The following is a 62,790-nucleotide window of genomic DNA, read 5'->3' as shown; positions in this document are numbered from 1 at the left end:
CCCTGACCAGAGGTGGAAGCAGCACCTGTGGAAGGATCTTGTTACCACTAAGCCAAGTTTTCACTGCAGCAGTACTGACTCAGGGGGAAATCTCAGACCTTTAACCAGAATACACAATTCCAAATACGTAGCTGCATGCTCCACTATAAATATGAACGTTCAGCTATTTAACACTTTATAAACATGTGTTTAGCAACTGAGCTTTTTGATATCCCATATTTTTATCAAGCTACCTTCCAAGCCTAAAAGAAAAGATAATGGAGAATCAACATTAGTTTCTCCAAGGGAAGGCAAAAGAGAACAAGATGTATTCTTGTACATTTGGTATGCATATTTTTTGGAGTTATACAACTTTAGTTTTGCAAAGCAATTTTCTGAACTTTCACTGACAAACAATCTGATCTGAAAAAATCTTACATCAGCAGGGTTCGTTTGCAGATGTTATTTGTGCCATTTATTTATCAAAAATAACTAGAAAATGTTTTTAAAACATCATTCCAGACTGTACAAATAGGAATGTGACATGGGCTGTCTATTTTACTTATACTGTTTTACTGCTTCGTATTCTGAGCAAACAGAGAGGCTATTTTCCCCAGGGGTTCAGGAGGGCATACTATTTCATTTCTTCAGAAAATTGTTTCTCTGGATTTCAATCTTTTTAGCTAGATATGACAAAATATAATATCAAGAACACTTATGCTTTTTATCAGCTCTATTTTCAAAGCATAAATAATAGATCAGTATATATTTAAGTCAGGTGACCAAGACGTATTTCTGAAATCAAATAAGCATTTTGCAATTTTTAAATGATGCTGTACATTTTCACCACAGCATCATTATGCCTTTAAAATGCTTTAAGAAGACTAATTTATAAGCATGAAGTGATTTTGAAGATATTTCACTAGTGTTAATAATACCTCACTCAGGTAGCATTCAATTTTCTGAATCCTTGGGTTAATGAGGCAAATAAATCAAAATTAAATTGGCCTAGGGAAAAAAATCAAACAAAATTGCATCTATTACTTTATACATTCTGAGACTCCTTCAGTACTGTTCACAATGGCAAACAATATTCCAGCTCTCAGAATCATTACACTTACTCAGAATCTGAGATTAATCTCACAATTTGAGATCTAAAATCAAATAGATCAGACTACATGACTAGACAAATATAACTCCTTATTATGATGTATCAGGAGTATGCACAAGACGTTGTGCACAGCCTTAGCCAAGTACTTTCCATTAAGTGTTCACAATTTCACCTGACTACCATTTCTTCAATAATTCAACCAATTCCTTCCAGGAGGATTTTACCATTGCAAACTGCTAGGTCTTTTAAGATAAGCCTTAAAAAGAAAATACATTCTGCAACCAGGCTATCATTCACCATTTTTTATAAAGCCCCAAAATCACATAGATGTAGGCAAATAGCCGAAACAAACAAAAATCCTAGCATTTCTGAAAAATAAATACTTCTAGTTGTACTGCTATTGTAGGAATCGTGGAAAATATATTACTTTCACCCCTTTCTCTAAAATATGAGGAAAAAGAAATATTTTATAGGTACTATAAAAAGGATCCTACTGTTGGGGAATACCAGTGTTGTCAGCTCTTTTAAAAAAAGTGGTTAATAATATATAATACAGAAAACTAAAGTGGCCGAAGTTGTTGCCAGAAGTAATAAATTCAGCACGAGCAAATAACAATCAACAAATACTGACATACATTGAGCAGTTGCCATTGTTATTCTCTTATTAGTTGTAGTCAAGAATCAAATGCACTTCTCTACCCAGAGCCACCTACCTGCACAGGGCAGCCTCCAGTCTAAGGAACTCACTATGAACATGGAGCCCCAGCTGAAAAACAAACTTCCCGCTGAGCTGTCATCACCTGCTAAGTCAGCAGCATAGACTCAAGACTTCCATATATACAGTATTTACATTTTTAATTGAAAACACTGCAGAAAAGTAGGTTGGGTGGGGTTTTTTACAAAGTAAATTACTACTGGCTATTAACATATAAAATTTAATGACAGTAAAAAACCCCAACAACTCTACATTTTTGCATATTTTAAAGGAGTTAAAGCCCTTAAGTGGCACAGGCCGAATGCAACAAGAAACAAAACAAAAACACATTTGCACGTCGTCTCCAGGTAGCACCTACCTTTTGGCTCTGCAAAACCATTTGTATGGTCAAGAGCTTGCTTAGGAGCAAGTTAGATGGTGATCTAATAAATTTGTTTTGATTTTACTCCCTGGGGACAAACAACACAATAGACAGCTACTTGCTAGAAAACAGTGAGCAGAAAAAGACACCCTTCCATGGCATTAGAAAAGCTTTTTATTTTATCAATCTATAACAAGGGCATATGCACAGCAAGGGAGCAATCTCCACAGGCAGGAATTAAAAGACAAAGCCAGCCTAGCAAAAGCACCCCTCTGCTCATGGTAGGTTTGGAAGGGAGTGGCCCCATTCAGTTCCTATTCCATATCAGCCACTGGGGTGAGCTGCCTCCTGTGCCCCAGAATGGCCAAATGGTACTGGGGACTGGGGGTTTACATTTTTGACAGCTTAAAGAAAGCCATCCCAAAAGGTGTTGATTTCACCTCAATACAGAAAAAACGAAGCACTTCCCCAGCTCCTGAATTAAAGTTCAGTGCCTAATTCTGGCACACCAACACTGCTCAGTGCTTGGCTGCTGAGGATGCAGGTATTTTACAAGAACATGAAGTTCTACTTCAAGTTATTCCTTCAAATTTAGGTTGTGACAGACAACACTGACAGAGTCACCTTTCAGTGGTCTCAACTGCTTACTCAGAATGACATAGTAATTTTATTCTGATTCTTAGTCCACAGAACAGAAACCAAACAGTCCTCTCAAGGCCTTAGGCTCTTTGGCAAGGAGTCCTGATTTGTGACAGCACTACCAGGTACTAGTTGTGCACTAGAATTATCCAAATAATTTATAACAACACGTGAGAAAGAACATGTGGAAATAAACCAAATGCATCTTGATCTGCTAAGGAAAAAGATGAAACATTGCTGGGGCACTTAAAAACAGCCTCTTAAATCAGTGTGTGATGCACGTCTGAGATGCTCTGATGTTCTGAAAGGCACTTAAAAGCATGTAAACTTGCATTATTACCATGCACATAACCAGCTCATGAATATTATCATGGGAGCAACATGAAGACAGTGACATGTCAACTGCCTGCAGGATCAGGCTTTGGCCATAAATTAGAACATGAAATTTAGATTACATTAGAACACAACAAAAATGTTTAAAGAAACTCTCTCAGAAAAAGAGTATTGTAAAAGCAAATGGCATCAGATTCCTTTCTACCACTAAAACAAGGTTAATTTAAAAGCTGAGATTCATTTGAAAACATTCACCTGTAAATCAGAAAGTCCCCAGAGATTAATTTCTGCACTTACACTATTTGCAAAAACTATTTAACTTAAAGGCATCCCTTTTTTCCTGAAATAATTGCTTGCAAGATGATAACTAAAACACAATCTGAAGTGTAGTAAAGGTAATTGCTGCACTTACTGCTTGTGTCATGTTGATGTATTACTACGTATCAAAGGTCACAGTTCTGTACTCATACATTATCAAATTTGAAAGAGCAATATTCGAATCCGACCAACCTTTAAACTGCCCAGAATCTGTGTGAAAATGGATGTGGGCTAACTTGGATTAAAAAAAAAAAACAACAACCCAAAAGGAACTCATGTTTTGGAAGCTGAGGGGTCAATCAAGCCAGACTGACAGGGTTATGTGTCACTTCTGTGCATCTAATACCCTCTTAGATTATCAATGAGGTGCAGTACACTGATCACAAGCTAAAGCAGCTGTGCTAATGAAAATGAAACAGTCTGAAAAAATTAGGTAATACAGGCCTGTGACACAGGGCAGTACCTTGTGGACAATGATGGAAGAATAAGGACATAAATCACCATTTAGATACAATAAAACCTGCAATACCCACCCAGAAACATCTATGGAATCATGGGCCAAAGTCAGCATCCTCACAACTCCACAATTCTCTCTGAAGCTGCTACATATTTTCAATCATGAGTCAAGGCAGGTTTTCCCTGCCTTTACTTCAGCACAAACAAAATTCTCAGTCCTGTGCCAGCCTGACCTTTGAGGATGGAGAGCTGGCTGCTCATGCCATGAGCCACTTCTCACAATTGCTTGGAGCACAGACAAATGGGTCTTATCAGAAACTACTCAACCTTGAAGAACTTTCTTCTCCTACATATGCCAGTCCAACTGGGGGGGCAGGGACTACACTAAAGAGGCACGGCCCCCCTCATCCTTGTTCGGTAACATGTGGGGTCCTTAAAAACACCCTAATAACTACAAAACTTAAGTTGAGTACAGCCAGCAGAGAAGGAACTATTAAAGAGAATTATCACCTTAAATCATCAATTAAGCTCACATAAATAAATAGCTTTTTCATAACCAGTTTTTTCCTTGAAAAGTTACACACACAGCAAAGACAACATATATTCAAACAACAAGCTATGCAATTTAATTTCATACGCTTTAAAATTTGCTTCATTTGGTAAAATAGTAAATTTCAAACGGGGAGCACAAGTTCAAATATTTTCTCAATAACAAGCAAAAAGCCAAGAGAAATTTCAGGAAGTCTATTAGAGCCTAAGAATTCACACTAATTAATGTTTTTGCCATTGATTTTAATGGAATTTCAACTGCAGGTGATGTATAGTCAAGGCTACAGCTAGGATTAAAATGATACTTCTGATTAAAGATAATATTTATAGTACATAAACACACATACCCTTTACTAATGCAACAAGGCTATTACAATAGCATCTATAAATACACAGGATCTCCTGTTTAAATAAAAGCTCAGTATACAAAAAAATACAAGTACAAACATTCCTAAAGAAATAACAACTTTCACATTGCCTTTAAAACATCATTCAAAATAGTTTTCTTAAAATGAATTTTCTTGGTGGTTTTGTAAAATGTTTTTGAGTGCTGAACAAGTCAAAATTAAGTTTCGTCAACTGAGCAGAACTCCTTGAAGTGATGCAAGGAATTAGAGGGCAGACCACTTGAGAAGAGCTGGAAGGTCTTTGTTGCTTGAGTTTTCTACAAATCCAGCTTCTCTATTTTCATTGAGGCAGCAAAATGGAGAGAAAAAGAGAGAAAGAATAATTATTTCAGTATAAGTTACAAATTTAGAGATGGCTTTGAATTTACAAATTGAACACCCAAAATTGTCAGCTCTCCAGTATCTGCACCCCTTGTTTTCTCCTCTATCTGATTATCTCAGGATTTTGCTGCTTGTATTCCTCTCTGGCAGTTGCAATCTCCCTTTTGCAAATTATTTCTGTCCCACAGCCAATGGAGAATACGTGATTTCACACTGGCAAAGGCTTACAAAGCCCTCCTGAAAAACATTAGCAAATGTTCACTGAAAATCCTAGCAGTACAATGCTACACATACAGTGGCAGTCCTGAAATAGGTTTATTCCACAGTGACTACTGTGAGAAATAACCAGTATTACAAGACTTGGTCAGGACATCCCCTTCTAACCAAAAATTTAAGTCATGATCAAATTGATTTTATGCAGCCTTGAAAGTTATATTATGATACAGTGCTTTAGCTTTTTCACTGTTGCAAAGTTAAATAATCTATCGAGAATCTTTGAAGTATTTGCTTTAATCTCAAAACCCCATGGTTTGGGAACAAATTATTGTATAATCAATACATTTCATTTTAAAGTCCTTCTCACTATCCTGCCTATCATATACCTCTCTAGGTCTTATTCTTCACAGAATCGTTATTTTTCCAGAGAAAAGATTGAATGTGACCTGACAAGACCCCAGAGAGGTCCACAAATCAAAAGCAACGGTGAAGTCAAATTCCATGAGACTCGTGATCTTAAGGAATAACTCAATTTCTTATTTTTTTAAATGTTGGAGGGTAGCAGCTCCCATTGTTAAGCACTACTGGAGCTTATTCTGTTTGTTGTGTAAACAAACCTCTGGTAAAAACCCAAGGCTAAGAAATTCCCACCTACTCAGGATGCCATTCTTTTCCTCCAAACACCAAGAATCCAAAGCAGGAAGTAGACTGAATTTCAGACTCCCAGACAATTTCTACTAGGACACATTTCTGATGGAAGTTTACAGTTTGTGCTCTGACAGAAACTTCGGTGCATTACTACACACCAGGACCTGGAGCCAACAACCCTATGCCAGTCAACCCCATCAGCTGTAATTCCTTGCCTTCATCACCTCTCACAAACCTGAGACAGATGAATTCCACCTAAAGACTACACCATGGAAGAGAGGAGCACTGCCAAAGACCAGTAATCATTTCACATACATTTTCCTGTCAGTGAATCAAAACTTTCTGACAACAACCATATACTGCCATTAAATACATCCTTAAGCAATTATAAGAAATCAACATGCCTTCAAACACAATCCACTGGTCATGGAGCAATCTTTTATTGCCCTCTCATTCTCCAGCTTCATTTTAAATCTAATCCCTCCTGCAAGGCTATTTGTCCAAATAATTAGGAACTTTCAAACTTCCACTTTCTATTCCTGGAAAACTTAATCTCCTCCTAATGTTTATGCACTTGATGTATCTGGAGCCTTTTTTAAAATTAGCCTGTATTAGGGTTTACTGTAGTCTCCTTCAGAGGCTCACTACACCGGCAATCTGGACAGGGTTGCATTTTGCCAGCTCTAGAAGGGAACTGAAACATGAGATGCTGATATCTGAGGCATCAACTTTTAACCACATGACTGGACAGGAAAAGAATCTCTTAGAGAGATTAGGGTAAAAAAAGCAAACTAAACCAAAACCAGTCTGTAAGACACATAAGAAAATGAAGGACTAAAGATTTCGCTTGAGAACATTCAGTGAACTTGTCAAATGATTATTTGCCAAAGACACAAAATGAATCTTCAAGGTTATTGTTCTAGCACAACACTCACAGACAGGACATCCCTTACCCCATAAACAGTTTTCCTCATTGTAGAATACCTAACAAAACCTCACTGCAAAGCACAATAAATAAGGAGAAGCAGCTTATTTAAAACCTCCTTTACGTCCAGTACACTTGTACTGAATATGTTTAGACTTTACAAAAATTAAAGACTTTTCAAGTTTTTAATAGCAGACTTAGCTATTGAAAAATGGAAGTTTCCTCTAGTCTACTCACTCCTCCAGCACCACAAATCCACAAGTGCACAAATGTTGCTAAGTTCAGAACCATGTACCAAAAAAGAAGTGTTTCTACTAATCTCTGAAGGTTAAAAAAGTGTGTAAGTCTCTTGTAATAGCTAGACAGCTTTTTTTTCTACCAAGTTATTGTCATATGCTTATTCTGGAATTAACTCTAAAAAGCAAACAAACTTCTCCAATATGATTCCTTGTCAACTCCATCCTAATTATTTCTGATGTAAGAATATATTAACCTGAGTTATGTACTGCTATGTGGTAACAGTCAAATACTACTACATTTTCTGAAAAAAATCTGTTCAAGCTCATTTTTCTTTCTCTCTCGTTTAAGACTTTGTTCTACAAGAAAAAAAACAAAACAAACATTATCCCTTCCCTCCCTCCCAATATTCCACTCTGTCATTCTTTTAAGTCCATCCATTGGCTTCTACTCGTGCACCGCATGGGGTACAATCTTCTTGACTTCAAGGCAACCATACCCACCCTCAGTTACTTGCTTTTGATAATCTCTGGACCACTCCTAAACCATCAGCTTTTGTATTATCTTCATTTGCCATTCCTTGGGAGCTTCTTTTTTCCTGCATGGAGGCTGAACAGGTTTCTTGAGAAATCATCATATAAAGATTCCACTAAATGTTTTAATTCTGTCAAAATGTCCAAAGGCAATCAACTGTGTTCTCCTTTAGAAAAAGTATTAGAATTTCTACTGCCTTTTTTAACTCACTTCTATAGTGAAATTTAAATTTGACCGCCTCATTTCAATTTATTTTGAACTAGAACACTCATTTGTCTTTTGTGGCAGAGTTTTTACACAGCCAAGATAACTCCTCCCTAATTTATAAGCAGTAAGTGAACAAAGGACATCTCTGCAGTTATTCACACTATTCCAGATCAAGAAACACACTGCATCAACAAGCTTGCTAAGTATTACTTCACTACCCCACTCAATTTTGCTTTTCATCCCAGCCACAGAAAGAAGGGGGCTCCTATGGCGTTTTAAAGCCTGGTCCTGTGAGAAATATCAGTACTTTTGAAAAAATTGAGATTTGAGTACATGCCAAGTCAGAAGACAACAAAACATGGAACTGCAGTACTTCTGTAATTTTTTTCCTCTACTTTCTTCCATTTTCTCATTATTAAGAATCAAACTGCAACTGGACTAAACATGACAATTGCTGTACTTTTTTTTGTCTACGTACTCCTACTTCCAAGGGTTTTTTTGGTGTTACACAGACATGACTAAGTGTGATTACTGGTGTTCATTTACAGGTATTTTTGGATTCAATTCCTGTTGGACAGGTGCCTTTTACTATTGCCACACTTACAGTACACACAAGCCAAGAAGCAACTGCTGCAGAAACAGAATCCTCTTCCCGTATTCATATCAGGGCTGAGGCACCCACACTTGGCAGGAGTAACATGTGAATGCTTATTGTAAATTGAGAAAAACTCAGTCCATAACAGCCATATGTACCATCATGAGCCTGAATTCACCCACAGATTAATCCTGTGCCCTCATTTACTAGAGCTGCTTTAAAATCCTGAAGAATTAGAAAGTTAAAAATAGATTTTTCTCTGGCAAAATTCTAGTACATCTTTAACATAATCTTCAAGCCTTCTGAAGCAGTTAATGGAAATGACTGCTCAGACACTTTAAGTATGAAAGTCTTTGAGGACAATTCTACCATGCACTCAACAGAGACTTAAATCTTCCTGTGCTCAAAAGTTATAGGTATCATTAGGTCACAAAGCAGGTTTTCACATAGTAAAAAGTGTTCGTTTTCACATCAGGTTGACTGTCTCTACTTGATCCTTCAGTGATACATGAAACAAAAAGTACCAATCACTTCTGTGGAAAGTTGCTCATGTCACATTTAAGAATCTTGGGAGAAATAATACCCTACACCCCCCCTTCAAATACCAAGTTCTCCTTTTCCAAAAAAATTTATATTCCCAAAATTCTAAGAAACATCAGCTTCTTTGGCAAAAGCAGGACATGTGAAAATATACATGTCCGAGGCTAATGAAAACATTTTTAACACATAGGTCCAATATCAACAGTTTTCTCAGTCAATTCTACAGATATTACATGCATTACAGCTCAGCCACTGCTTGTCATGGAAAGGACCTGAAATTACCCTACAAAGGACCAGATACTTCAGATGCACATTTTTAAAAGGAAGTGATATCTGTGCCTAGAGTAACCTTTAGTTCTGAACTGACAGAAATTCATGCTCTTTATCTCTCGTATGATGGATCAGGATATCAAATTTTACCTGTTTTTAGCACTTATATTATAAGTACATGCAACAATTTACTGTGCTAAATTACTCACATGGTCTGTGATTCTTTTTCTCTCTAAAGAAATAAGCCTTTAAGCAGATAAATCAGTGAAGCACAAAATGCAGTGTAGTGATTACCAACTTACAAAACAGTAAGCTTTGCCTCCTTTCAGGCAAAATTATTTCCATTTTATATAAATTCTGTAATCTAAAATACATTCTCTAAAAGTATTAACAATAAATTCCCCTACCACTTTGTACCCTGTACTTTTCTCATACTGAAAGATGTGTTCTGAAAGGGGACTGTTTCCTTTGTATTCCCAATTGAGATAGTCACAAACAAAATGCTAATTGTTCATATAAGTATAGACAAACACCTATAAGTACTCCTTTAATCACATGCCTACATTCTGTCTATCAAGACTACTAATTAAAATATTAATTGCATTTACATACTGAAGCAGAAAGAAAAATTCTCCTTAATCTAAATACAGACCACACTTGATTCCGACTGAAGCAAGGCTGAGTTTCTAAACTACCCCCAAAGAATCAGAAAAGAAAGCATGTATTTGAAAAAGAAAATTAATCATTGTGGTTCATGTAATAATTATGCCTTGTATACTGTATTTCATCTAAGGTCACATTTAGAAACGTGCTTTTCTTGTAGAGGATCCAAACTACTAAGATTGAGGGGTTTTGCTGTCGTTACAGTGTAAAAAACATTTCCCTTTGGAACCAAGACATTAGATTAAAAACAGTTTTGAAATTTCCCTTCCCCCTGTAGTGAGGTACACAACACTGCCAAAATAAAACTTTTATCGAAAGTACTACTAAATCAACCAAGTTACATATGCTCAGCATTTATTTCTAAAAAACTCTGACTGACTTAGGTACCTCACAGACACAAGAAAACTTCTAATCCAGGATCCCAGCTGTTACATTTAACAGGAAATGTGTAACAAGTGTCCTTAGCTTAAAAAGCAATACAATTTAAAAAAAAATTGCATCTTCAATAATCCAGCAGCAAATATTCATTGCAATTTTAACATTAAATAGTATCAACAAGCTTTAGGTACAGTTAGAAAAGCCTTCTGGCAAATGCACATGTGCTTCCCCTTCCCATCAGGGATTTATTTCTAGTCTATCAAAGCCACCTTAGCTCCAAATAGACATGCTCCTTTTAAGGTGGCACATTCCTGCTGAACTTGCACAAAGTAACTGTAGAATAGCTGCATACAGCAGAAAATGAATTCTCTTCAGTTTTAGGAATCACAAAGCAAGTATTGCTGCTAGATATCTTTATTTTCCTTTAACAAAATACACAAAGGCACAAAATTCACTTATATCTTGTCATTATTGTACAGGTATAAATAGTGCTTTGTATTCAAGTACAATCAAGTGCAGAAGACTTCTTATATTTTATGTAAACACAAAACAGTTTTGCATGTAGGTGCCTCTGGTTCATCTGCAACGCAAACACCAAAGGAGATGCCATTTATCCAAGTGCCATTTAACTGAAATCTGTCAAAAAGTTAGACAATGAATAACATTAACACCACTGCAATGACACTTCCATATGCTTAAGTCAACTGTCGGGCGACACTTCAGCTTGTAAACATCTGTGTATTAAACATGTACTCAATCCATTTTAACAGGGCAGCATTAAAAAGCATCTTAAGTTCGCTAGACCAAACTTACTAGGTCAGATGCCATCAGTAATTGCTCTTTATGTGTGACAACTAAAGAGGTGTCAAATTGTAAGTCACCCCAGCAAAGCTTGTACTTTGAAGGTTTTAAATACACAAACTAAACAAGGGCTACAACTGTTAGACTTCAACCAACTACACATTCTATGTGTTAACTTAAAGAGACATGCTTAATTTACAATACCCACTTCTACACATAGCTTTGACACACTGTGGCAGTTGAGGCAGTTTAAGCCCAAGCAAGATTTTTAAGTTGTACCATTAAAAAAAAAGCTCACCTGAATAGTAACAACAGGCATGAACAAAGCTAAAAACTAGCTACAGAAGGCACTTGAAGTATTTTATTCTGTTTTTATTAAAGATTCTTCACTTTGTTCAGCTGAAGCAGACTCTGAAACAGCCTCTTCAGTTGCTGAAATGTTTTCTGCTGCTTCTTTTTCGACTTCTTCAGCTAGCTTATCATCTAGATGCTCAGAACCTGGTGCTTTATCATCTGTGTCATTTGTCTCAATGAGCTCGGCCACATCATCTTCAGATTCTGTGAAAAGAAAAACGACAAAAGAACTATTTCCAGGAATTAAGAGGCAGCTAATATCCTTAAAAAGCAAACTAAACATTCTGCAATCGCATACAGGTTTTCACTAGTAACTGCATGATGCTCTCAACTCATAAAAACTGATTTTTCTAAGACAGTCACAGGTAAAACAACTGAAATTTAAGGGGAAAAAAAGAAAATACTATGGAAAAGATCTTGGCTCCCACTAAGAAAATACTAAGTATTATTTGCATATGTTCATCCTCAATAGAAGCTTTCTAAGCCTGTTTACTAAAGTGAAACTTTAGAAACACAGGACGGTAATTCAGTTTCTTTGTGTTTGATAAGTGTCAGTTTCACCAAATCTTTAACTTTTTTTATAAGGGTTCAATCTGTACACTAACTAAAAGATTCTACTTGATGGAAACTACTTTAAATGTAAGGAGTCTGATAATCAGGGGAAAAAAAAAAACAAACCCAAACAAATATATCAAACCAGCCTATGAAAATTATTATATAGTCTGTCTTCCCAGGAAGAAGGAAGGTTGCACAGGAGTCAGTATACTTACTTACTTTTCATCCAGGATGGGATTTTTTTTTGGTAACATGCATATTTTTAAGATCAAAAACATTTAAGTATTGCCTCTAAAGAAGTAAATTCTAGCTTTACAACAGGACTTCAGTAGCATAGGAGAAGTAAGAGTCATATTCTGAAGTAAGCATAAACACCGAGAAACTGAACATAGTATTGCACTAAATGACACAAAGGTACTGTAGAATGCTATTGCTGATGGCAGTTCATCTATTGACTAGTATTACTTAGTACTATACTGTGAAGGCAAACATTGTGCAAAACTGATGCAAAAGTTACAGCTCAAAAATGTTAGCCTTATGAAATGTTTCTAACTTCATAGAGCAGTTTGGGTTAGAAGCGACCTTAAAGATCAGTCTGGTTCCAACATTCCCCTAGACCAAGTTGCTCAAAGCCCTATCCAACTGGGCCCTGAAAACTTCCAGGGATGGGGCAGCCACAGCTTCTTTGGGCAGCCTGTTATAGCGTCTCATCCCCCTCCACAGTGAAAAATTTTTTCCCAATACCTAATCTAAACCTACTCCTTCAGTTCATATCCATTCTGCCTTGTCCTGTCATTACTTTTACACCCTTGTATAATGTTCCTCTCCAGCTTTCTTGAAGCCCCTTTAGATCCTGGAAGGTGCTCCATGGTCTCCCCAGAGCCTTCTCTTCTCCAGGCTGTCATCACAGGACAGGTGCTCCAGCCCTCTGACGATGTTGTGGCCCTCCTCCAGACTTGCTCCAAAAGGAGAATGCCCTTCTTACACCAGGGGCCTGCTGTGGTATAACCCAGCCTGCAACTGGGTTGCAGACCAGACACTAGTTTACTCCCCACCCACCCTCCTGCCACCCTGGTGAGATGGGGAGGAGAATCACAAAAAAAGTTAAACCCTTGGGTTAAAATTAGAACAGTTTCATAATTCAATGAATTAAGATAGTAATGACTACAACAAAAATAATTGTATCTAAGCAGGGGGAGGGGGGAAGAAAAAGAAAAGAAAAACATATGTGATGCCAAATACAAAGGCAGGACATGGTTGGCTTTTTGGGCTGCAATCACACATTGCCAGGTCATGCTGAGATTCTTGCCAACCAACATCCCCAAATCCTTCTCCTCAGGGCTGCTCTCAATTCATTCTCTGCTCAGCCTGTACTTGTGCTTAGGATTGCCTTGATCCAGATGCAGGACCTTAGACAAGGCCTTGCTGAACTTCACGAGGTTCAGTCCCACCTCTCAAGCTTCTCAAGGTCCTCTTGGGTGGAATCCCTTCCCTGCACCACACAGGTCAACATTATCAGCAAACCTGCTGAAGGTGTGCTCAAGCCCACTGTCCATGTTCCTGACAAAGATATCGAGCAGCGCTGACCCCAATACCAACCTCTCAGGAAAAGTGTCAGTTAAGTGCCACATGTTCATGTTGATCAAAACATGTTGGGTGTCTGAAAGTAATCAGACTGCTTCAGACTGACACAGAATTCAAGCAGAGCTGACAGTTTTAGAACCATTGTTCTGGCTTCTTGGCCCATGACTGAGTAGAGGAGCTGCTGCACACCCCTGTCCAGTAGACCTTGTACAAATGCCATCTGTTATCAAGAACTTAAGACCCCTGTTTCCACACAAAGCTCTACCCAACTAGTTCCAGGCTTCATTTCAGACTGCTCAGGGCAGCCCAGCTTCTCCATCTTTTTCTCAGACTTGATCTTTTATTTTAGCAAGTCTGCAGCTGACTCACTCCCTGCTCTCATAACCACAGGCTGCTCAACCTGCCCTAGCTTCTTGTTCTAGAGTTTTTCAACCCTCCTATTTGTGCCCAAGTAAATTAATGTTCCCGTTACTTCCCAGGCCATCCCACTCTCTCTTCTCCTGCTCTTCAATTTCCATCTTGATCCCATCTCTGTCTGTGCTCCATCTTTATCTCCCAGCTGTCAGTTTTCTTTCTGTCTCATCTCTGCATTTTTCTTCATCCTCCAATTCTATGAATAAGTTTGTGCATTTTTCTGCTCCAACCCCTCCACACTTGAGTTACGCTCCTTTATTGCTGCTCCTCAGCCTAGAGTCAAAGAAAGTACAGGATGCAAGAGGTAGCTCTATGCCCTCTTAACTCCTTTGTAGCAAAGCCCAACCATTACCTAGTTACAGAGTTCCAGTCCTGCAATCCTCAACTGAGTCATGCTTAGCACTCTGCAGCAGTGACTCGTTCTTAGTCTGACAAAGGTAAAGAGACTGTTTGCTCAGTCTGATCAGAAGGACGTCAAGCATTTATTACATCTTTGATGTAAGACCCTGGGAAAATCACAGCCACCAGCAGAAGCTTCTAATGGAAAGGAGAAAACCTGATGAAATGCATATCCTAACTATATTCAAAGGAACAGGATGGTGCTTTCATTTTTATATTCTACTAAAATGTATGGAGACACTGCTTATAAAAAACTTGTTAGATATTTTATGACTTTTCCCTTCACTACGTTCTTAGTTAAACTTATTGAAACTCTAGAAATTCTCCAGAAAATACAGTAATACAATTTACATGGAAAATGTTGGTCTTATAATTCAGTCTGAGAAAGTTATAAGAAACTAAAGAGTAGGCCCTTTAAATGAGTAGCCAGGGCATTCAGAGTAAGTGATGCTAACTCCAACCATAAACATGATCAGTCTTCATTAAAAATACATAGCAATTCCATTTTAAACACAGCAATTAACAGAAAGCTTGCCTTAAGTCAACCTGATTTAAATACTGCATGAATAAAGTCATTTTAAGAGCAGCAGCCAACAAGTGAAAGCTCTGACTATAAGATTATAAAGATGACAAAAGAAAATTTAAGTGCCCTTGATGAGGAACACTTAATCCATCATTTAACCAAAGAATGTAGCTTCACCCACATGATCTAACAGCAAACACAGCCCTATGCTTGCTGCATATTTAAGAGCTGCAATCACACAACCTTAAGAAAAAATCTGCTCCTGGCTACAGCAGTTTTTTCCCCCAACACTCCTGCTTAATCCTTAGTACTTAGCATATGCACTTCACGTTCTAAGAAGTCAGCCCCTTCCTCTTGTTGCAGAGTATTTCATTGAGTAACCAATGAAATCACAATACTGCATCACTATCGAATTAAGTAGAAAATGTCTGTTAAGTGGGAATTCACAAAAATGGTGTAATTGCTCCAAAATATAGCTGCTTGTGCTTTCAAGCAGCTTTGGGACAAGCTTTCCTCATTACTACAGCTCTCCTTTAAGATAGATTTTCACATAATGCCACATGTCTGAAGTATCTTTAAAGAACATGTGTCTCACAGTAATCTTTTAAAGGCTTTGATATCAGAGAAAACTACTGTGAAGCCTTTGAAACAAGTCAGATAATAGCACAGCATTCTCTCTTTATCACATTATTTTGCTGCCTCTTTCTGCTATAGAGCTATGGTATAAATGAGTTATAGATAAGAGTTGTACTCCCTTGTGTTGTCAGCATTGTGGTGAAGTTGGTTTCCTGATGTTAATGTTTGTCTACATCTAAGTGAAGATACTCTCTATTCTTGCTATGACAGCAGCTATTATACTATGGTGAACAAAAGCCTTCCCCAGAGCTCCACCTCAATGATAGCTTCATACCTTAAACTTCCAATCAAGGAATGTTTTCATTTTTAATAAAATCCAACTGTATGTAAGCAGTTATGTTTCATATTACAGTTGCAGTGGAAGAAGTGATTTACTGAAAACATTTTCTCATTCAGAAGAAATTCTTTTGTGGGAAGTCACAGGCACTGGCCTCCTCTACATCAACATGACATTTCTCAGAGTTATGTAAAATACAAGACAATCTATTTCTGGCTGCTTAGTAATTATCAAAACAGAATGGTTTTTATCATCTTCGAGAACAAATATTCAGAAAAGATCAGCTATTTAACCTAGAAAACCAAGAGTCTGCACAGCACTTTCTTATTTCTTATGCCTCTTCTGCAAAATTTCACCATATACTTCCTATCAGGAAAAGACAACTGGGCAGTGAGGCTCACAGTTGTTTCTTTTTCAGCAGCAGCACATTAATACAAGACCACATCAGAAAAAACCAAGTAGTTTTCATTATTAAAGGTAAATTGGTAAAATCACATTTACTGCAATAAATCCATCCTATTTTTCTGCTGAAACGTTCGATAAAATTCTTCTTCAATAAAAAGCAAGTTACCTCACAGTTTTCATTCCTACATCTGAAATGCATAATGGCAATCTCACAGTAATTCTCCAGGTTTTGCATTTTTTACAACATCTACAGACTGACTCAGCAGCTCAGACCCATTACAGGCATAGTTTCATAATAATTTCTTTCAATGATAATAACCAGATTAATTAGCAAGCACCTCTCCTTACCTCTCTTAAAAAACCTGCAGTAATGGGTAATATTCAGAAGCCTGTGAGGCACATGCCTCCAAGAGTAGAGTATCCTTCTTTAAGGACCTCTCTATTTGAGTCAAACAGGAGGAAACAAGCACACTTTTAAAGATCCTAGTAACCAAGTATGTCTTTTTCTGCAAGAATCTTGTAAGTTCAAAAGTCCAAGAAGCTACTAATCTACCCTTCCATGGCTAAAAGGACAACTCTGTGATTTAAGGGCCAATGAGATATTTTCATTGTCTCAGTTTAATCCATTTGGTTCCAGTCCTACTTTCATGCCAATAACAGCACTTTTACTGAGGTAAGAGTGTACTATGGCACAGGAAAAGAAACCAAGTTTCCACTACAATGCACCCTCATGAGGCCATGCCCAGAGACTGCCACCATTAAATATGACTTCCCTACGGGTTTTGTGCAGCCTTCTCATGCCAGAAAGTAAAGCTCAATGTTATTTTGTACTCCCTGTTAAAAACAATCAAGCAGAAGCACTCTATCACACTCTGACAGTTTCCCACAGTTGGTGTGTTTCTAGCCTGAACCTCAGGGCTGCACACTATCTGATAGTTTTCCCTCTGTTTAAACTAACAAAGTCCCATGAAGCACTCAACAGTACATCTAACTGGAGATCCTCTGGTTTGAAATTAGGATTTCTGGAGTCTATATAACACTGCATCTTCCTGTTGGCTGTACACCAGATGCCTACTGTATCTGTAGACTATAAAATGTCTCAAAAGGAACTATGTTAAATTAAAATTGACAGTTTGTCTTTGAACTACCTGAAATTAAACAAGGCAGTTTTACTAGATTTTCCTGCCCTGAGGAAAAGAGCAAAAGGAACAAAGGCAGAAATTCCAACACACCTCAACCAAATGACCTGCCAAACACTGTGAAAGTTAACTACTTTGGGACATACTCCCTCCTTAACTATTTCTGTAATTTACAGTGCTTTTTTCTATCAGTTTGTCAGTAACATTAGAGTGAAAACTGTTATGCCATCATTTGCACAAGATAATGACAAATACGAAATTTTAGGGTGCAGGAAAGAAGATGCTACTACCAACGACCTAGGCTAGAAGCAGAGATAAGAACTGAAAAAAAAAAAATAAACTGCACTTACTAGGAAGTCAGAATAAGCTGTACTATTTCAATTGGAATGGACCAACAACAATTATCTAGACCAACTGCCTACCCAACTGGGGGTTGATCAAAAGCTAAAGCATGTTAAGGGCATTGATCAAATGCCTTTAACACTGACAGACTTCAGTCATTGATCACCTTACCAGGAACCCTGCTTGAGTAGTGTTTGAATACTTCAGCTGTTGTCATTCTTACAAGAAAACTTAGCTCAACAGAGAGCTAGATGATGGTGAATTTCACTAGACATTTAAAGAAGAGCAGAGTTCGTGAGATGAGTACTTACCTTTTGTCTCTTCAGTCTCCTGGGGTTTTCTCTCTCTAGGTTCTAGAGGCTCACTTTCAGATCGCAATTCTGTAGCTTGCTTTTTTTCAAAACTGAAGTCTGGAAGTCGTGGAGCTTGAGGTCTAGTTTTTCTTGCAGGATTCAGGAAGAAGCAGTAGGCACACCTAAACGCTACACCACCAAGCACACCCAGTAAGCAGCCTTACTAATTAACTTCACATTTCACCTTTATTCCTACACTATATTCTGATGGTTCAAAACACTAAAAACAGAGTTAACTGACTATCAGTACCAGAGAGTACCTCCACCAAACTCACAGAAGTTGCTCTACACAGGTCCTTTTTTAAATTCAGCAGACATTTGTTTTTTACAAAACTGCTTGCTTTCACCTCTGCTGAACTGAGTACTGCCCGACACTGTGAAATATCTGACCAAAATGAACAAAATAATGCAATTCAGTAGCACCAGATGTTGCCACATGGTGTTGATGTACTCTTTCCTATAAATAAATTAAGACGGCAGATGATTTTTGTTTCCCCCTCCCCTTAAGATGCCACTTTCCTCACACTCTGAGTAAGGAGAGGTTAGGAGCTCCACAAGGTTATGTCTCACTCTGCTTTTTGAGGAGCATTCTGCATCAGTGATGCTTAATTAAGAAAATGCAGTTTTGTTTTGCAGAAGTAGTAGATACCATTTAATATTTAAATAACTCTTTTGTCCTCCCCAGTCTCACCAAGAAAAGGGAGGAAATGGCAATTTCTGGTACAGCTGAGTTGTGAACTCATAAGAACTAAGATAACAGAGACTACATATCTTTGGTTACATAGGAACCCTTTCTTTTATTCTTACAATACAGTATATTTACTTATAAAAATAAGCAAAACAAAATGAAATAGAAGATTTATCTAGGAATCCCTAGTTTCTTAAGCATCAGGATTACTCTTGTGGTAGAAAGGAGGCAAAATATCACATCTGTGTTCAATAAAGAGCTGTGTCTGTCTTAAGTTATTGTCAGCCATAAATTCACATATAGCCCTCTAGGGCTTGTTCCCCCTCTTTTTCCAGTATGTCCCCCAAGATCTTCTTGCCAAAGGAAAATTTAGTTTAAGTTCTGGTAAAAGAGGTACACTTTAATGTCAGATAGTTTCTCAACATAAAACCCTTCTGAGAACCATTCATAGCCAGTAGCAATGCTCAGGGATGTATTGGAGGAAGCTTATTTCTACTGAATAGTTTTCTGCACATAAAACCCATGACCTGAAGGTCACAATAAAGTACTTCTCTAAGTCTTGAAGTAAATCTTAAGATACAGAGTAATAAGTTACCAAAAAATGTTCCCACATGAAGTGGTACTTCACAGTGTCAGCTAAGTACTCGGCTGCAACCAAAATGAAGTATGATGCATGTTTGTTACGAAACATAAGCCAAGTAATAGTCCAAAAAAGATTTGCTCTTACCTATGTATTCAAACTCCTCCTTCAAAGCCATACCATTGTGAGAAAAACATTGCTGACATATAAGGGCATACCTAGAAAATATCCATAATACATAGTTACATACCTTTAAGTAGTAACACACTGAAGGGAGATGTATTTTACCTTACATATTGACTAATACCTTCGATTTTTTTTTTCCAAAACATGATTTCCACAATGAAATTATTATCCTTGAAAGCAAACTAAATCTGTAGATTAAATATTACTTTTTGAAGTTGGTTTAACCACAGTGAAATACTCTCAGCTACACTTTAAACTACGGTTCAACATACTTTTAATATCATCAATGTCAGAAAATAACATCCAAATTAAGCCTTTATTTCATTAGAACACAGTTAATATGAAAAGTAACCGTAGTAAACATGTTAAGTTCTTGTATGTTTGGACAGTTCTGAAGGCAATCTGAAGCATTTATAATGGACATAAAGCTGAAGTGCTGAGGCAAATTATTTCTTTTTTCTTAGTTAAAATGATAAGTCATTCACCCACTTGGAGCACAGATCTTCCTTTGTATCACACAGCAAATACTACTCAGAGCAGGGGTTAGTTTTGCCCAAATATATTTCAAGTTAAGCATTGAGAAAGAGCCATTTCTCAAATATAAAAATTTTGGACAAGTTAATTTACAATTCTTTTAACCTTGACACAGCTTAAACTAGAAGGTTCCTTTCTCCTAAGTGTTTAGGTATTTCTTAAAAAACATTTTACCTGTTCTGAGGACCATCACCAACCAAATACTCAATAACTCTATCCACAACTCCTCTTTCTCGAGGAAGAACAGGTCTTGCCAAAGGAGGGCCTGGAGGATGAAGACCTAGAACATAAGTTACATCAAAACTATTTTCCACCATATAAATATATATTATATTTTATTGTGTGTGCTACTGTAACAAAATAATTGCATCTACTTAAGATACATGGGCATATTTCTTAGTCCACTAGGAAAGCTGTAAGATTCTTCAACCCATAATAGTCCAAAATTCCTCTTCTGCTCCTTTAGCTTATAATTTTATTAAATCACTCCATTTTTACACCTTGGACATGTAATTAAATCTATAATTTCTGAAGAACTTAATGTATCAATTGTATTAAATTATTAACAAACAGACACTTTTTAAGGAAGAACAACTTAACTAAGTTCTCTTCATAAACACTCAACTCTCCAAATTTACACTTGTGGTTTACACCAATAAATCTGCCAAAATCAATGACAACAGCAGAAGAACTTGAGATCAGGGCAACCTGGTCTACTGCAAGGTGTCCTGTCCATGGCATGGGGGTTTCAAATAGATTATCTTTAAGACCCCTTAAAATCCAAACCATTCTATGATTTTATGAAGATGTCACCAAAGAAGTACTCCCAGCTTCTGTGTAATTTCAATATGACATGAGCATGCCCTCAGTGTGCATTGACTCTATACATTAAACCTGTCCAGCTATTTGTCATTTTGGTAATCCCATATTTAACAACAAGTTGGATACTTTCAGATTTATCCTTAGTCAAAGAAGCCAGAAGGCCACTATAAAGATACTCTTTCCCCCATGTATTTAACAAACCACTATCAAAATGAAACTCCTTAAAGAACAGGTAAGAGCAATGGTTGGTTCTTTTTCACCTCTACATACAGCAGCTAAACCGAACACTGGCCCAAAATTCTCTTTCCACAAAGTTTTAGAACTAGTCCATTGTACAAGACCACTGCAAACTACCACTGCAATTTCCATTTATATACCTTGGAGTTCTTATGTCAACTTTCTCTTGCAGCCTTAAAACAGAATAAGCTAGGCCTAAGGTAAGAAACTCAAGTCTGAATCATTCCAATGCGACCATTCAAGTAACTAAGTATGGAGAGGAAACATTTTACATTTAAACACCGGAAGTATTGTGTTACAGTACTTTCAACAAACAGTCCTGAGTATAAGATAATGCAGCAATTGGGGAAAGAGAGAGGAACACTTAAAATCTACTCATATAAGAGCTTTATGAATTACATTCAAAGTCCACAAAACTAACTAAACAATGTTCAAGAGCGACAATGAACCAGTCTTTCAGAACTCTCGAACTGGGACAAAATGGTCAGCTTCAAGCCACTCAAACACAAAACTGTGACACCTTGCAAATAAGACTCTGTTTAAAACACTGACAAAATTACTTTTAAAAATGAAAAAGCCCTATGCAAGCTCAAGATAGCTAAGACAGTTAGACAAAAAAAAAAAAATCGGTGAGTATTAGCAGGTTTTATATTGAGAAGAGCACATAGCAATCTGAAGCCCTGTACTAAGTATATGTAATTTATGGAAATTAAATACTTCAGGTACAAAAGAGACCAGTGTTTTCCCTGATACCCAACCTAACCACTCCCTGACTCAGCTTTGCGCATTTCTTCAGGCACGGTCACTGGTCATCAGAGTGGAGAGACCAGTGCCTACCCCTCTGCTTCCCCTCATGAGGATGTTGAAGACCACAGCGAGGTCTCCTCTCAGTCTCCTCCTCTTCAGGCTGAACAAATCAAGTATCTCACCTCTCCTCATAAATCTTCATCTCCAGACCACGAGGCAAATACAACATAGCAAGTCTTACTATTCAATAACCTAATCCAAGATGGGCTTCATGATTAAATATTGCATTAAAAGTAACTGCCAGCAAATGACCATTTCAAGCCTCCTACCTTCTAGTCTTCACAGATTGAAGCAACAAAGGAAAAAGTAACTAAGGGAAGAATGTACTACATTGTGACATGCTCAGTGCCACAGACAGCTAACTTCCATTCCTCTATGGCAAACTTTAAACATTGTAGGATTCAAATATTTTCACCAGTGACCTCTTGTAGTGCTACACATAGAACAAGACTAATTTTGACATTAAGGCTGCACTATTTTTAGCAGCACATCTTCCAAGACACATCTTGTCAGTATTGGATATTTGACCCAAATGGACTGCCCTAATCTTTAGGAGCACAAGAAAACCCTTTCAGAAAATACTGCAAATTACAACCCACCAGTTAAATACAGACAAGCTCCACAGTCAACACAAATGTTTTTAAAATAGGCCTTATTTTCACAAAGAAGAGAAACTAATTCAGGAGACAATCAGTGAATGCATTTCCAAGTTACCCCTGTATTCTGTCCTCAAGTAGGAACCTTGACCAAGAAAATCATCGCAGCATCAAGACAGAACAAATTCAGTGCAATATAAACTGTATTCTGCTAAACCTGTCCAAAGTAGAGGTCAGGGAAAATTCATTTCCTAGAGCTTTACAAAAACCTGAAAGATCCAATACTTCCATCAAAAAAAGGCATTGATACAATCTGCAATAAAAATAAAGCTCTAGAATAATTTTGTGAATACCTGGTTTACACTCAAACGTTTACTTAGGCCTTTATTCAGAAGACCAAGTTTTCATACGACTTGTAAATCACCAATACATGAAGTTTCTAAAAGTCAATAAACAAGGTAAAAATTGAATAAAGTTACCTAGAATGAAACACCACAACACACTCCGACAACAACTTCAATTACCTGCCCACTAATAACTCAAACCAACCATCTTGGTTCTCATGCTGTTATGGACACCAGTAATTAATATAAACATCAAAAGCAATCATCGTAGAAAGACTGGTCATTTTTGCAAAGCTTGGCAAACTCTCAACTACCTGCTGGTTATTAATTTTCAAACATATGGGAGCTCCGTGGTGATACACATTAAATTGATTCTCCCCTACAAAATATAGTATAATGAAAATGAATTATTAATCTTCTGTAAAATAGAGATAATTAAGGCTATTCATATTTGTTGCAGGCCATGAATAAACTTATTATTCTTTAATAATATTAATAAGTATTAATAATATTAATAAGTATTCTTTAACAATATTAATAAGTATTATTTATATTTATACTAATTTATATTAATTTAATAAGTATTATTTATACTTATAATAATAAGTCTAAACTTATTATGTAAGAATAATAAACATATTATTCTTACAGATACTGAATTTACATAGTTTTCACTACACCTACATGACTGAGATTTTATATGCCTGGAATGTTTGGGGAAATTCAAGAAAAAAAGAGGGGTTCCATATTAACTGACATTGCAGTGACTCCCATTGTTATCTATGGCAAAGTAATGTGTTTGGTCAAAACACCAGTTATTTAATGGGGAGAAAAGAGCCTGTAAGGCATTATCACAAAAACTATATTAAAAATTTTAAATCACAAGCTCTGCAACTGTCCTTTCAAACAACTCAGCCACTTTATTTTACTTCTTCTTTTAAAACATTTATGCAGTAAAGGCCGAATTTCATCCAGCTTATTCAATGTGCTTGAATCTTCCCCTAAGAATAAAGCTATTATACAGCTGATATTTTATTCTACACTCAGCTTCCTTAAAAAAGAGCATGCAATTTTAAACTCATTATGAAATTTTTGGTAATCAGATATCAGTAAATGTGGTTTGCAACCAAATGACCAATTTCCTGGTGCGAGGAGCTAATTTCTGGTACTTCGAGATAATCAAGACTTACTAATAACTTGCCTTTACAGTTCACTTCAGGGATAAAAACAAATTTAGCAGCTGCATAACACAGGTAAAGAATTACTAGCAACAAATAAGGTTTAATGGACTCTACAGAGAAGGGAGATCACAACTTTCCATGACAAGTTTATTCCACTACACTAACAACAGGAAAAGGCATTTTAACATTCAGCTTCCCAAGATCTTAGAGCGGGTGTCAATATATTATCAACAGCTCTACTCTTTGATTGTAACATGGAAGTTAGCAAGGAAGGACAGACAGTTGGTAAGACTTAAGTAGCTTCAAGTAAAAATCAGGAATGCAATGCAGAGAAAAATACTCTTGATCCCTGTATATAGAGCAAAGAACTACTCACTACACTGATGCTCATGAGATTCTTGGCAAGCTGGGCCCCTTCTATTTTCAAGACAGCATTTCATCTCCTTTCTTGCCATGTGATCCAACTTGTCAAACATCCCATAAAGAATGAAAGGCCTGACACGCACAGCTTTACCATCCATAGGGAAAATGAGAATGGTACTTCCCACACAAAACTCAAATTGTGCTATCCTTCCAAAGCAATTTAGTTCATATTCCATTTATTAAAAGTCGATTCCATCTGAACACCGAGTAAGAAATCAAGGGAAAAACACTTTCAGGATATGAAACCAAATTTCAAGGACTACTCATTCCTATCAGATTTCAACTTGTTGCTAAACTTTGGACTCTTGTACCAAAGTAACAATGCCATTAGTATTCAGCTACAACACAGATAACTTTTCTGTTGTATTTGGTATTACACACTTTAATCTATGAGTATAGGCTGCATGACTATACTTTCTAGAGTAAAAATTTAAATAAATGTCAAGATGCATGTTAAAAAAAATATGTGCAGGGTTTAGGGAGAAGCATGAATGTATTCTGAAAGTGTTCTCCTCTGTACCTGATTTATACAAGCATAGAGCTCTTCTAAACTAAGAACATAAAAAGGTATGCTATATTGTTGACTACAGAATACTGCAAAGTTTTATTGCCATTTAAACAAAGAAGCCATAACAGTTAAATGAGCTCAGGCAATAGGTTTCAGCATCAAAAGGTGCCAGCTGTAAAGAGTTATGGCTAATTGAATATGGAACTCCTGCTTAATCAGATAACTGCTCTGCTATTTCCAAATGAAATGCCATTTCCATACTGTATGAAAATGGCCTATTTTATTGGTAACCAGAGAAAACAATATAAACTGTAAATAACATTAAGTGCTGTGTTTACCCATTCCAGGCACTGAAGTAGCAGGGGATCCAGGGCGTCTTGGTAAAACATTGGATTGCAAGGATGGCACAGCAGCTCTTTCCGGGAGCCCGCTCAGAGCTGGGGCCTCTCTCTGCACATTGGGAGATGCTGGCAGTGGGGACTTTGGAGAGCCTTGCTTAGGAGTTGCAGGTGGGGGTGTAGAAGCATTTCTTTGAGCTGCAGTCCTCTGACGGATTTCTGACAAGAACACATACATACTGAATTTAATATCTAGCATTATAAGCAAGATATTAGTAAAAGTACATTAACACTGTTATACGAAGCAAATTACAGAATCAAACAAAACCAAGAAGGTCTAAAATTTAATATCATCAGCTGAGCATGTCATAGAAGTAAATATTACACAGAAGTAAATACCACAAAGAATACTATATTTCACTTATCATAACTGTTAAATACTTAGGACAAAATTCTTCTAGAAGGAAATTAGAGAACAGAATCATAAAGTATCTGCTAAGGAGGAACACTGGCCATATGAACAGCTAGACTCAAATCACAGTGTTAGAATTGACCACTTTTTACTCCATGGCTTCAAAATGCTTCCAAGTATTTAGCTTTCCATGGGACGAAAATTATTCATTCAGTATCTAATATGCCCACACTACGGGCCCAGAATTACTAAAAAATTCAGACTGGATAAATGAAACTACTCTAAAACCAGAAGAAAATGTAATACTTCATTCAGGTGATAACAGTTTCACTCACTTGTTTCAGTAACCCTACCATCAAATCATGTGCATGGATTCTCACAGAGCAAGAATGTGTTCTGCCAGAACACATCCCTACTTCTACCTCTTCTCACACCACTATCAGTTACTATTAAATCACTATCATGAAAGATTTAATATATTTCCTCAGTTGTTCTTACTTGACACCAAATATCACCAGAGTAATAAACCATGGCTTGAATGTTGTAATAGTCATGCAGGCCTGCCATTCTCACACTATTGCAACAAATCAAACTGAAATGCACCATTGCTTTAGGTCTGCAGGTATTTACATGGTTAACAAGTAGCAGGTTAGTCTCTGAAAGGAACACCCCAATTACACCCACACCTAAGGCTGTAATACCCTAGAGAGTTAGTGGACAGCACCATGTCACTTTGAACCAGCTTGCATGTCTTCCTCCACAACAAATGGAATTTAACACTACATTTGGACTTTAAAATCATTTCCACGAGTCTCAAGATTAGAGAGATTTTATCTGATGACTTCATGTCAGGCTGGAAGAGTTTAAATGCTTAGCAGTCAGTCTACAGGTCCACTGGCAACCAGCCACTGGAAAATGGGTGTGCTGAGTCCCAAGAACAATCCCTGTCCCCAAAAATACAACACTACCAGGCTAAGCTCCTGCTCTGAGTGGATGAGGTGAGCATGCTACGTCAGCTGGCACTTGCTAAGAGCTGCTATCACTGAAGTACTGGGTCATATGCAACAGTTTTGTGGGAATACAGCCAATCTAGGGCCATGAAAATTGCAACATACATAGGTTATGGTCCTGCCTACTTATCTGTACTTATAAATAGGATTAATACACAACAGAAGAAAGAATTAAAAATTCTTTGGTATCACCACTTTAAAAACTGCAAGTTCAAAAAACTAGTCTTACTAAAAATCCATCTAGTTCAGTTTCCTGCAAAGCAGAACAAATTACCGCTTTTCCCTTGCCACACCATGTGCACGGCTGCACTACTTCACACAACTTCATCATCCAAATTACATCATCCAAGGAGTCTGAAGGTTCTGTATTTTAACTTGATTTAACAAGTGTGTCTGTCCCCTCACTATTCAAGCTGTTCAGAATTTGGAAACCAGGATTAATTGGTGAGATAGCTGCGGAAGTTCCATTTACATTTCCTTGGTGACTTGCTTCTGGTTTGAAAATTGCCCCTGTATTGAGAGTTTTATCTATAGTAAGAATTCATTTATGATGAACCTAGCCCATTAACATGTCTTCAAGAACTTTTTGTGAGACACATTAGCAGTAAACTTTCAAGTTTTACTACACCAGGATAACTGCGTTCTCTCTATGCTATCTGACCAACAGGCATGGCCCATCTCCAAATACAAAATACTGATTAACACCCATTATTTATTTAACCAATATAGTCAAGTTTGTGTTATAGTTTCCTGTCATGTGTTACTTTCAAAACTTAATCTAAAACGTATGCAATTTCTCAAGTCTTCTTAGGTCCACATAAGTACAAAAAAATGAGTGATAAAAATAAAGCCTAACTCCACTTGTTCCAAGATCATTTAAACATCCTGTAAAGGCATCTTAATCCATTCTTTTTTCATTGCAAACCCCTTTGTTATTGTTTTACATAGAAAAATGTTGAAGACCATGACTGTAATTTCCACATATGGATGTTACTTCTACATTTTGAAGGCTGTCTTTCTAGATCATGTGATTTAAGCATATTAATTTTAATTGTTTAAGAGTGCTGAGTCTGTTTCAATAGGTCACGGCTATATTCACATTTATTCGGAGCCCATAATACACTATTTCTAAGCAATTTCTGTGCTGCCTGCAAGAGCTTTGCCCCTTTTGCCTGTCCTTTCTGAAGGGTCATTTTTGGCAAGTCTTCTTGGAACGACTTTCAATTAAAAAAATACTGCTACTTTAATGACTCTCCCCATATTTTTGTTCCTATAAAGATGCTGAACCAGTACTTTACAGTCAGTATTAGAGAGATGTGCTTCAGTAGTTTTAGTCTCATTACAGATTTAAGAATGCAAAACTCACTGCTAGTTTCCACAAAATGTTAGGTTATTCACAATGCCATTTTTTCCCCCTTCACTGAGAAGTTCACTTGGCTTTCACTCTATTCTCTGTTTCACACTTAAGGGAATGGCCAACACTGCTGCTCCCCAAGTAAGAGAAGTGACCAGAATCTGCATTATGAGAAAGTGAGAAATGCTCTCCTTGGCACAACCAACAGCCCACCCATTCCAGTATTTCCTTTCACAGAATGGCTGTAGATGTTATTCAGTGACAACACACAAACCTGAATTTCTGATGCCTACATTCCTGACACCATCCCCAGGATCCATTAATTCATTGTCAGGGACATCAAGAGTACAGCCTTGTCTCATCATTTTAGTATCACATACAGACCCTTTACATGAACTCCCCTAATTCCTTTTAAATCTGCTCTGCACTTCCATAATAACAGCCTCAATATTCTTTTGAAGTAACTGAATATGATCTATACACTTCTCAAATTGCATTAAGATGCAATGTGTTAAAAATGAGCCTCTTGCAAAGTGCCAGATTTCCGTAATTCCAAGATGTACAACTTAGCTTAGAAACATGACCATTGACCTCAACACTAACACAATTTACAGCTACTGCTGGTGTAGTTTTAATGAAGTTTTGCAATTTTCCAAGATTTGCTTCATAAATTATATTCGTGTATTCAAAAGTAAAAGGCAAGAAGAGAGATAAAAAGCTTAAAAATAGAACTTTTATTCTCCAAACACGCTACAGTTCAAATTCTGCAGCTACCAGCACTGGACACTTCAGACACAAGCAGACACATTACTTAAGAGGTACCTACCTAACTGATGATTCAGTATGAGCTCTTAAAGTCTATTATACTACTGCAGTGGTGAGGCACTGACATGTTTCATGTTTACAAGCATAACTATTTTATTTTTCCCTCACTTCAAAACACCTTGATCTTTGTAGAGAAGAATACATTATTTTCATAGAGCTACACTACACTGCAGGTCAATAAACAGTTCACGTAACTTGCTGGCTTTAGTATCCAAGACCAACCAAGCATTTTCTTCCTTCCTCCTCCTGCCTGTATCCATCCCACAGCCTTCAACCATCTTTTATTGCATTACTTTTCATTCAGGTCACAGAGTGACCTCATTTACAATATACCCCTGCTAACAGTCATATTAGCAAAATGAAAAGAGCAGGTACCAACAGCTGGATGTTGTTGATTAATATTTCACTGCAAACATATACTTTTCCTATTTTTCTCTATGGCCAAAGTACTGAGTAGTAAGGATATATTCATTAACTGTACCCTTCAAAATACTTCTGAAGGGATAAAACTGCACTTAATTTTTCAAATTCGTTTCCTTCTGGATTTCCTGATGGTTTTTTATGCCAAACACAAGGCTGACCTAAGACATCTGTTAAAACTACCATCACTTATTTAAGCCATACATTTCAAAATCATAAAAACTGCAAAAAGATCTAAACACACAGGAAAACTGGGGCACTACCAGCTGTTTTCCTGAGAACCAACAATTATGCAATACTGATTAAACTTTTGTACCAATTAGTATGATGTGCAAGCTTTCATTTCAACCAGTAAGTCAGAAATATACAAACTAACTAACCTTTCATCAGCGGTCTCATATATACAACATTAGCCAACTTGATTATCAGTCATTATTTATCCTCTTTGCAAAAAGACTCAATTACAGAGCTCAAAGAAATGAGTTCTGTAACTTGGCTAGCTTGTGTCCAAAGCAAACAAAGGGAAGATCAAGGAAGCTTTAATGTTAACTTGCTAACAAATATTTTATTATTCCAAACCACCTCTAATTCTACCTCATGCTACATGCACCAAATTATACCACAACCACAAAAAGGTGTAATCTAGTTACAGAAGTTATATACTGCACAGAACAGAAGCTAATATTAATTTTGGGCAGATATTTAGTGTGAATAGCAATAAGCTAGTAGGTTTCTTGATAGCTAAAAATTGAAATAACTACCGCATATAACAAGTTATTTGGAAATTAAGTCTCCATAATTTCACAAGCCAAAGCTAAACGCAGCATGTCCCTCTTGAACTATAATGCACCTCCAAAACAGAACAGTCTGACTAACCACTTACACAGGGACAAAAAGCTGCACCAATTCCAAATTCAATGTGTTAGAGAACAGATTGGAAAAAGGAAAATAAAATTGTGCCGTATATGAACAAAGTTACATTCATTGACTCATAGAATCATTTAGGTTGGAAAAGACCCTTAAGACCATAAAATCCAACTATAGCCATGGCAATTTACAAAATTTATTTTCCAAAATCCTTTCCAAAGATAAACTGCACTTTGCTTCAGGATCAAGCAAAAATGTCCATGCACCCCAAAAAGCTCAATCTGTTTGAAAGAGAATTGTACATTTTCTCAGTTATGTCCCTCCTTACAGGTTATTGGTTTACACCATGACAGTCTCAGAGAGGATTCTTTGCAAATGAAACTGTACTAAAAGACTCCTTCCACCAAGCCCCAGAGACCAGTTTACAGCTAGCTCTAAATAAAAAGTTCTAAGCACAGATAGTGTGGGCAAACTCCTCAGCAACAACTGTTTCACGGATCTATTCACACCACACTTATTAACGTAGACCGCAGCCTTAAGTGACTGGCTCTCAGAAATAATTCTGACTCTCTCAAAACCTCTCCTTCCCAGCCCTTCTATTAACAGCTAAGACACAATCAACACAACACAGCATATGCTGGATCCAACTGATCTGCTTTTGTCTGACTGGATCAAAAGCAGGGGCACTATGGTTTGAAAACCCAAACATTCACCAGGCTAATTAACAGACACTGACCAACTCACTTCTCACCATTGGTCCTTACACAGCCTGGGTAGGGGGGAAGAGATCAGTCATGTACCTCCTAAGGAGTTTCAAAACTGCTGCTGCTCTCTCTTAAAAAAGCCAGAGTGACTAAAGAATTAGCATTGTCTAATTTATAGCTAATTTTCTGTAGACTTCTATGTAGAAACACGCTTTTCCAGGCAGTCTCATCCCCTGGTCAATGTTACTTGCATTCAACAAACAAATCTGTCACCCTGCTATGGGACTACTGGAGTGATTTCTAGCATAGCTCAAGAAGGATGAATTTTATAGAGTTTTAAAAAAGTCAACAGCAGACTACCTACACATTACAGATATAAGAGAAAATTCTTGGCAACCAGCCCTGAGCTGTGTTAAGGCAGAGAAAAGAACAGGGTGTCAGAATGGCCCGAACAGGGTGGCAGAATGGCCCTTCAGCCTGAACAAAACTATGAATGCTACAGAAATGGAGCATGGGGGAGACAGGCAAGGAGCAAACTTGAAAAAAAGCTGTTGTGTCTAAGACATCAGAAGAGATTAAACCTTCACAATTGAGGCACTGCAGTGCAACTATTCACTGTCAATATCAACAAGCAAGAATAGTTTTTAAATGTTTTCATGGCAATTTGAAGCTAAGCAAGAAAAATTTGATGATGCAGCTTATAAACACCTTTGTTAGTAAATCCAGGTGCTCTGCACTGAGCAAAATGAGTACTCAAAGAGTGAAAAATTGGAAAAATAGAAGTTTGGTTACCCACAAGAGTTAAACGCAAAGTTGGTAATTCTAATATTAAATTCTAAAGCAATCTATTTTATGAAAAACTATGCATATCAGATTCTGCAGTTTATTTTGAGCATCAGCCCTTTCAGGTTACAACAGGAAGTTAACAACAAAGATAGGTCTTAAAGTTGAGTACAATCTTCAGTATTACAGCACAAGGTAGCCTTTATACTGCGTTCATACAAGCATTTTCAGTTTAGCTACAGCATACTACACTAAACCTTAACAAAACTTAACAGTAGTCTGTTTGCATAAATATCACATTTTTAATGTAAGCATTCTACTGTGTGTGAGAGCTGTCGAGTTTTGAAACTTGTGTGGGCAATCCAGAAACAAGGCTTCCTTGCAACACATTCAAGTTTCTTCTATTTTATTTTATTCAATAGCACCTTTAAATGGAACATTGTAAAGGAGTAAAGAATTGTCTGTTCTCTACAACTACAAAGTAGTTGTATTATGCACCAGCTTCTTTTACCTCTCTGGGCACCAAATAGAAGTAGTTTAAGCACTGCATTAGGAAATGTCTAACTAGCCATAAATAGAAACACAATTGAAAAGCTAAGTCAATGAATATTACACAAGATTTGAAAACACTTTAGTATTCTAGAAAAGTTGCAAGTATGCCACAAGAAGTTAAATTTTCTCTCAGTTTTAACATCAAGCAGCATTAAATATCCTGCCATCTAGAACATCAGGCTTTAGTAATAGATCCCCTGCCTGAAAAATACAGAACAGTAATGGGCATAGCCTAATGAACAGTCTATTAACCCTAAATAAAGGTCAATTGATATACAAATTCTATCATAGACAGACCTCTAGACTGGAAATTTCTGTGAAAGATGCTAAAGAGCACCCGTTTTACAGGGCTATTACCTTGTCCAGGTCTTGGGGTTGCAGATGTTCCAGCAGATGGTAGTTCAGTCTCCTGCCAATTAATTATAAATAACATTATCCGAATGCTCAGCTCCATAGTACCTTTCAGATTACATCAGTATCAATAACAAGATTCACCTTTGCACTTGATTCTGGATCAAACCTTTCAAGGATTAGTTTAGCAGTCTTGTACGTTTCCTTTTCCATTACTTCCTCAAGCTGAAAACAGAAAGGTTCCACACATCAATAGATAATTTTTCAAAGAATTTCCCCCCACCATAGCCTCCCATTTACAAGCATCTTATCAATGTTACCAAAAGGCAAAGCTCATCCATGAACCAGAAGCATTTTCAGATATCTGAGGATTTGCTGTATTCAATGGAAAATAAATTTTGCTTTCAAGAATAGTTTCTAAACTCTAATGGACTACTTGTACTTAACAGCTTTATTGCAAGGAAACACCAAATATTGCTAATTGTTTACATATAATGAGGAGAATAATTACAAGCACCAACTTCAATAATGGAATGTGCAAAAATCTATCAGCCATCATTATTGGAAGTTATTAGACATGACAAGCAAATGACAGGCAATTCCTTAGATTTATTTCCTCATAGCACTTAATGCTATTAATTTAAGGAAGGTCGTTAGCCAAGTGCTTTACAGAATAAAGTCCCTGTGCCAATTAACTGCTGTCAGCATCGATTTTAGATTATTTATTAGCAGAAGCAATTAGCTTGCTGCAAATGCTGTGAAAACTCACTAACTAGAGAACAGCCATAGAATTTGCTCAAATGACTTTAAAGGCTGGATCTACATCTTTACAGCAATTCAAACTGCTTTTCAGAAAAAAGAGGACGTTAAGAATTTAAATAAAAAAATTTACTGAGAACTATGCATACTTTAGGGAGTGTAATTAAAGCACTTCATTATTAAAGCGTTTTATTTACAATGCACTCAAGTGGCTTTATAGCTAATACATGGGCTTAATTAAAAAAAGTAATCACTAGTAAAGTATCATTTTAGTGGTTAACAGCCAACATCAGAAGCAGCTTAACTTTCAAACTCAGATAGTTGATGTCATGATAAATACCTAATATGTATAGAAATTGTAATACATTTTACAGTATCTTAAGCAGACCTTTCTTCCTAGATATGCTGACTAATGGCCATATTCTAAATGTGGGGACTCTGTTCTGAAGTCTGCTGTTGGCATAAACTGCAAAACTGAAAAGGTCAGTGGTCAAAAAATTTAATTCTCTCAAACTCATTTATCACTGCTAAAATAACAAATGGTGCAGGTTAACATGAATTTTATGCCATTATTTAGCTAGTAAGAAACTAAAGTTTCAACCATTCTGCATATACAGGCTGTGCAGGAGTTTTGCACTGAGACAGACCTCAGGATTACAAATAGACCTCAGAAGCTAAATAAAAATTCACTCCATTTAAAGGCTACTGTGTATTCATTTAACACTCACTCCCTCCAGACACTTCTTGAAGTTTGAAGCAATGAATACTATCCACGCTGTTAATTAAGAACTGTTGAAACAAAAGGGAGTGAAGAAGGAAGTAAAAATCAATTTCCTAACTTGTATTTCAGCATCACTTTGGAGTTAACCCACTAACTTCGTAAAACAAATGCCACATAGTGCCATAAGAGCAGAATTAATGACCTAATAGGAAAAATAAAGTATTTACTGCTTATAAAAGTAAAAACTGTAAGACAGACTTTTATACAGAGGGATAAGGCTAGTGAGGTGAAGTTGCAAAGTGGAGAAGCATTAACAGTCAGTGCTAATATTTGGCTGCCAAGTCCAAATTTAAAAAACCCAATTCATTTCACATCAATGAACATAAAATGCATGCTATTGTCTGTATAGCCAAAAAGAAAAATGAGAAATAACTTTCTGCAGGACAAAATGACCTTTAAGAGAGAAAAACCAGAATGCTCCACCATCAGTTGACACTTTCTTTACCTAAAGCACTTCTCACCACAGCAGTTTTAGATAGTATAGTAACTATTTGTGGATACATAAGTTTTGCAAAAAAAGTAACATTATTTTGAAACATAATTCAACTCCCACCACAAGATTCAGATGTGGAAGTTATCCCCCACTTTACATAGTTTCTGGATAATTCAATGAGTTCCTCCTCATATTTTGAAATTCATACATAGCTTTGAAGTTCTAGTAAAGCTGAATCTGAACAAGAATTCAGTATCACAAATGACTACAGATTTCTTGAAAATATATAGAAATTGTCAGGATTTCTACAAGCATATTCACATTTCTCATGCTTTCACTTGTAGAGTACACTTTTCTAAAGTAAATTGAAATTTGGCTGACAATACCAAATAAAGAATCAAAAAGGTCCAAGTTTACTTACTGTGAGGGAATCAGTATAATTACCAGAAGAAAGTAAGAGCCTGAGTAAAATTTAAATACTACTTCTGTGTTTGCATAGCAGAGGAAACTGGCTCTTGTGCCAACACAGGAAGCTCATTTATGAATACAAACCAATACAACACTGACTTCTGGAACATTCACCATCCTGAAGCATAATCTTGGAAAGGTTAACTTAATGCTGAGCACTAACACAGCAAATTGCTCAACACCTCTTACTCTTTTTCCAAAATACAGTCTTCTCTGAGATCCAAAACTTTTCCTACAAAATCATTTTCTACTTTCTGCCAAGGGCGTAACTCTTAGTCTATCCTTATCAATAAAACTATAAAGCTGAGCAACCGAAATTACAAGTGAACTTTCTAAGAAAGGTAATACCAGCCTAAGCATGAATTTTTCATGGAATTAATCAGATCTCAATAAAGAAGCATGGTACCACATTCTCTTCTTATGAACAATTGTATGGATGAACTCCTTCCCAACAGGCAACCAAAGAGAATTCTGTGGGAATGACATCAGCTGCCTAAATAGAATAGTACACGAAATGTATTTTAAGCTCCCAAAGACTTAAGTACTGGCATGGTGCAAACCACTCATTACTCACCATACTCCTATATGAGTTCATAAATTGAGAATTATTTGGTATGTCAAACCCAACTACGAGGAGGTCTTTCTTTATGTTCACACAAAGCCATGAAACTCATCTCAGTGTACCATTTAAGACAGACCAGTACACGTAGCAAAAGTTTTATTAAAATCAGAAATAAATCATTTAAGTTACAGTAATCAATCCAATCAGATCCATGCCAACATTAAAATCACCAAGGTAACTGACCCTTCATCAGTAAATATGATTTTTAACCATATTTTGAGTTTCCAGTTGCAGATTTGCAGTACTTCAGCATTTACTGGTTAGACAAAACTGGGCTTATGCAAGAACCAACTCCTAGCAGAGTTTATACCACATACTGAAAGTTATCAAAATATATTGATTGTCTACACCTAGAAGGCTGAAGACAAAGTTGATTAAAGAGTAATTAATTTAAGTAACAGAACTCATATGCTGCATTTTTTTCCCACTACTAATGTAGCTCCAAGACAGCCTTGAAATCCGACTAGTTGTTTGTTTTGTTTTTTTTTTCCCCTAGATTAACAGATGCAATTTCTAAACTCTTACCCGAAATGGCTTGGAAGTCTTTAAAAGTCTAATATTACACTTAGCCTACTATTCAGAATAGCTGAGCAAGCTTCAGCAAAGTTTGATTCTAAAATTAGCAAGGTAATTACTATACTAGCTTCACAACTTTGTCCTCAGGCTAAGAATTATCCCATCTTTAAGACTGCTGTTCCAGGTAAACTCTCCACTAATTCCCAGTTGTATCAGCTTAATACATGTCCTGCACCCTTGCTTTAATATGCTTAACCCTCTGAACTTGCTCATCTACCCATGTTCAGGCTTAAGGGCTGACATCCTCATTAACTGAGAAACTCCGAGGCCAAAATCACAGCTGAACAGTCACGAACACAACCACAGTATCCCTTATGATCAAGGAAGGAAACAAAGTCGTATCTTGAAGTAGTGCCTTAATTTCAGCTAATAAACGTAATCCCTACCCCCAGTTAATAACTCAACATGCTTTAAAGTATTCACTAGGAAAAAAACCAGCATAAAGTCAGTTCTGCGAGAAATAAGTATTACACAAACTGAGTCAAAGTACAGAATAGACAATACTAATGGTAATTTCCAGATGAAGTATCTGTACTTGTCAAGTTTTAGACCCGCATGAGTATCCACATGACTATGTCACCAAAGCCAGAAGAGAAGTTAAACAGAAATTAATTTCTATTGAGCAATCACTGCAAACCCACCAGGGCACTATAGCAGATGAGGAGCTTAGACCATTTACAGGTAAGCCCTGTAACAACCTTATGTCCCTTCAGCACACAAGTAATGTCTGTAGGGAAAAGGTGGGCCACATGACTGTAAAACACAAGTACTGTAACATTTTTCAAAAGGACAATTGTCTTCAATATAAGATTTATCCAGCAATTAGGTAGCTGAGCTGCAACCAAGTGAAAAAGCACAGCTATTGCACCAGGCTCAGCGCCTAGACAACAATTTGCATTACAAATAAACAGGAAACACGTAATTTACTTATCCTAAATACTTGGAGGGCCACAATATAAATTTCTTAGTAAGTAATCCTATTTGCAAACTCAGCAGCAAATCACAATTCAAGAGGGAAAAAAACCCCTCTCCCACCCCATTATTTAACTGATTTTTGTTTTACTAAAAAGTAGGTTATTCATAGCCAAAGGCCCTTCTAAAGAAAGTTAATCAAACAAAACGAAATCTGACTATTACCAAAATTAAATTTTACAGATTGCAATTTATTCAGAGTGTTTATCTAAAACACAAATTGTATTCTGTCTTGTTACCTGCCTCCCCTTCCAGCTCATTTCAACATGTTCTGTTTCATGTATAATTATCTAATTTTAATGCTTAATTGAATATCTTAAATTATGATGAACCTCCCGAGTCCATCTTCTGAGTAAAAAATACCAACATGGCACAGATTCAAGAGGTTGCAGTAAGTTCTCTGTTTCTGGTTCCTCCCTAGAAACCAGGCACCTACAAGTTCACATGATAATCACAGACTCTGAAAAATAGCTGAGTTATACATTATTGGACTTCCCAGAACTCAGTTTCACTAATCCTATTTAGAAGTTCCTCTTTAATGATTAAAGCTTGACTTGCATATATACTCATGGCAATTTATACTTCCAGATTAAAATTCTCCATAGTTACACTATAATTTCATTCTTGTCTGCAAAGTATTTATGCAGTTGTTTCATTTTTGTATTGTGCATTGTTTCATCCTGGTTCTTTACAGTACATTGTTTTGATGTCTTTCATATGCAAAATACACATTTAGGTTTTTTCCTGACTTATCTTTTATTCAATGCCTTTTGTCCTAATTGCTTCTCACACAGAAAAATTCAGTATTACTAGCTCTTCTATAAAAAAAGATTTTAATGATTACAGAAAACTAAGCCTAAACTGAAATGAAGACTTTGCATTTAAGATTCCAAAAACTCTTTTGTTCTCCACTGTGCTTTTTCAGATTCAAGAACTTTCCCTTTAACCAAATGACTGTTAATTGGAAACATTAACTAATTTCAGTTAAGCAGTTTTCATAAAATAAACTTAACAGAACTGTAATGTTCATTTCTTTCCTTCCTAGAAAATGTAAGCCTCTCCAACCCCTTTGTATCCCCACTACAACCAAAAGGCACATCCATTTAAATATTAGCAAATACTCTTTACCAAAGGACAATGACATAATTAGGTTACAGATTATCTTTTTTACATCTACATTTTAAAAGTGATAAAACACAGATCATGATGTAATACCAGACTCTTACCCAACTCATTTTTGGTACTTTTGCTGTGCGTTTTTTATTAATTTAGCTACCATGGCAAAATCTAGAAGGTATGAGGTGAACACTTTGTGAAACTCATTAATAACAAAGCCTCATAAAAGAATTTTTGGAGGGAGGAGGAGCTGCTTTGGCAGGGTAGGGTTGAGGGTGGAGAGTGTTTGGGTCGTGGCAGTTTTTAAGTTTTGCCTTACAAGGCAGGTGAAGCCAACCATGTCAGAAAACAGTTTCCTCTCTCATCAAGCCTCCATATGGAGTAATTAAACTGAGAGGAAACTGCTTTCAATGTTACAAACTTCACAAAGAAGGCAAGTTATCCAAGACTTGGAACCTTTTCCATCCTAAATTTTTCTTACTGAGATTAACTCCTGATCAAGTTTGGTGCAAATATCTGGAATACACCAGTTTTAGTGCACCATAATAACCATCTTTTCTTCAAGTTTTACTTACTATTTTTTTCTTCTGGGATTTCAAATCTTCCAGCGCATCATCTAAAAGAAGGACATTATACATTAGTTTTTAAATATAAAGTAAGATAATTTCAGCACATTCTAAACATTGACTTTGCCTTGTGAAATCAGGAAAAATTATGCACTGACCACTACCAACTCTAAACAGCAGTAAACTTTGTATAAAATAACTAGAATTTTTATGTGAAAATAAATCACTTAAAATGCTGAAACTGCTTATAAATTATAGCCTACTGTTATCACTTCACAGTTATAACTATTAAAGACTTTTATGTACCATTTCCTCATTAAGCAAACCAATTCTAGCCAGTGCCCTGCTTTGACCTACATTAAAACTGGTACAACAATGGACCAAATACATTCAATCTCGTGAGTCAAAATACAGAAAAAAGCTTGAGGTCTAAGCATTAATATATCTATCTGAGATACACAGATTTACTGGCTTCAGTGTTTCACATAAACCTCTTAACATATACTAATTTCAAATGCCAGGTCAATTCCAAGCTTCAAAGCTTAGCAGAGCCCCAGTTTTGTAAGAACAGCTACCAGAAGGTCATTTTAGTACTACATGTTAAGAGACTGTTACAGCAGGCAGGCACAACACCTAACTTCTCTAAGAGGAAGAGAACGAAAACAGGCCAAATGCATGTGGGATTTTCCTGAAAGTCAATGTTCGGAGCTTGACACTCCTGGAAAACTCACTGAAATAAACCATCACCTAAAGCAGAAGATAGTCTCTCAACAATTTGCTTTCTACTACCTCTTTTCACAGCAAGATTTTAACAACTGTACAATTTTTCACCCTTTCTCAGCTCTACTGAACACTGGCAGCTTACTTCCCGCAAAAATATACCTATTCTTACCCATTTTTAAAGACAGAAAAAGCTTCATAGAACAGGACACAAAACCAAAACAAATCAAGCTAAACACCCCTATTTTTGTATTTTTATTATTTATGAATAAGCATTCCATACCGTTCAAAGTTACTTCAGGAAAACTGTTACTTAAAATTAAAGGAACAAATAATTACTTGAACTTTTCCAGAATGCAGAAATCCATTTTGATCAAATAATCCTCTTTATTAAATGTGCAAAATACTAAAACTGGTATGCACATATTTGAAAGGTTATTATTTATGCAATAAAAGGGTTAACTACAACCACCCATATTTGTTAATAGCACATGGCAAAAGACAATATTTAATCCTGGGATGGGCCACAGCAGATGGACAATTCCAGAAAGTATTCATCTTCAAATTAGTAAGGTACCTCCTTTCACCAGATTTTTCATTTATATTAGAACACAGTCCCACACGTTGCCCTACACAGATTAACAGCTTAAAATGTACTGCAATGCAGTGTGGCATAATGAAACCAAATAACAGTAGAATACAGCCAGCTATTAATGGTTACTCCAGAAACTGCAAGTGCTTTTGGTACCTAGAAATGCCTAGAACACCTTCAAGCACAGCCTTCCACAAAGCAATGCAATCAGTTTAAAGTGTGGGTGTTTCTTTCTGATCACTTTACCTACTGTACTCAACAAGAACCTCACGAAACATCTGCTCCTTCAAACGTGGCCAAATGGCAATTACTGCAAAGCACTCTCAAGAAACCAACATATCTCATCTTAATTAAACCTACAGAAAAAAAGAATTCATACTAGAGAAGTCAATACCTGCAATATACCTCATTTATTTTCTCCATGCTTTGGGACAGATCAGCCTAAATCTTTATCAGTTGTTTGCCTGACCAGTCTTAAAAACTGAAATTCCATAATCTCTCTGCATCACCTTCACTGGAGTCTAGCTACAAATTTTCTTCGTTCACAGCATCATTCCCAAATCTGATGTATACCAGTTATCCAGCACAGAGCTTTATTGTATAAAGTAACCACCTCCAGCATCTCAGTATGTTACACTAACTTATCCCAGAATAAAAACTTAGCTTTAAGCAACTTAGTTGACAGTTTGCTATCTCAGCTACGCTTTCTCCTGCTTTACTGCTTCAACTCTACATCAAATTTTTCTTTTTCAAATACAGGGGTTTTATCTCTGAGGTAAAACATTTTTTATCCAGTCTCTGGAACCACACAGAAATAATCCCTTTTGGCATGTTCTATCATCTACTAAACCCTTTAAACACAGGTTCAACAAAAGCACTAGACCTGCCTGTATGCTCAAAACAGCAATAAAGACATTTAAGCAAACTAGAAAAACACACATTTTTTTCTTACTGAGCTATGAAATGCAAATCATTTGTTTCACCTTAGAAATGAATCACACAGCACCACAGAATATATGGACAATTTTATTTCTACATAAAAATGTATGTTCTGCGCTTGCATATCAAATGCAAACATTAAGTTTAAGAAAAATTCCTAAAGTGATGTTTAACTTGTAAGCTGTCACAAATTAAATACATCATGCTGCTCTGCAAGTCATAAAACACAGTGCAACACTGAGGTTTTCCTGTATTATTGCTCACATCACCATGAGATATTGTTACAGGCTGGATTGCTTTCAAGGAAAGTCTCAAATGAATTCTAACTACTGCAGACAAGTGTCACAGATGCTGTTTTTAAATAGCATGCAGATTCACTCTAATGCAAAATTTAACAACTTTTTATATATATCTGAACACCTCCATTACTTTTTGGTTTTGTTACATGACTTCCAATTTTCCTTAACTCTCAAAAAAGCAGAAAAACACTTGCTTATACCTTTCCCTCTCAGGAAAACCTAAGTATGCCTTGGAGAACTTGGGAGAGAAAAGATAGCTTGACAAATAAGTTAGACACATCTGCTATAAATCTCTTCCCTTTTGCATAAGGATAACAGATTAAGACTGCTGGAATACTTGTGAGGTGTAAGTATCAAGGGAACTACTACTACTGTTTAGATTTCCTTTCCCCTTGCTCCTACTTCTACACCATATTTTATCCCATTACACTTTAGACACATGCAAAGACAGGAGAAAGTTAGCACAATTTTTTTAAGTGAAATGAAAGATTAAGCAGTTTCCTTCCTGCTCCTTCATGAACTACGTGGTAGAAAAAAGTTTAGCTAATACTACCCATTTCAGTATCAATTAGAAGCCTACTCTTGCCTTCCTGGAAGCCAAATGATCGAAAGTATTTACATTATCATAGCAAGCATCTTTCTCAACCAGCTACATGTTCTTTAAAAAAAAAAAAAAAAAACCAAGGAAAAAGTACTTACTATTCCTTTCTGTCCGTTTGGAAAAGAAAAAAATGAGCAGTGTTCTTATACACCAGATTCTTTAGAAGAAAAAGAATTATATTAATTAAAATATGTTACAGTAAGCATTTCTGAAGTCATTTAGCAAACAAAACACGTACCAGATAAGATTTTATTTCCCAAATACAAAAGACAGAAACCTTCAAACAGTATTTATATAAAAAACTAAAAATTAAATTAGCATCTTGTCAACAAGACATCAATATTGCTCTAAATAAAATCATCATTTATATTAAAATTAAATGTTACTTAAGGCAGAAATATTAAGGCAGCAGCAGAAATATCATCACTTGCTAAAAAATCTTCAGCTGAAAATTACTTAGTCATCACTTCTTATTTGATAGATTTATAATGCATTTTATCCAAAAAAGAAACTTACCAGTTAAAGCCCAAAATTAAGACCCAAGAGATTTGTGGGAAGAATTCTAATACAAATGAAAACCATGAGATAGAGCTATTGTACAAATTCTCTCCCAAGCAGAATTAACTGACTTGAGTCCTGGTGATTTTAGAGAGCTCTAAGTCTACTCAGTTTCTGTAGGGTTTCAGCTGACTTAGCTGGAGCAGTTTATGTCAAGATGAAGGTAAACTGAACTATGACCATTTTACATTTGAAAGGTCTCTCTGAAATCATCAGGACCTCATTTGTTTTAAAGCTTAGAATTGCCTCTAAATATTAAGCTGACACTTTTTCTGGTAAGTCACTCAGGCTAAGCCAAGTGGCAAACCTCATACACCAAGCCATTCCAAGCATCCAAACCCCTCCTAATTTAATTATATAATAGAGCCTAAATTAGCAACGTTTCATTTAAGAAAAAAACAATCTTAAAGGCTAGAAAGGTTATCTAACTAAAAGCATGCATAAGAAAGCAGGCAAAAGGCTCTAAGAGTTTTGACTTTTGATTCATAAGAACGTCTTCTGTATTTATACCATGGTTGCCCAGTTAAAAATGCCTTCAAGTATTAACAACACAATCCAAGTTAGGCAAGTTAGAGGAGGCAACTGGAATCTGAGAGCAGCCTATCCAAGGGAAGAGAAACAAAGAAGTTTAACTACGCCATGTTCAAAGATGTGCTATAATAATTGATCTAATAACAAAGGGGGATTTAGATGCTTACACAACACAAAGTGTCTTCATAAAGTACCAGAGGAAATAAATGTTTACAGGATTTAAATTGCCTTAAATACCCTGTTACACAGGCAAAAGCATTATTTCTTTTTTAATGTATGCTTAATAGTCTTCTACCCAAAGCTGTACTCTAAATATGAAATAAGTCAGACATCATGAAATAGAAAAGCATTTCCACTTTACAAAATCCAAAACAGAAGTTTAACAGCCAACCATTTCCACCAATTAAAAAAACCCCATATTTCTGTGAAAATCAGAACATGCAAATTACAATAAAATAAAAATCAGTTCAAGAAGAGCACCCTTCTAACATGCTAATGTATTTCTTCAACTTTTCAGGTATTTCAGTATACATTTTAAATTAATGAAGTTATATTCCTTATACTAACTTGCTCTACCAACATCAGTAACTTGCTGAGACCCTGAGGGACAGAGCTAAGGCAGAAAGAAGTTGGTGACTGACTGTAAGCTGGAAAAGGCAGACATACTCCCGTTTGATTAGGTCTGAAAAATCTCTAGAGCTATTACTGGGTGGCATCAGGCGTTCAGCATGGAGTCACCTCTTGACCGAGAACAAAGACAAGCTGGCAGCTGCTTGCCATTCATATCTGCCAAAAAAAAGCTGAAGGGGAATAGCTTAAGGAAAAAAAAATCTGATAAACCGTTGCAAGTCATAAGAGAACAACAGTCTGATTCTAAGTGCTAGTAAGCTGATAATCTAAATCAGAATTTTACAGAGAGCCATCTTGAGAAAAATAAGCAGAACTGGAAGACAAACTACAGAATAAAAGTCCAACATGTAAATTGAAACTACAGCACTAGAAGCCATCACCTTCAATAATAAAAGCTTTCATTTCTACCCTAATTCTAACACACCTATGTGAAAGGAGGCTGGTAATACTTCCTCTGATACTTCCTCTTTCCTATCAGCATGAACAAGCCTCACACTCTAACCAAGACTTTGAAATGCTTGTCCTTAAGAACAAAATTAATTCACATTACTGCGAAAGATTAATTTGAGCTCTAATTTCTATATTAATCCTTTCCAGTCAAGATACTGCTGCCCATGTATCTTCTCCACAAGAATCCACAACAGCAGTGTATCAGTATATTACAGATAATGTAGTATGACATACAAAAAGCATCTTCAAGCTGAGGGTTTTCCACATGCTACATTATGCTGGCCCATGCTCATCAGACTTGAAAAGACTCAAATATTTACTTTTGACTTTGCCTTTCAAGTCTAAAGCTAGGGCATCTACAAACCATGCTTTTGCACAAAAGTGCTGTACAAATATGGAAGTACTTATGATCATTTCAGCAAATCAGTAAATGCACCGTGCTCCCTGTCAGTAGCAAAGATGCTCAGCAGGCTGCTCTCACCTCCATGAGAGTCTGGAGGAAGGGGAGGCAACAAAGCAGCTGTTCAGTGAGGTGGGAGCCCATTTTGTTACTTTTAGAAAAGCAGATTTCTTAGACTACAAAAGCCACTCATCAGGATAAGCAGCCAATCAGCTCAGTGGAACAAATAGGTAGGCAATACTTTCTTCAGTTCACGTACAATGAAGGCTGCATATTTTCTTGTTGAAGAAAACAGTCAATGATTTTCCAGAAAAACAGCTAATTCTGTAAAGCTAGTTTACAACACACTAAGGGTGATGACCTTTCAAGTCAATTCTGTGTTAACAGTCACCTAACACATCAAAGTAAGTCTCTCCATTCATTCTTGCATTTTTCCCAGGTTTACACGCTACATTTTACATGTAGGTAACACACCTTTGCTTGCTTCCATATAGTAATGTTGCTCTTCAAATTGCAGTAAAAATAAAACCCAAGATAATGCTCTTGTGCTTATATTACATTACGTTAAAGCTGTTCAGACACAGCTCTCTTTGCCCAGTATAATTTTGATAAGCCAAGTAACTTTAGACCCTATTATCTTTTGATGATAAGATTTAGTTCTATACTAAACCCAGACCCATGAGAGACATTCCCCTCAAAGAAAGTGTCTGCCTAACGACTTGAATTTATTTTAGAAGAAAAAATTCAGCAAGTTATGACATCTCAAGCATTGTCAAAGCAAACCCAAACCCCTGCTGAGATGTATTTTCCATCTCCTTTTATCAAAGAGACAGCAGTTAGAAAGTAAAAAAGGCATATTTACTTACATCAATGGAAATGCAAAAAATGGAAGTGTCATTGTCAGCCTTGCTGTCCATTCGTCAGGAAGACACCACAAATATACAATTAAGCATGTAATAAGATAAAGAACTGAGGAGTAGAGAAGAAGCCTTCCAACCCATAGTTTCTGTAGTCTCTGATTTTTTTCTCTAAATTCTTCTAATCTCTTTATATCCTGCAAATAAACAGGGTTCAGCCTTATTAGTGCAATTAGTAAGTGGTTTTACTAAGCTGCCTTTAAATATTTACAAAAATCAGCCCTATCAGTTTGATTACAAAAGTCAAGCAGCTTTTTGATAAATGACAATATTTGCCCAAAAATAACTTTCATAGCATAAATACTCCACTCTAATAAAGTTGTCCTATGGGCCACTTGCACCTTATTAGCAATTGGTAAGAAAAGTTAAAAATCAGTACTTTTTCACATTTGTAATGCATTAGTATATTTGGGGTAAGTGAAAAATACGAGTATCTTATGAATGGCAGTCTTTACTATCACATAAGTCACTACTAACCATTCTCAGCATTCTAAAGCTTTCATCAGGTACCTGTGGAATTTTAAATGACTCTCAGACTTTTCTACTAACATGGCAAATTGCTGGAACCTCTCCATCATTTCACTTGTTTTCCTTTCAGTACTTTCCTCACATCAAGAGTGAAATTCTGAACATCTGTATGATGCTTCTGGTATATTAATAAGCAAATGAGCAATGCTCTGCTATGTTAAACATTTTGACTGTATTTCGAGTGACAACAGAAGTACTCACACTTTCATTAAAAGGAAAACAAAAATATCAACAGCATATTTCAAAACAGTTAATTTCCTCACTGAGTACAGACATCTATCACAAATGCTGGTGAAAAATCACAATCGATTACTCAACAATCTATCCAGTTATTCTGCCCCTGACCTTACTTATTCCACTTACTAGAGTTACAACTTCTACACATAAAACCATACATTGGAGCTTTTCTAATCAACTTGATGAATGGAACTCTGCACTAGCGACATTTTCCATTACACGGGACTTCAACCACTAGTTATAACTGAATTGTGTAATCAAGGCAGCTTCATATTCATTCCCATTTAAGGATCCCTAAATAAATGTTTGCTCTGTAGTTTCTCACTATCTATTATACAGTATAGGTATTCTTTAAATGGCTAAACAGTAAGGGGAAAAAAGATAACAATTCTTCTGATATGCAGAATCTCTACTACTAGAATAATTACCAAAATAATTTTAAATTTCACAAGAATATTTTACCTAATGTGAGAGAAATACATGGCCAGCAAACAGGAAGTATATTTCTAAACAAAAAATCAAACAAAACACCAAAAAGCAAACACATACCTTATCTATTTTTTCTAATACTTCTACAGTGGAAGGCTTTGCCTGCTTACAAGGGAAAGAACAAAGATATTAATCTTACTTTAAAAACTCAGTATTTTGAGGATTACTGTACATTAACAGTTTCCTAACAAAAAGACATATTCATAATGAATTAATAAATTATCTACTTTCCATAAAGGTAAGAAGTTTTCTTTACATAAAGGTAAGAAGTTTTCCTACTTTATTGTGACAAATAGAAGGGACCATAATGAATCACTGTTTTACAGCTGGCATTACTCTTAACTGAAGGCTCCTCTCCTACATCACAGAAACTGAAAACCTCTAATGCATCTACAGTGATAATGAATGTGTGGGTGGAAAGTAAAACAAGAACAGAATTGATGAGTGGCAGAAATAGGCAAAACACAGAGGATATAGAGAGGAAGCCCTAACCTGAGTACTCCAGCTTTTTACAACCATTCATTCCATAAAAGGACACATGGTGTAAATAAATCATAAGCAACTGCAAATAAGGGTTGTCACCACCAGTAAACTCCCAGTAGCAGCAACTGGAAATTCACCTTCTAGGAATCTTTCCTAATTTCTGAGAATTATCAAGCCACAATCCTTCCCCACCCTTCACATCACAAATACAAAAACCACAGCTCACAGTGCATCACCCTGCAAGTGCGTTTCTATTATATAAAACTGAAATTCCACCTAAAGTTTCACCTTTAATGGAGTTTTGTACAGAAGGCTCTGGAGTCAATTGCTAATAAGCAAAGGCAAACCTAGACTCAACCAACTCACACCCGTCAGGAGAGGAGTCTAAAACCTCATGCCTCTTCTTCCTCATAAACTCAGCACAGCACTCAACAACCAATAAAAGCAGATAGGAAGGCAGACTTGTACAGGAGTAAGTAGCTACCAAATCATTTGTTACAACAGCCAGAAATGTATTCTGCACATACCCATTTTTACCTAGGTCACCAACCTTTCATATCACAGATGCTGCGGTTTCTAATCCAGTGATGCACCACAGAAGTATTTAGATTAACAGAAAGAATTACAACTGTATTTTTTTAAGTTAACCAAGCTAGTGCCAGACTGGTACTGCAGAGTAAATGAAGACCAACAGCAGAGTTTTGCAGCTTAGTGATTTAGGCAAGAATACTTTTGGTCATGATATCTCACTACTGGAGTTTTAAGTGACATATCCACAAGAGTTTAGCATTACCATTCAGCCAGCATTAATAGTCAGCATATTCTAGATACTCCCATCTTCTAGACTAAAGGTTATTACATTGTTACACAATGCTACTTACCCTCCATCTTGAAATTAATGCACCCATCTTCTATTTTGGACAAATGCTGGCAGAGCTATCAATCTTCTACAAGAATTCACAGCTAGAAATAAAGCATTAAGCATTTATGAGCAATCTAACAACGCAATCAAAGATTCGCAAATTCATTCCAACATCTTAAGAAATCAAAATATTGTATAAAGCCATTGTCTAGCTATCTACCTATGTGTTATTTTTAAATTCAGTTTTCTGATTCACAGGCCATCCTGTAAGTCAGTTGATCAGCTCAGACGTGGCCCAAGTTATTTTTATTTTGGAAATACTTAACCAGAGGGGAGTTCTCAAAAACACAGGCACAAATGAACTACAAGAAGAGTCACCAAAATACTCCAGCAGAAAAACAATTTTAAAAATGTAGTATTGGGTATTCGGCATGATACTGATTTCCAGTTATTTCCTCTGCTGCCCCTAGGGATAACTCAGTATAGCTTTTTAGCTGTCACTCTAAGCCTTCAGCATTAATATCCTTCAGTTCATGAGAAAATTTCTCAAATAAATCTATTTCCTTTTCATGCATTCATCAACAGGAACATGCTGGATAGGACTGTTGTTCTTTTGTGTGCTCAGTTTTAAGTTCAAAGAACCAGTTTCAGAGATTTCATTTGCTATACAAAAGCACTACATTGGCAGATCCTCCCTGCACAACTCAGTCATCAGCACATCAAATGACTCTAAAACAGTTCCAAAGGGGCAAGAGCAGCTCCCCTCACCCTACACAACCTAGAACCCAAGAACAACATGAACTTGATGATCTGAGTCTAAGCTCCTGAACCAAAATTGTAGCAATTTTCCATCAGATTGAACCTTAGGATGGCAGACTTTCTCTCCAGTCATTTAACATACAAGTTTCTTACCTATTGAACAAAAAAAGCAATCAGGTCAAAACAACCCTGACAGTAAACTAATGCTCAATCCCAACCAGAGCTCAAACCTTTCTCATTCGGGAATGAAACACTAACATTTCTTAAAACAAAGCACAGATCTAGCTAGACAGAAATGTAAGTGATCATCCTCTTGTTCATTAAGTTTCCTCTGGCCAAAAATGGAAATATGCATCTCAATCCAAATTTGTTTTCAAATTGTCTGAGGCCGTTAGAACAATTTAATATGCACAGGATGTGCATTGCTACTGTAGTCTGGAAATGTCTTCACCTTTTAAGAAAGCCAAGGGCTTCAGAAATATAGGCCCTACTGGTTTCACAAACCAATCCTTAAAGACAAGGAAATCCATATTGGAAATGCCATGAAAATGAAGCTAGAACAGATGGGCAAATTAGCTCCACTGCTGACAAATTAGTAGCACAAAGGGGTGAGATGTAGAAAAGCAATTACCCCTTGGACTCCAACAAATTCTCAAAATAATCACTACTGCAGCAACTCACCTCAGTAAAACAGCGCTCTTTTTTTTTTTTAACACACAGTCTAACACCAAGAATTTTACACAACTGTGACATTACAAATACAGGTGACTTTTTGCACAAGTACTGCAGCAGATCTGAGCCTACACTTTCTCCCCAGATATTTCTGCAGACATGGATGGCTTTCATATTGTTTTGCACTAAAGATCCTGTGTCAAACAGCCAATTGAGACGTCTGTAAAGCCAGCACAAGGCTCCCAAATCTAGCTTGTCTCCCTAGCATTGCCACTGCCATTAGGAGCAATGGTAGCTCAGTTGTGGACATAGAGAGAGATAGAGATGCTCACATGGCCCTTGTGTGTGCCATTTTCCTTCAAACCATAGTCCAAGAACCTCTCCACTAGAAGTGTTACAGGATCTTTTGGGAACAAATTATCCATGAGCTACTGGTGACTCTGACCGACATCAATAACACATTCACAGTGCTATTGCTACACAAGGTTTTTTTAAATATCTGGCAAATGCTTGGAAGAGAAACAGGTCCGACAAGTGTCACTATGCATGTGATTTTACAGGAGCTGTGATGATGACAGGCTTTACAGATGCTGCTTTGCAAGTCTGTAATACTACCAAAACCCTTCCCCAAAGAGGCATTAAGGGATTAGGGCCACTAGATTCACATTTACAGTTTAGTCACTGAATCCTCAGTGAGGAGATGGAAAATTTTCTGTGATTATGATGGAGTGCCTTTGACATTTACCTTCTTCCCCTCTCCTCTTCTTGACATGACAACACAAATTGTCTTCCACTGTTTCAAACTCTCCTCCTTCCTCCTTACCTGCCACTCCACATACCCACCACTAATATCCTACTATTCATGGCCAGAGGTCATCCACAAGTTGCTTCCATCCAAAATGATTGCATAGGACTTTTCCCTTCTGAAGTGCTGCACTCTAGCACAGAGCTGTGCATTTCACCGACTAAGCAGTAGTGCAGCTGGACTTATTTCCACACACATTATCACTGACGTAATACACAGGTAAGATACCTGCAACATGTCCTAGGCTTAAAACAGACTAAAGAAGCATTAAAAACACTGAACAGAGCGGCTTATGAAAACACTACTACCAATTTCATTACCTGACTCTCTCAAAAATATTTATAGCAGCTCCTCTACTCCCAAAACATTTAAGTAATTTATCAAAAAGCAGGAGTTCCAGAATAAGTGACCAGAGCAGAAAAGCTTCTCTTTTGAAAGAGACATAAATACACTAAGCCATCCACGCCCATTCACCCAGGTGGAGAAAATAGCTTCATGATCTCATTACACTTTTATCAAGTTAGTCTCAAATTTCAAGCTTGTTAATATTTTAAAGATTAAAAGTTCTCCAAAAACTCTGTCTCCCAAGTAAATTTTAATAACTGACATGCTGAAACTCCAGACAGAATATCAAGAGAAGACAAAGTACAAGGGAAAAAAAAAAAAAAAACAAAAGGGGTTAGACACTTGTAATCAAGGCCTTATATACAGACATAGAGACCTCTCCCCTAAAGGAATGGACAATACTTTTGAAATAGATCTGTTTTGCAAACTTTGTGATTCCACTTTATGTAAGTATTTTTAGGTATTTACCATCACAAAGAACAGAAGTTCTACCTTTCAAATTGAATCTCCACTTCTGCTCACAGTTCGCTCACATTTTACTGACCTCAGAAACTTCCACTGGGACCATAAAAAGTTTCTCCAGCTGAGTGCCGTGGACAAGGAAACAAGCAAAAGCAAACCAGGAGCATCACCCAACATCTACTTCTGGTCTGTCCTAGGACGCCTTAGCTACAACAAAATATTAAACTTTCTTCCATTTAAACTTCATTTTCGGCTGTTTCCATCTGGAAGCATTCCACAGAGGTCCTATGCTTTACAGAGCTTTAATTAAAAGGGCGAATTAGTTCCCATACGGGCTGCACGGCGACGGAGCTGAGGGTGGGTCAGGCGCTCTTTTTTGACACCCACCCCCTCCCAGGCGGGGAGCGGCCAGCGCCGGGCCCGGCGAGCAGGGCGGGCCTCCCTCGGCAGAGGTCAGCGGAGCCCCCGGCTCCCGGCCCGCCAGCCGGGACCGCCGCACGGCGCCGCCGCTGCCCCGCCTCCGGGCAGGGCGCCCTTCCCGCAGTCAGGGGCTCCCTCCTCAAGGCTGCCCCGCGGCCGGGAGGGAGCACCTGCCGCTCCGCTTCCTGCCTCGGGGCCGGTGCCTGAGTGCTGTTATGGGGAGCGCCGGGCGCCCCTCTCCCGCCACCCCGCGCCCCCCTCTCTCACCGCGGGGCCGCTCGGGGCCGGGCCGGGCCGCGCATCCTCCCCCGCCATCACGTACCTGCCGCGGGCCGGGCCGCGCATCCCACCCGCCGCCAACGCCGCCGCAGGAGGAGCGCGGCGCCCGGGCGCTGCTCCCACCAGGCCCCGCGCGGGCGCGGCAGCCAATCAGCGCCTCGGTGCCGCGGGGCGCGCTGGAGCGGGGCGGGGCCGGTCCGTGCTGCGGGCGGCGGCCGCGGGCGGCGGGCGGTGCGCGGTGCTATGCTCCCCTCCGCTCTGTACGGTGCCGTACTCGGCCGGACCGCATCGCAACGCTCCGGATCGGACCCGACCGTGCCGTGACGTGCCGTGCGCCCCTCCCGCCGCGCCTGGGGCCCGGCCCCGGCGGTGTCCCGGGCGGCTCTGCGCAGCCAAATCGAAGTGGGGCGGGTATCGGAAGGCGCTCACCGCCGGCGGGGCCGGGGGCGCCAAGCCAGTCTTCCTGCGGCTCTCGCTGATTCCTGTTACTGAAAATAAAGGTGTTTTAGTGCAAAACACGGGGAACGTGAGGGTCAGCCTGTGTTGTCGAGGTTTGCAGGCCTGAGGACGCTGGTGTTCAGCCAATGAAGCAGCGCTGACAGAGAGGCGCCGTGCTGGATGAGTGTTCTGCAGGCAGGCGCCGAGTGTCTTCAGGGTCACAGCAGAGGGCCGCTCTCACCGTCACCTTCGTTCCAGTCGGCATGTGTTGAATATCTTTGGAGGGAAGCAGAACTCTGAATTTTCTTTAAATCTCATCTCTGTAATATCAATGTCCTCTCCCTTGGTGCTGTACTTTCATCAGCTTTCTTAGGTCGCTGACACCCATTCCGTGCCTCATGCCGGCAGGACACAAGAACAGAGAATAAATACTTGCTCTGTTTGCACTTTCTGGCATGTCCTGTTCAGAAGTTTTACCACTACAGTAACACAAGTGTATGTGCATAGATGTGGAAGAAAGTCCTTCAAAGTACAGTAGTAAAAATTACTATGCAAAAACATTTGCAGTAAAAATTCCTATGCAAAAGCTGTACATCTTCAGCTGACCCTGCATTCTTGAACTTATATGTAACAGTGCATCATAATACAGCCTATCAATGCTGGGTTTCTTCAAGTTGTGGTAGGTTGACCCTGGTCAGGAGGTAAACACCCACACAATCTCCTGTTCTGCCCCCTCAGGAAGATGGGGGGAACACTAGGGAAAGTCAGAAAGTTCATTGATAGGGTTAAAGGAGTTTAATAAGCGAATGAAAGGAAAAAAAAAAAAGTGATGCAAAGGAAATAACTAACCACCGCCCACAAACAGACTGATGCCCAGCAAGTCTTCCAGCAGATGATTATTCTGGAAGACAACCCTCCCCCCCCCACCCACCCCCACTTTCTTATTCTGCAATCCCAGTTTTATTGCTGAGCATAACATTATGTGGTATGGAATATCCGCTTGGCCAGTTTGGGTGTGCTGTCCTGGCTGTTTCCCCTCGCAAAATTCTTGCCTAACCCCAGCCTACTCTCTCAGGGAGCCGAGCATGAGAAAAGGTAAAGCCTCGATGGCGTGCAAGCCTGTTCAGCAATGGCCAAAACATTGCTGTGTCAGCAGTGCTGCTCTAGTCACAGAATACAAAACACACCAGCATATAGGCTGCTGTGAAGCAAATTACTTCATCCCAGCCAGACCCCGTACATAGACTCAAAATGACTAGGCAAAGCTTTTAGGCCAGGAGAGAACAAAAGATATCCCACCGCCTATCCAGGCAACACAATCAGCTTCAAGCTTTAAGTGGTAGAGCTGCTGAGTCTGATCATCTGCAGGCATTCATTCTTAGTCTGAACATTGGGAAGTTGATCCTTTTAGTTCCCACCAGTGTTCAGTGTGAATCTTGCTGCCTTACATGGTTACATTAGCAGATAAGCAGTAACTTTAACTGTGAATCATGGTTTAGAACTGGCTTCAAGACACTTCATTCAAATCAAAATAATGGTGGTCAGTAGAGAGCCACTGACTACTGGAAATACTCTGCTATCGATTACAGAGGTCACCTACATATACAGCTTCATTTTTCTCATTGAGGCTTAGACTGTTCCTGCCTTTCTGTGTGGAAAAAAGAGTCAGTGACTGAGCCTCTCCTACTCTTCAGGCTGCACTCTAGAGCCACTTCTACTTAAATCCTTGTAACAATGACAATCACTTTGCTGAGGGGATATCTTTCTTTTTTTGTTTCAGATCAATTGTCCACTTCTGACTTTGATACCTCAAAGTAAGGTGTTGCTGGAGGGAGGCTGATTTAAATCTTCATTTTTAAGCTAACACATTGAAGTGTGCTGACATCTTTTCCATGGTCTAGTATCATACCCACTTGAAATAAACGCAGATAATGAAGATGCCATGTTTAAAGGCATTTGGAAATGCTGCAGGCAATACTAGTGTCTCCAAAAATCTGCTGCATTTTTTTTGCCTTTTTTTCTTTTTTCCAGAAATGTCATAAATACTTTCAAGTCACAACAAAATTGATTCATGGTTCAGGGCTGAACCAGAATTGTGAAGGAGATCCCAAACTCTACTTCTGTCCTTGGGACCTTTTACAGAGTTGTTTTTTATGCAGGCCTCTGCCATGAAGGTTCAAATCAGTGCTACTCAGTTGTGGATCTCTGTAACTGGTAGCTTTAAAAAAGTATTGTTAGCTCCCATTACTGAACCTTACATGCAGATAAGCCTCTCAGCTGGGTGATGTTATGCTATAGCATGCAGCTCCCTGTTTGCTTAAGCACCAAGATCTACCTAAAAAAAAGAAAGTATGCCCAAGTAGATGCTGAGGATAATAAAACTGAGTATAAAAACATAACTTTGAATCAGCCGGCTTAAAATTTTCATTAATCTGGTTCAAAACTGCCCCCTACAGAGTATTTAAAACTCTTAAATAGATTCCCTTGAAAATCTTTCATTATCAGTGGGTTTACTGTTTAACCTGACTTTGCATAACAACTCTAGCAGCAGAGTACATCTTCAGAATTTTCCCCAGCGTCATAGGCAGCATTTAGCACTTTCCGTCCCTCTATATGCAGAACACTGAACAATCAACTTATTTTAAAAATCAAACAATAAGCTTCTTTTTAAATGTTTTGGTTTTGCACCCTAAGACTGCTATTGAGAAGAGTTTTTCCATGGTAACACTTGTAGCATTCCTATATTTTATCAATATATGTAGCCTAGTAGTCAAATTTATTTTTCTAAATAGGTATATGGGTCTGTACATCATTTGGAAAATGCTGTCTGCTTAAGAGATTCTTAGTGTTGCCAAATTGAGGTTTCTTATTTAAAACGGACCCTTTTGGACTCCCCTGGCTGGTGAGGCCATGTGGATGCTGGGGAATTTTAGATGGGGAAGCAGAATCTTTGTTTACACTGCCAGTGGAGATGTGATTGTAGCAAATGAAGGTGTATATATAGCTTAAAGATCATGAACTTCACTACCTATACCACTAGGACTATACACTGTGCTATCTCACCATTTTTTTCACATCCCAGTTATTGGGAATTAGGTGTTGCTGTACATTGCATTGCTCAGGTTGAACCTGGGGTACTGTGCCCCGGTTACTTGGGCTGCCTTGGCCATTCTGTGCTCATTGCCATACGCAACCAGGGACTCCTGGAGAGCACAGCTTCACTCCAGGCCACTTCCTCATGCCCTGGGGGCACCTTAGTGATTAAAGCAAGCCCAAGGTGTTAGAGACACAATCCAGGCTCTCCTCAGCTCTGCTCTCCACCTGCAAACCCACTCTACCACCACTGGTGGTATAAAGGTGGTGCCAGCTTTGGGTGGCTGCAGCATCCTGACATACCATCCTCAGTGGAGGTTACCACAGCCAGTGGTGTTAGTGGACACCAAAATGTAATCTGGTCAACAATAGACCACATGTCTTGAGGCCTGGAATCTGTTTTCTCTGCATCTTGAACAGAAGGAGTGCTTGCTGGTATTTTATAAATGACACACATTTTTGAATGTTCTATGTAATTCAGCTTTGGGAAAAATATAATTTTGTTTATGTATGTTTTATTTCTAATATATTTGGAAAAGCAATATAGGAAGAAATTCTTTTTTACCAATGCAAAGAAATACATACACAATTCAAAACACATATGCAATTCTTAACATTTTTGTCTTTAGTTAAAAAAAAGCCTCTACTTATCTCTTAACTGATTTGTCTGGTTATGATGGCTCCAGACTATTTTCTTGTCTTGTTTTGTTGCAAGTCCCAGTTATGACTGGGGCTGTGAAAAGAGCAAGAGAAAATTGTTTATATTACAAGGGACAGATAGAGCCCTAGTAGAGGGAATTGTTGAGCTGGAAGGAGTTGAGGCCTGAAGGCAGATAAAAATTGGTAGCTGCAAGAAAGCTTAAAATTGGACTAACCAAATCTATTGTGTTCAATTTTTTACATTCAAATAATTTCAGAGCATACAAAAAATCTGGAACTCCTAAGCGGGGTTGACTTCAGTGACATATTTTGACAAGATGTGCTTTACAACAAGAGCACTGGGAAAGATATCCTAGTTTTGATTTAATTTTTCGTGTGTAATAGTATATGCTTCTTTTGATGTTCTGATCCGACTGAGTAGTTGGAGTATTCAGATGTCTGTATTCTCACAGTTGCCTCCAGGTCCCTGAGCCTTTTGATATTTCATCACTTAGGGCATTTGGATGCTTCATCACTTTCATTAAGTCCTTTGCATCTGACTCTTGCCAGAAAATTATTACCTCAAAAAGAAATATATAATCCAGCAGGTCAAAAGGTGTAAAATCAAGTGAAAGGCTCAAATAAAAATCTCTTAACAGTTTACAGCACACAGTCATCAGAAAGAGCCAAGATCAACTTTTCCACTTCATGAAGTATTCTTGTTGTGATTAAGACCTTTGCTTTTAGTTAATAATACTGCTATTAGTACTACTACTTACTTTTGTTATTGCCATGGCAACTGTTACTGTTGCTGTTACTGTTGGTATTGTTACATAACAATTAATGACTATGTAGTTAGCTATTATTACAATTGTTACCATTATTATTTCTGTGGTTATTTCACTGATTATTGCTGTGTCACAAATGTAAACAGTTAAAAGCCTTTAATTAATTAATTAATTAATTAATTTGTGTCTTAAACCTCTTGGTTTTTACTCTTTTATATACTTGGAAGGCAGTCAAGCTTAAAGCAGAAATGAGAGTCTCTTCTAAATTTGAGTACTATACATCTCTGACAATATGTTTAGGAACATGGTTAAACTTTGGATTATTTTTGTGGCACAATGAATTAGGGCAAGTGATTTCTTATGAAATATTGGAGTGAATGAGTTCTGCCATTAGGATCTCATGAACAAACAGAAGCCTACTGTGAAATTGTCACATGAGAAGCAGGAAGATGGTTTTGCCTGTGTTTGAGATAAGTCATGCTTCCGATCACGTATGAAATTTTAGAAGCAGTTATTACATACGTAGAAGTACCTTCCCTTCCATGATGGGCATGACTTCAAGCTTCTGACCCTTTAATGCCTATAATGAGTAAGTTATGCTTACAGTTATAAAAAATACTATATAAACAATAACTCAATGTTCTGTTAAAATAAACATACCAAATCAGTATTACCTAGTTTCCAAATTAAAGCGTGATTATTGTTGCTAAAAGTATTTGATCTGTACTAATACCTAAGTCAGTTACATTTCTTGCTTGCTGAAGAAGTTTGCTCTTTAAACAAATTAGAGTTCTGATCCAACAAGATTCCTCCTATTTAATAAACATGTGAGTACATCCTTAAATTTTATTGCCATCTATTTCCTTGAAGCTAAATGAAATAAAGAATACTTTCCAAAAGCCTTTTTAATATGGTGTGCCTACTGGGCAAAGTTGAAACTACCCCAACAAAATAAGGGCCAAATTATGAAGTAATTTGAATTAAACTTCTGTTAACCTTAAAAGGATTTTTACTTAAGAATAATGGAATTTGGAATCATGTGAATGTGATTCGAGGGGTAAATGAGAATGTGCTGTTGTTACCACAGCAAGCCTTCTTTCCAGGGCACTGTGTGTGTGTGTGTAGAGCACAGGCAAGAGCAAGGAGAGTGTCCCATTTCTGCTCAACCTGACTGCATTTTAATGCTTTCCTATTAGTCAAGCTGGAGGAGACAGGCAATGAGAAGGAAAGTTCTAATTAGTACATATATTTTGCTTTTGATAACCGCTCAAATGGTAGATAGAACATTACCTACTCTGAATGCATTTCATACATACTACTGATTGTTACAAGAGCTTACTTTAATGAAGTATTAAATTTACATATAAAATTGTTTTCAGTAAAGTATGAAGAACTGGATCTGCTAATAAGCCTCGTTCTGGTTGGAAACCAAACGGAACCAAGAGTCCCAGAATGCCAGAAATAGGACAATAAATATTTCTGGCACAATTTCAAAGGTGCATAATGCCAGACACAGACATGTAAAAGTAATGGCAAGCGCTGCACAGATTATAAAAGAAATAAAATCACAGTTCGTAATTCATATAATCATGTTAAATAGCAGGCTTATAAACCAATTCTTATAATAAAATCCACATGCAAAAGTATCTGTGATTTCATTCAGTAAAAGATGACAAATATTAGGGCTCCCCTTGAAAGCAAATATATATATCTTGCAAGCTGAAGGACAATGAACAGTTGCTTTGTGTTCATATTTAATGGTATAAACTCTGCTAGTCTTTTCACACATGATTTTCAAATAACTTTTCAAGGAATGTGAAATTTGCAAGTGTTCAGAATTCTGGAACATATTGCAGCTACTGAGTATCCTATACTACAACTACTACTGCTTCAAGTTTAGATAATTTAAGATCTGAAACTTGTTTCATGTCATGTGCAAAACTCCCAGGGAAAATGATGTTCTCATAGTATGTCATACTAATAAATGTCTGAAACAGAGCTTGAATTAATTGCATTGGAAGGATGTTCAAAATATTCCCTTTCTCAAAATGAATTTATTTCATTAAATGCATTTAGAAGATGGACAAAAAACAGAACGTCTACTGTAATCACTCCAAAAACTTCAAATGATAGTATTCAGAATCATTTTAAGCCTCCTTTGGCTACATAAGGGTGCTTAGATAAAATTCATGCATCTTGAATTTTAAAAACACACTTGAGAACTGGCATTTCAGAGGAGTGTGTGTCAGGGTTTCATTGCACATTTTCGGGGTACTCTGCACATTCTAGTTGTAAGCTGGCCCATAATCGACCAATGAAAAGCAAGGCAAATGAGTCAAAGGTAAAATGCAGATGAGATGTGGGGAAAGAGAAGAATTTGGCATAAAACTTTAGAGGTTTAGGCAAAGTAAACCAGAATAAGATGCATTAGAAAAGGTTGATTTTCCAGCAGAAGCAGCACATCAATTTGAGTCCTGTTGAGAATAAAGGGAGTTCTTAGAAAATGCAAATAGCATATAGTGAAGTCTAGGACTTTTGTTTTGGGGCAAAATATATTTTTTGTTATATCTGGCTTATTTTATTAAGTGATATACGTGTATCAATACTAGACCAGTTCTTTCATGCCAGAAAATCAGAAAAAAAATGCAGTAATACATTTTTAGTTTGTCGGTTACTTAAATTCTTTATGAGGAATAGTAGTTTCACACATTCATTTAATTATCTTCGCTTTAAGACAGATAGGTGCTAATCTCAAACCTATTAACCTAAAGTACAATGAAAACTTAGTTACTCTCATTGTTAGCTGCCTATCTTAGCAACTTCAAATCCACACAAGCTCCCTTCATTTTCATAGGAGCTCTAACACCACAGTACACTGAGAAGACCCGTGAAAAATAGTATCTGGCACGTTGATAATTAAATAATATTGTCTTATTGATGTCTTCCTGATGGATGCTTTTTGTTTCTTTCCCTATAAATAAGCTATATACAGTTTGGTGCCTTCTCTGTTTCATGCTTGAATGACCTTTGACTAGCAAATTAGATCCTAGGATTCCTGGGAGCTCCCACCGCACAGTTACACCCCTCCTATTTTATAATGTAGTAAATTATACCTCTCTGATATATGCATTGACAAATAATAGGCTTTCCTATTTGAATTGTTTCCTTACTCTCTGATTTACCAAGAAAACTTTCAGAAAGGCTTCAGGCAGGGTACTTCAAGGGATCTGATTTTCAGCGAGTGCTAACTGTCTAACCTTTGAAAATCAAGGGGGTTTAAATGTCAAGAGAAGAGGAATTCGTTCATACTTGCTAAGTATTTTTTTAATCTTGACCTACGCAACTTCCTATTTTTTCCTTATTTTAAAGAAAATAACTTCTGAGGCATGTAAATTATTTTCCCTTTTTGTTATAATACAGCTTAAAATTAAAAGTCAAAATAAATCATTAAATTATTGCTGAGAAAAGTGCAGGCACCACACATATTTCTAACAATCTATAAATGCATTCCTACAAAGTTGTTTATTGGATAAGTCTGGCCATAAATTGGCCAGGACACAGAACTTTATATGAAAAGAGCAGAACATTGAACAAAAACATTATATGTCCATGGTATTAGATTTAAAGTAAAGTAACCACAAACTCCTAAACATGAATCCCAAAACTCACAATCTTTATAATGAAAGAAAAAGACCACATCATATAACTGTCTTAGCCAGGCAATTCAGCATTTAACTTGTTTATTTTTTCAGTTAAACAAAATCCAAATATCTCCGGGGAAGACAATGCTAATAACAAACACAACCACATAAGCTTTGTATATGAAGTTCAATTTTAGCCTTAGTAGGGCCTATCAAATTGGAAATTGTAGTAAAAAGCCAGTAAAACTTAATCAAATTCTATCACACAGATAGACTGGGCATTTTGGTTTTACCCAGTTTGCTCCAGAATTTCTGGTCTACTCCTGAGTCCTGAAATGCTTGCATATTCCTTTGATAATAATCTTAATTTTGCAAATAATTTACCATATCCTTAGTAAGGAAATTCTATCTTATTAGAATAAATCCTGCTTAATGAGCCCATTAGAGAAAATGAAGTGTATTTGCCCATTTTTTTTTTCTGGTGATAATAAGAGTTTTCTTGAATATGTGATTCCCTACTGGTATAGCTGTTGTTGATTTCCCTAAGAAAAGGAGCGGTCTGCTCATGGAATAGCCACCTGCAGCTTACTGGTTTTAAAACTCTGCTGAAGACAGTTCTTTAGCAGAAAAGGTGTATGCATTAATTAATTAATTAATTAATTAGTATATCTCTATAATATTGATGGCACATAATTTCTATATAGCTATAATAATTCTTTTCTTTTTCACACTGTGCTTAAGTGCTTTTATTATGCTGGCATCATCTTTTGTTCTTTTACACATGCTTTCCTCAATTTAGAAGTTATGCTTTCTCTATTCTTTGAGGGTTGCATGGAATTTTACCCTAATCTTTCATCAGTTATAGTGGGATACTTTATCTGTACTTCTGCAGAACTTGTTAGGGTTCTACACAGTGGTGGGGGTCCACTCCTAATGCAGGACTGAATCCTGATAATTCCATGATGCACATCTTCTTAATTATTTGACAGTTTTAATCTATTCTTTCAACTCTTACCCCTCATGGTGTTTGAAGACTAGCAGAGTTGAAGGATGGCATATGCTTTTATCTTTGCTGCTGCATTATCTGAACTGTGCATTGGTCTAGGAGATTGTCCCATCCATCTAATTTTGTAACACCTATTGCCTTCCAAAGCAACAGCTTGTGTTGGGTGTCAGAGTGAAGAAATTCCAGAGATTCTGACTTTTAGGAGTGGACTACTTGAAGCATTAAATGGAGTCACTTAGAACAGAAAATGTTAAACATGTCAAAAATGGAAGACTCCTCTGTTCTAAAGTCATCTTTCGACATTCAGAGCTTCCCTCACTATCTCATTGCCTTACTGAAAGGTTTTTTAGTTATTAACTTATATCACATTAGCATGCATTTTCACATTTTGAACTAAATTTTGTCTTCAGATGAGCTGAATACTGCTCTTTGACTTCAGCAGAATGTTGTGCGAGAACATCTACAACCTCTATGGCAGAGCACAAGGTTTCGTTCTTGATAGGAATAACAGAACAAGCCTTTCTAAGTTTTAGAAAGATACTAGAGTTAGAGCTGCCACCCTCATTCTTCACCCCAGGTCTCAAACAAGAGAAAGGGCACTGGTGCTCATAATTGTGACAGCACTCGTGGCACGTATATAAAATACTTTCATTTCCAGAAAGGTCTGTGTCTCATCTACTTACACGTCCACCAACCAACAGTTCCTTCAGCTCATATTACACCTCCCAGAAAGTCATTTTGGTTAGCTATGAGAACACAAGGAAGAATAGGATTAACAGAGGTTGGAACTCCTTCATCCACAGCCTCAAAACCAGACTGGTGCCAAAACCAGACTCATGACACTGGTCAAAGTCACCCACTTTGAGCCCGAGCTGGTCTTGCCCTGCTGTAGTCAAAGACTGCAAGGAAGACTCTAATTCCCAGCACATGAGGAAAACCACTTATCTACATGTCAGAAATGAGTATGTTATGAGGAGCTGATGTCTAATTAATTGTACTTTTTAAACCTTCGTCTTTGACATGAGAGTTCAGTGATCCACCCAGCTGCATACAATTAAGAGCAGCAGTTTGGGCTAATAGGGTGAGGAACTTTTAATGGGTGTTTATAGGTTAAAAGCATCAACCGCTCTTTTAAATTAAAAAAAAAAAAAGTAGAAGAAACAGTAAAGCTAAAAAGTAATTCAAATTCAGAATGCCCTTAGAAGAGG

The 62,790-nt window shown here is 37.3% G+C and overlaps 1 protein-coding gene across 5 annotated transcripts; it reads right to left on the bottom strand.

The window, feature by feature from the left end:
* Window positions 1–2,241: 2,241 nt before the first annotated feature.
* On the bottom strand, window positions 2,242–52,105 carry LNPK (lunapark, ER junction formation factor). 5 transcript variants are annotated; one of them, XR_010722122.1, is made up of 14 exons: window positions 52,021–52,105; window positions 48,255–48,336; window positions 46,951–46,995; window positions 45,586–45,773; window positions 42,249–42,307; window positions 39,009–39,049; window positions 32,851–32,931; window positions 32,713–32,764; window positions 25,429–25,647; window positions 20,347–20,452; window positions 19,600–19,670; window positions 18,143–18,313; window positions 11,502–11,761; window positions 2,242–5,142 (listed from the first exon to the last, which is right to left on the bottom strand). XR_010722122.1 is itself a non-coding variant. In XM_066189883.1 (13 exons), the coding sequence occupies exons 2-13, from the start codon at window positions 48,279–48,281 to the stop codon at window positions 11,565–11,567; spliced, it is 1,257 nt and encodes a 418-aa protein (XP_066045980.1). In that variant the 5' UTR covers window positions 48,282–48,336; window positions 52,021–52,105; the 3' UTR covers window positions 10,077–11,564. The 5 variants fall into 5 exon arrangements, 3 of the variants coding, with proteins under 3 accessions (XP_066045980.1, XP_066045983.1, XP_066045981.1); XR_010722121.1 differs by lacking the exon at window positions 2,242–5,142 and adding an exon at window positions 10,076–11,038; XM_066189883.1 differs by lacking the exon at window positions 2,242–5,142 and having other exon boundaries at window positions 10,077–11,761.
* Between the last annotated feature and the right edge of the window lie 10,685 nt (window positions 52,106–62,790).

The sequence above is a fragment of the Chamaea fasciata genome, unplaced genomic scaffold (assembly GCF_029207755.1).
Source record: "Chamaea fasciata isolate MVZ Bird 193981 ecotype frontalis unplaced genomic scaffold, bChaFas1.0.hap1 SCAF_8, whole genome shotgun sequence".
In the NCBI taxonomy this organism is placed as follows: domain Eukaryota; kingdom Metazoa; phylum Chordata; class Aves; order Passeriformes; family Sylviidae; genus Chamaea; species Chamaea fasciata.
The sequence above is the reverse complement of the archived record's forward strand: the minus strand, read 5'-3'. Positions and strand labels throughout refer to the sequence as shown.

Bases quoted from the DNA above. Each gene is read 5' to 3' on its own strand.
- LNPK (XM_066189883.1), bottom strand. From the start codon at position 48,281: ATGGGTGCATTAATTTCAAGATGGAGG. The intron at 46,996-48,254 runs GTAAGTAGCATT...TTCCCTTGTAAG, and splicing joins CATTAATTTCAAGATGGAGG to CAGGCAAAGCCTTCCACTGT. The intron at 19,671-20,346 runs GTAAAATGTTTT...GATATTTTCTAG, and splicing joins GGTGATGGTCCTCAGAACAG to GTATGCCCTTATATGTCAGC.